The sequence below is a fragment of the Arachis stenosperma genome, chromosome 9, assembly GCF_014773155.1.
Source record: "Arachis stenosperma cultivar V10309 chromosome 9, arast.V10309.gnm1.PFL2, whole genome shotgun sequence".
In the NCBI taxonomy this organism is placed as follows: Eukaryota; Viridiplantae; Streptophyta; class Magnoliopsida; order Fabales; family Fabaceae; genus Arachis; species Arachis stenosperma.
In genome coordinates this window covers 153395081-153467169 of record NC_080385.1, presented here as the reverse complement: position 1 = coordinate 153467169, position 72089 = coordinate 153395081, and the positions used below count along the sequence as shown (strand labels likewise).

The following is a 72089-nucleotide window of genomic DNA, read 5'->3' as shown; positions in this document are numbered from 1 at the left end:
CCCATCAAGTTCCATAATGTCTTTTTCATCATTTTTCAAATGCCAAACTTGAATTTTCGTCCTTTCCGATTGTAATTTCTCCCATAGAAGTGTCTACAATGAATACAAAATTGAATAAAAGAAATAAACTAAATATTAGAACTCAAAAAATCACTAAAAAAAATTGAAATTTCATATACCTTTGACATTCACAACTAAAGGGTCATTATAATCTTTTCTGGTAGGTATAGTTGGTTGAGACTTATTTCACCCAAACCTTCTGCAAATTCTTCATTGTTGTTGATATTCTGTATTATCGTAGTTCTGCTAAAAGGCCTCTTCTGAATTATTATGTTTTTGCTTCACGAAAAAATCTACTAAAAAACTAACAAATAACAAAAAAAAATCGGTATTTTGAGTTTGAAGGATACCCTATCATATGATAGGGTTCATATAGTGTGGTTAAAGAGAGTGCTGTGCTGCAGAAAAGTAGGAGTTAAAAGACAACGTGAATTATGGGAAGTTATATTGGAATTTATCCGTGATTATTTTAACTTTCCGCCAAAAGCTACTTCAGAAGTTAAGCGCACATTAAAATTTTAAATTTTAAAAATTCAGCTTGACCAATGTTATTTAGATCGTTTTTTAACTTTCTTTAATCTTAAGAATATTTCTTTCCATCCTACTGTTTATTATCTACTAAATATACATTAAATTATTTTATTTTTAATACAATAGTTATTTATTTATTTTTTAATGGTCAAATATAATTAAAAATTTAAATTTAAATTTTGATTCTGTAATATTTTTATCTTTAATTTTTATCTTTAATTTTTATTATAATAACAATAAATAACCAAAAAACTACTTTAATAAATATATAATCTCACAATCTCTCATTTCATGCTGTTAATAGTTGATGATTCAAATAATATACTATCATTTAATTATTTACTTATTATACACAAAACAATATAATAAGAATTATACATTAAGTAAATTTTGTAAATATTGTTATCTGAAAAATTTAATGTTTAATAAATTTTAATTACTAAATTAGTTACTAAAATTTTATTATACTAGACAAATTAATTATCAGATAAAATTGTTGTAAGAAATTTTATAAATTAATTTTTTTGTTACTTAATAAAATTTCAAACTTTTATACAAGTGACTCATGAATTAATTAGAATTAATTTTTTTTATAACTGAAAATAATTATAAAATAATTAATTAATGGAATATACCAATTAAATTATAGTAAAAATAAAAAATTTATTTCATAATTTCACAAAATAATTTTTAAAAAGATAATTATACATATAATAAGAGTACAGTACTTACAAAAATATATAGTAAGTACTAAACCATGTAAATAAAGGCTATTTTTTAACTTATCTTCATTTTTTTAAATTCAAAAAATGATAAAATAATTTATTTTTAATAAAAACTAAAAAAAATTTTATACTTACAAATTATTGAACTTTTTATTATCTATTTAAATTATATTATTTTAACTAAATAAATTTTATCTTTATAATTAATTCAAATATTAGAATATTATCTTTATTTTTATAAATTTATTTTATCTAAATTCATTTTTTTATATTTTTAGATTTAATTTTATAAATATGTGTTAATGTTAGAATATTAAAAAAATGATACTATACATTAATAAATTTATTTAAAAATTATTTTATTTAAGACAGAACAGCTATGACACGTTAATGTAAATAAGAAATACAGCTACAAAAAATATTGTTCGTAGCAAAAGATTAAATTTTAGCCACTGTCATAATGTTTCGTGATAAATAGAAGACACATTCATTTATTTTTATTACGATTTAGTGTTCGTAGTTAAAAATTGGTGGCTAAACACCATTTTTTGGTAGTGGCACGACAATGTTAAAAGTTTGTAGATCTTTAAAATTTAGATTCTTTTTGTAATTTCGTGCTATAAAAATTTTTTCACTCAATCTATTGCATCTGTTGGTCAATTTCTCTCAAAACTCCACCAAAATTAGAGCATAACTCTTTGTATCTCTTCAAATGATCATCTCTAAAAGTTTAAAACAATTAAGAGTGTAAATAAAAATTATTATTGTGATGAACTTGATTAGAATTTTTTCTGTCACTTGAGGATAAAAGAGTTCTTTTTTCAATAGCCTTTTTTAATATTTGTACTATAATCAGAAGTCCTAAATATTTATTATAGTTTCCAACATAAGAAATAAAAAAAATATTGGCTAAATAATCTTGAATGTAGATCAAAAAATTTTTGTTAAAAAAGACCGAGGATTTATCTAAATTTATCTTTTGATCACTGATTTTTTTTATACACCTATAAAATTTAGAATAAATTCTAATATTTTTTCTTACTTGATTTACTAAAACGGATTGAGTCGTCTGCCAAAATAAATAGTTAATTTTTGAAAACCTCTAATTAAGTTTCAATCCGAAAATTCTGTGGAATAGATTGAAAAAAATTATCTGCATAAAATAAAATAAAGAAAAAGATAAAAGATCAAATTATTTTAACGTTTTACATAGTTTAAAAAAATTGAGATTAACCATCTATAATAACAAAATTGATATCATAAATTATTTAATCCAAACCATCTATCTCTCCTAAAAATTTAATTTTTGAATCGTAGCTCAAACAATATCAACTTATCGTTTATAAATTATTCCCGGAACCCTAAAACCTAATTAATTCATTATATATCCTATCTCCAAAGAATTGAATTTATGCAGAACAATAATACTGATACAATAAGTTTAGGGGTGATGATTCATCAGTACCTTGATTCATGGAAGAAGCATTTTATGTACTTAATCCCTTAGCTTCCTTTTCAAATTTTATATGATTAATTTACTCTTAATTTATTAGTCCTTTTAGCTCTCCCCCCACCCGCTACTAGAGTTTTCATATTAATCATAACTCTACCTATATAGCTATTGCGATTTACAGTTATACTCTTTTTTTTTAAAGGATATGAACGATGACATATAACCAACACATGAATTTCTTTTGGAAAAAGTTACTCCCTTTTTAATCTCTTAAATGATGAAGTATAATTGTACTCAAAAAATTAGAAAAAAGTAATAAGTATCAACGAACCACATGTTTAAATGTGATTCTCTTTTTTGTAAATATTCTCTTGATTATTAACACTTTGGCTTCTCACTTTAGTCCACATTGCACCACACATATATCACAAATTATAGCCGCCACCCCCACATTTTAAAGTACCCATATAAAATACCTAGTCCAAATAAAATAGAGAATACTTATTCGGTTCATATATAACAAAGAAATCTTTTTCACACTTTCTAACCTATATATTCTTGACAAATCCAGTTGCACGTGGCTTTCTTCTGATTCACCAATTATTTCTTATTTATAAAAAATAAATGTGTTAATTTCATAAAAATAAATTTAATTATATATATGCAAATTGCAAATAATAATAATTTTTAACACTTTCTTTTAATCATAAAATATATTTATTTATAATTTTTAAAAATTGTAGTAATTGTTTTAAAAAATTACCTAAACCATAATATAATATATAGTTAACATAATGGGTGATTTTTTTTTATCATAGAATAGAATCAAAATGATTATAATATGTTAATATTTAATATTTTAAACTTAATTCTAATAAAGTAAAATCTGATAAGTATAATATCAATACTAATTAATATTTGTGCACCACTATTCTACATCTGAAAGATTCTAAACACTATTATTAATCAATTATATATATAATTTTCACTCCATTATAAAGAAGAAAATGCATCCAGTTTTAAAATAAATTACAAATTTCCTATAATTTAAGTAAGAATCGATGGGATTATATTATAACCAAAATATATAATTTTTTTAATAATTATGCTACGGATATATAAAAATCAGTTATTAAATCATTTATTATATAAAATATATTAAAATATAAAATAAATATTAAAAATAAATTAAACAACACTTATATTTATATATAAATATATAATAATGGATTTATATTTTGTTTTTTTATGCAAATAGTATTTTTGTTTTTTTTAGTACATAAGTGTGTTGCATTGTTAGGAACCTAAATATTCTGTTAAATCACTAAATAATTCTTAATAACAAATCTACACTATTAAATTATGTAATCCGAAAATCCTAAAAACAAATTAACATAGAGGTATTTGCATGATTTTGAAAAACAAAAATATTTGATAAAAAAATATTAATTAAAAATTACTAAAATTTATTATTTTGATTTTATTTAATATATTTTATAATAAATAAATATTAAATATTTTATAATTAAAAATTATTAAAATATTTTACACTATTTAAATCGATTATTTTTTTATCTCCTTAATATTATGATTTTAATAAATAAAAGTAAAGTAAAATGGGTCAATTCATTTAAACACATTTGTGAGTATTGAAGTTTGTATCTATTATGATGCTCTTGCTCTATACATGCCAAATGGAAAATGACTCACATATACATACGTCTGCAATGGTAACATCTCCCTCTTCCTTCTTCAACCTTCCTAACTAAACATAATTACATTTAGAACACATAAAACTATAAAATGGATAATGTCATTTATACTTTAGATCTATCATGTCACTAGCCCAAACTATAACAAGAAATAAAGGGTTCCACATAGCATTTAATTTTTCTAACTAATGATTCCTTTTCCTAATCACCAGTATCAAATGTTTCCAATAAGTAGATATGTGCAGCTGGCACCTACCCGATCCACCAGAAGCAAGCATTCGACAAATGGCAAATTTCCAACAGAAAAAAAAACTCATATTTATATAAATGGATTTAATTTTGATAAGATAGTTTTATACGTGTATTTAATTATGTAACGTTATGTCAGTAATGTTAATTGCGTAAATGGTCATTTAAAAGAACAAACATGATTATAGAATTGTATAAAATACTTTACACTATCAGAATATAAAAAATAAACTCTTATATAAATATATGTATTATGAAAAAGTATATGAAACTAACTCCAAATCAATCAAAAATGAAACAACTTAATTAATTATAAATATAATAATTAATTTTATTTATTTATAATTTAAAATATTAGTTATTAAATGTTTCACCACATTAAAATTAGGAGGAGATACGTTCAGTATCATTGTAACATGAATCACCGAAACTGATTTAATTAGCTTCCGTTTTTTCACCTTTCTTCCCTCTACAAAATGCCTAAAATATGATAAATAAAACACAGATTTAGAACTATCCAATTTACAAAGAAAAGAGACATTCTAATATCTAATATAAGTATTATTTATGTAGAGATTTTGGATTCACCCAAAGACATTTGGCTAATTTTTTGGTGGAATCATCTTGGTTCTTAGCATTATTGATGTATTATATATGCCAAGATGCTTTTGCTTGTTCTTGAATGCATCATGCATTGCCTAGGTGGCCATGCAACTGGTCCCCTCATATAAGCAAAAGCACTCTCTAATTTTCCTTTTGCCTCATCATGTTCACTAATTTTTTCTTCTCACATTCACACACAAATATTGAGAGAGAGAGAGAGAAAGAGTGTGTATGTGTAAATAAAAGGGTTCCCCACTTCCTTAGTACAGAACCCAAAAGTTATTAATGCTTGTGTAATATATATAGAAAACACTCGCTATCTATGCTGTGTCTGCAAACTGCATGGTGCTAGTGTTGGCGTGACAATATTCAATTTGCAACCAATTGGGACCACTTTTTTTAATTTGTTTCTCCCATGGCCTTTACCTCCCCCTAATATTCCTTCACTTATAGATAACAAATATTACAACACAAAGGATAGAAAAAAAAAAACCTATAGATTAAATTCATATTCACTAATACTATTGCACTTCTCTTTCTATATATTGCATCCAATTAATAAAAAACAAATATAAAAAAATTATTTATATTATCTATACATCAAAATTAAATTCTAATTAATTATTCATCATCTTTTAAAATTATACCAACAAAAATATTTAACTAAACAAAAAATTAATTCATTAGTTCATTTAAATAAATATTGAGAATTTAAATTCTGTTTTATACATACAGTAATAAACTCTTAAATAAAAGTTAGATCTAATCAATTTGGGTTAGTCGAGTGCTCACTTATTTGCTAAATAAATATCGATTATTCGAATCTCGCCTTATGTAGCAACAAATTAATCCTTAATAACCTGTTAAATTAAAAAATACCATGAGTACGAAATAAAAAAAAAAAAAGATGTTAAGGCTCACAGTTTAAATTCTCCTATGATGAGAGATATTCTTCCGCTGGACTCTGCTATATATAATAGTACTTCCTCCAACTTTCTTCTCCATCCAAACCCTAGCCAAAGCAGCATAGAAACTCTCTGTGTCTTCTCCCTGTGACTCTCATAATCATTCATCACCGTATAGAGTTCTTTCCAGCATCATCATCATCATCGATGATCATGCACCACTACAAGTTGAAGCTGCCAGCATGATCTTAACTTTCCCTCTCCTATGATTTGTTGGGGTGAGATCAGATCATGTGGCAGTTTCACCTAGTTGTTGGAAGCATGAATTAAGGAACCCTAGTCTTTCTTTTCCCACTCTACTGTTTTGTAAAATTACCAACGCACATGTATGTACAGGTGTCTCTATATAGTGATGATTATATATATATATATATATATATATATATATATATATATATATATACACATATCCTCTTCTTGTTTTTCTCATATATCTATCGATCTGCAGGCTTTTCTATAAGTATACTATCGATCTCTCTCGTCCTTTCTCTTGTCCCTTTAATTTTTTATTCTATTTTTTGGGTATAACAATATAATCAAAGAGATAATATAAGATATTAATTACTATTTGTTATTGTGCTGCTTGTTCAATTTGAATAATAATTAAGGTTTAGGCATGACATCTTAATGGTATGATTGTTAGGGTTTTGAGAAACAGGAATTGATGCATTGTGCGGCTCGGTGCATTATATTCACGATTTCAAGATCCAATTCGTGCTTTGATCAACGAGCCTTCTTGACATTGGAGATTGATATGCCACTTACAATTTATTATAATTTTTTGGTTAAATTTATCGATTTGAGCTGAGTTTCTATGCCGTTACATACATACCCTTTTATCTTTTCTTGATTTCTGTTGTTTATATATATATGGCCCTGAAATTAGGGTTCATAATAATAGTCTACACGGTATATAGTTTCTGGATTTATTTCTAAGGTCCTCTGAACTATTTTACCCTGTAGTTTAAACACAATTTGGCAGTCACCATGCACTTAATTAGGGTTTTCTTTCCTTAATTAATTTTTAATTTTCTGTGTATGGTTAAAAGAGGGAGAGAGTGTGTGTGTAGTATCTGTAGTTTGTTCTTGTTGGCTTAGTTAACTTATGTGATTTAATTTACTAGTGTATGTACTGCAAATTTAAAAGGCATATATGGCTCACAGAAGTACAAGTGAATCACATCCACCACTGAGTACTAATTAAGCCAATCAATGATGCTACTTGGTCTGAGAAAAACGCTCAAATGGGACAAAGTTACTATTCCATTGCTGAAGTCATGGTAGATTCTCAATATCTCAATGTACTTTGCTCATCTTGCTAGGATCTGTGTATGTACATATACACCTTTTTCTTGGCAGTTTTCACATTGGATCATTCATTCCTAGCTAGAGAATGTGACCATGAAGTAATAAATAATGACAATGTTAGTTTATGAAAATATTTCCCTTCTGAAATTGGTTTGAATTTCATTGGAATAGTAGTATCACATGAACAATCTATTGATTATGTCATGTTGAGCATCAAGTGTGAAGTGTGCAGATTGATTTCTGACAAGAAAGGGTATAGCCTAAGCAAGAAGCAGCACCACCATATATGTCTCCATCATATAATAAAATCAACTGGTCGTTGTTGTTGTTGATGTAGCTGTAGATGTTTACTTGTTTGTTTACTTTTCCTCTTCTTGTTCTCTTCTTTGTCCATTTTTGGTTCTCAATGGATTTTTCTTTGGGCTTGAAGCCCTCTTTCTTTGTTTTTCCTTTTGGTAAGATTCCACATAGCTTTCAATCTGCAAAGAGTACCTAATATACACAATGTGTCAGTGGTTTTGATTCTCCCAATTTTTTCCCTTCTGTCTTTATCTATTAATTGATCCTCTATATATATATTACTAGACATGTTATAATAATGAATCTCATCTTAATTCTGGTTGTAGTTTTTTTATGCACATCACTCTTATACTGTGACATGACACATTACTGGACTATATTGTAAAATTCACAACCTCTTGCTTCAACAAATATTATTATACCTACACAATTGAGATTTTGATTTCTAAATATGAGTAACTGACAGATATTAAACAAGAACAATGCCTTTCATATATAGTATTGTTGTAGTGTTTGCACTCTCCAAAACATGCATTTACATTTTAAAATAAAGCTTCAGTTATTGCTACATTTGGCAAGAGAATAGACAATTGGATTCCTATAGGTAATTAAGTGCATATGGTTGAGTTTAACCTAACTTCCGAATCAAAGATTGTGTTAATTATTGATAATTTTTCTATTCTTAACTGTAATAATATCGAGAAATTTGACAGAAAAAAAATATTGATAATTGGAATTTAGTTTTAAATTAATGAGTGGTTGAATAATTGTGGACTGTGAATGCATAAGAAAACTAATAATTTGGACAACATAAGAGACGAAAATTAATATGTGTTATTTAGTGTATCAAAATTAATTAGATAATGTAATAATAAATGCACAGACAATAGATAATGGGAATAATATGGACATTGATATATAGGGATCGAATAATAATAAGAAGATATAAAAAATGTAAATGGGAAAATTAAAGTAATTAACTTTGGGAAAACTAACATGGCCTAGTCTATTAAATCAGATTATATAAACTTATTAAGCATATGCCTGGGCCTGAAGAATATTATATATGAAGGCAAAATTCATAAAAAGGTCCCCTACTTTTGGAACTTTAATTTTATTAAAATCTCATTCATTATGAACATAACTTTAATTTGTTTATCATATTTCTATGCTTATATACCCACCATGATGAATTAAGAACCGGCAGGTTTTGTATAAAACAAATGGGAAGTCTCAGAGGCAGTCCCAATATTTTAATTTAAATACATATATTATTCATCCCTTAGCTTGATCCCCCATTAAAGGATATGAGTTGCCATAAGCAAAACTTTTTAATATATAAATAATTATTTAGCTAGAACTAATTAATGTTGGTTTCTTTTTAACCTAACAATAGCTTAATTAGTTTCGAATAGTGTTTTCTTTGAAAAAAGTATATATTAATGTAAGGTCTGAGAAACATGAACCATATCTGCTTTTGTTGGAAAAGTTGTGGCCGAAAGAGCTACATCTATCATTAATAACTTCAACTACGTACCCTAGTTTTCAATGAAATTAAAGACTGCTATACATATATAATATGGTAGGAGAATTTTATAAATTCAATTCATTTGGATTATTATTATTATTATTATTATTATTATTATTATTATTATTATTATTATTATTATTATTATTATTATATTATTATTATTATTATTATTATTATTATTATAATATCCGTAAAGTAGTATGCATGCATTTGTTCCTCCTATTAGGAAGTCAATATTATTAAAAGAGAAAATCAATCTTGTTTCTGTGATATGTAAGATCGAATAAAGTAGTTTATAATGATAAGGATTAAGTTTGAGTCTAGGTTCAACCCCTTCTTGCACAAAAAGAATGTGAATTAATTAAAGGTCTATATATATATACACGAGAGATTGGCAAAAATTATATGTATATTCGCACCAAGTAGAATATCACATCTCTTAGGTAATAGCCTAAGAATGTGCCACACAAGTAAAGCCTTGGATTTTCTCATTTTAATTTTTGTTGGGATCAGTGAATCAATAACTTAATATATAAGTTGATAGCGAATATTTGTGCATTGTTAATTTTAAGAAGTTAACTCTTGTGCAGTTAACTCTTAGGAAATAAATTGCTAATAAGATGTTAAGAAGTTATTAATGTTTTATGAATTGGTGGTTATTTTTAGGAACATATTTTCATGTCAAAATTATATTTAGTATCAGTCAATTGTATTTAATAAAACATACTAAATTATCTAACAATTTATAATATAGTTTAGGTGAAGACATTTTCATAGAAGTAGCTATCTTATAAAACAATCTCTAGCATAACTAAAGTAGTACAGCTATTTTTCATTTTTTGTATATATCTGAATATAAATTATTAGTGAAACAATAAAAACTTTTTTAATTTTTTGGAAAATTTAAAAACCTTTTTTTTCTTCTTTGAGTGGTTAGAAAACAATGGATATTTTATATTGGGCCATAGGAAACCAGTGGATGTTATGGAATTGATCTTATCCAAGCCCATCTCGAAAATATGAAATCCAACCCAAAAATAAGAATCTACAGGCCAACCATTTTTTTTTAATTAGCTAAGATATGGACTATTGATCAAGTCCTTTTGGTTTAAACGAGAGATTGTATTAGTGAATACTTTAAAACACTTGTTAGCTAATTATTTTCGCAACCAAGTTGGATTGGTCTAGTAGTTAGTTCACTAAACTTTTTAAGCAAGTACCAGTCCAGCTTGTATATGCAGCAACCTATTGGCCAGCAACAAACTCTTAAATAGAGCTCAATACCACAGCAGATTAGTCCTTGACCCTGCCCGACTGGAAGATATCATGAGAAAAAAAAAACTAATTATTTTCGCGGATTGATGATCTCTTTGGGTAATATATCCGGTTTTGCATTATTTTAATTTAGCTATGGTGGTGGTGAATTAAGTGTAAAAATATTGGGAATTTTCTAATCTTGATCTATAAAGGCCTTGAGGCAAAATTTTCTACAATGATGATTACAACACTATTCATCTTCAAAGTCAAATACTACTACTACTTTCACTTGTAGGGAAATCTAGACTAAGCCTCTATTAAGGACTATAATCATGGATCTATAAACTTAAACTAGCTACCACTAATGTACAAAGCTAATATGAAATGATGATGAACACTGCACTCCATAATCATCTATCAATCTCAACAGTAAAACATTACTCTCTTCACATTCTCTTTCAAGGCTGGCAGTGGCTTCACACCACACTCTCCGGCTGCTCGAGTTCCCTTCGATCCTCCACGACCACCACCGTTACCACCACCTGTAGAGTCATTCTCTTGCATATCTGGCTCCATATAGAAACGTGCTCTAAATGCTGCTAAATGTGCATAATATGCTGGAGGAACTGCACAAGAAGAAAATTCAGCTAAACAATCCAATACCTGTGCTTAGTACTATACTACTATTATGCATAAACAAATAGGCTTACCAACTGATACAGATCGAGTACACCTAGCATATGTGTAACACAGATTGTTTGTCAAAGATTGAATTCCATCTGCTGTGAAGTTGTTTTCATCCCACAGAACATGATAATGGGCAGGCCTACTTGTACCCTGCATAGTAATAGTTGTAAGCAAACTCATGAATTCATTCACATTCTTAATGATATGTGGTTCTTAGTTACATGGGGAGAAAATAAAAAAGCTCTACCTGGATGCCAGCATGACTGCATAGATAGAAATCAAATTCTGTTGGATGGCATATTTTAGAATCAACAACAGTTCCTGAAAAGACACTTTTGTTATTATTAATACAAGAAAATTCAGCAATGCACTTATATATTGTACATAAGCATGTTAGGAATATTCTCAATTTACCAGGCATTATATTCCCACTCTTATCTGTACTGCTCCTGTCCCGGTGGTTGTTAGCGAATAACCGTGTATGATGTCGTTTTTGTACAACTATGAAAGTTACCGGAGGCTGATAGTTTGGTTCTAAGGAAGCACAAGCCTGCATAACATGTTGCATCTCAGAACATGTCTTTGTCAGAAAGAAATGTAAATGTAAATCACATTAAGAAAATGATTCTCACCTTCCGGATTGCATCTAATTCATAAAGGAGAACTTGGTAAAATTGTCCTTCACTTACACCATCCCTGTTCAAATGTCATCATAACACACTGGTGAGTAACACTATCATCAATCTAGAATGTAAAATATAATCCTGAATCAGAGCTTAAAGATACTGACCTGTAAAATATAATCCTTAGTGGCTTTTGCCCTGTTGCCTTTCTAAACGAAACCAACAAATCTCTGCACAGAAAGGGACACCTGAGAATTAAATACTATGGCCTAATGATATTACATAACAACCTACATCAACCTTCAAAACTTAGATAAGTAAAATTTATATTACTATTACCGGATCATGCCACCGCTGACTGTGCCACGAACAGGATCGTGCCAAGTTTTGTACAAATCTTGTATAAGCTCCTGTCTATGAGCTTGAGCACACACTAAACCAGCATATTTTGTCACTTCAGGCCAGTCCTGGGATGCTACTACCTAGAAATTGCATAACCAAAATTAGTCACCAAGATTGTTTCGCAATGATAATTGCAATGCTTTTCAAGGAGAATGGAAGATTGATTAGATCAATACAGCTGCTATTGAAGGGCTAGAGTCTTCTCCATTTTCAGGGTGAGTAACATCTGCTCCGAATATTATGGTTGGTATGTCGCTAACCAACGGTATTCTGCAGCTTACAGCATCTAGAAGAACAGTGTTTCTACCTCCCATCTGCATCAAGAGGGGAAAATAAAACAATTAGCACAAGTTTGTAGTAGAATTCAATGTTTTACTAGCAAATTTGCTGTATAATGTGAATGATAGCAGACATACCTTAACATTGATCTTTAGAGATACATTTGCCAAGTACTGTTTGGTGATCTTGAAGACATGTTTTGTCAGACAGCATTGTGAAATTAAACCAAGGTCAGTTTCACAGATACGCTTGAGATCACCTGAAAATAAATGATGATTAATACAAGTATCAAATAGCAACCTTTCATTAATTCTTGTAGAATAATCTGTAACTAATGTAGCTTACCATATAGAGATCCATTGTTGTCAGGCAATATTGCTAACAACAGCTCCAACTCTTTCCCTTTAGTTTTGTTCGTCGACACATGATAAACATGCTTTAAAGCTTTCTCTACCTGCTCTGGCTTGGCATTGTAGATGGGAATGACAGGCTCTGGATTGAATTCCTAAAGAAAATTCCATGTTATTAGACCTCAGAAATCCATCTTCCATGCTTCAAAGTTCAAAGATCAAAGAAACAAAGAAAAAAGCATATTCAAAACTACCATGCCAGACACTTGACACATTTGAGCAAGCTCATGACAAAATGTGCGAGCAACGCTATCTTGCACACTCCGCGAAAAGTTAATGCACGCCCACCGGCTAACAGTCATTCCATTAATCATTTTCTGTATCATCCAAGAATTGGGAAACAGAATTAGTATTGAAAGTTATTACAAAAGTCTCCAGACCAAACAAATTATTATGGTTATATCTATACTACAGGACTCCTTCATTTTCTAGTGTATTCTAGGACATGATTAGTAATTGAAAGATACTATTTCGAGGCTAAATCATGACGGATAATTGTAATGCTGGAGCACACTACCTTGTTCATCATGTTCCACTGACCAACTTGGGGTAAACAATTCTTTTCTTTCCCACTTTCATGGTATTTAAGCTGCAGTTCATAAGTGCTACAAATCAATGAATAGTAGGGAAAAAGATATCACATTTTCAGAATGCTACATGCAACACAATCCAGATAAATAGATGGAGAAACACATTACCCAAGGGGCAGGAAGAATTCGTGCTTCAACAGAAGCTAGCTTTTCACTGATTTTAAGACCAAATTCCTTTGCATAAGGATCTTCATTATAAGAATTATGTTGCACCGTCTGCATGGATTACCAAAGAATAAACAACAGATGCTTGAATAGAAGAAGTGAAGAACATTGTGTTTTTTGTTATGAAGGTTTGGTCTTAAATACCCTTAAGATGTCATTTTCGCGATCGCGCGGTCTCTGGCAAGTAACTTTGAGCAGTGCAGTAATTTGCTTCTCATTCAATCTTTTTGTATACCTTTGCCCCTCCACAATTTTGCAGGCCTGAGAAGCCAAAATCGATGTAAGAATAGACAAAAGAATCATTATTAAAAACAAGAGAGGTTGCTTCACTGTGAAGTAACTTCCCCTACCTCCATGGGTAAGTAGTTTGCCTTCTTTTGGTTTCCTACTTGAAGGCAAGGAAGGTGAGTGTATTGAATAGTGAAACCATACATCTCTTGAAAGTATTCAACCACTGACTTCATGGTTGAGTTCTCATCAACAGGGAACCTAAAAGAAGCACATCTTCATATTAAGTCATCAACTATGAAATCATTTTATCATAGCTTCATACTAGAAAGAGAAATAACATACACAAGTTCTCTTGTTGGTTGAGAAGTCAATCCTGAAACGCGATATTTCCTTCTTACACTTCCCCTGTGTGTTACTTCAACCTTAACTCCTCTAAGGGCTTTCTTAATCTGTTAGGCACCACAAATTATCTTTGTAATATAAATTCACCAATATTACTGACATAATGATAATGACAAATAGTAAGCCTTATCAAGCTATGTCTATATCAGTTAGTTATTAGTACCTTAATGCGATCAGCATCCGACAGTGGCCTTGAAAGAACATCTTTCCCTAATAGTTGGCCAACAAATTCTACTACTGGAAGAGGCTCAATGAATGCAGCAGAAGCCATGTCTATGAAATAAACAAACAGAATGAAGAGATATGAAAGGTTAAATACTTAATTGTACTTCCATACTTGTATGTAAGAAATGGTTATTAATTGTAAGTTACATACCAATATTGAGGGAAAGGCCCATCTGAGTAGGCCTTATGCTCTGGTAGAATCCACACCATGATTCCAAACCCTCTCCAAGCCGTTGAGGTGTTCTAATATCAGGTGAAAAGAAGGACCTCCCAATGGGGCAGTACCTTAAGTTAGAAGAAAACAAATGAAACCTTTGTTAGATATAAGCCTCAAAATTCCAACTGTATTATCATCACCATTCATTGAAGTTCAAAAATTCAAAGCCTCAAACACAGAAGTACCTCTTAGTTGATAGCTCTCTCAGTACAATATCAAGAATCTGAAGTGCCTCCTGTGGTGCATCAGCTCGCTTGCCGGCTAGAAACTGACCCAAGTGATGCAAGTTTGCACGAGCAACAAACTTGATCACCACCCTATATTCCCTTTCCCTTCTGAAAAATTGTCACATGTCATTAGTTGAAATTGAACTCATTCAATAGTAACCTTTGTCTTAAAATCTTTCTAAACATTTGTCTCAAATACTAAATGAGTACTCTTAATACTTGTAACTTTAAAAATCAATAAATTCTTCAATAAAATAATTCAGAAGGTTAATAAAAGGAACTCTTAGGAGTACTAATCAAAAAGTCCTATTTCTTTAAACAATGGTATCGTCAAAGTACAATAGAGAGAGAGAGAGAGAGAGAGAAATAAGCAGATAAAGAAAGAAAGAGAATGTAGGAAGTGATTAAGGGTCCATTAATAAATGCATACTTGGGGCCATTAACTCCATCATCATTATCATCAAGAAGCTTTATCTTAAATTCTCTCCAGGCAAAGGGAAGCTGGCCAGCAGTGTACAGACTTTTCCTGCCATCATAAGCAGGAAGCCTCATCCCCAAATCAGACTCTTTGTAAAGCCTCACAAGTTCTGCTATTATGGACCGATTTACTGCTCTTGAACTCACTTCTGGGCTAATTGTTACCTGTGCAAAAGCAACACCCATCATTATGATGGCATTAAATTATGGCATAGGGTGAATAAGAGTAGGAACAAAACTACAATAGCCTTAGGCCAAAAATTTCAAAAGTCTCATAAATGGCATTACTACAAGAAAAAAAGACCAAGATAGCAGAAACCCCTATAAGTGGAAAATCACAGGATGATCTTAAATGCTCTCTTTCTCTCTCCCATAGAGGGGCCCTATCATATCAATATGTCACTCTAAGAAATCTTAAAAGAGTGATATTAAGTGCTAAGGGAAAAAAAGGAGGAGGGAGGAAGGCTTACATCATATTGGTTCAAGTCCTTGTCCGGTAGCTCAGCAAAGAAGTGATTAGCCTTGACAATGCATTTTGTCCCAACTTGTCCATAGCCAGGCCTGCGAGCAAAGCTCAAGGATTTGCTTGAAGTGGGAAAACCCATGTCTGTTATGTCACCACCACCACCACTGATCTTGCAGCCATTCTCAACATTATTACTATTAATCCCATTTGCTGTCACAGGAGGAGGAGCAGCACCAGCAGTGCAGGGCCTGCAACTTGGTCTCATCAAAATCTCTCCTTGATCAGATTTTCTCCCACCTCTGCCCCTTCTTCTCCCTTTGTTTCTTGGTTGAGGTGATGACTGGTGGTTGTGGTGGTGGTGGTGGTTGTTGTTGTTGTGGTGCTGGTGGTTCTCTTGTGGTGGTGGTGGTGGTCCTTTTCCATTTTGTGCAGCTTTTGGTGCCTTATTCATGTGGTTCTGAGAATGGGGTTTAATCACAATGTGTTGCTCAGAGCTTTCTTTCATCTGCCTCACTGGCATGTTTGGCTTTGTTGATCACTGGAATTTGTAAACCAAAAATCACACCAACTTCACTTAAAGACTCTTCTCTGATCTTTTTATATAATTATTTATGTCTGCGAAGGAAAAGTAAGCGATTGTTTGAGGTAAGATGACAGAAAGTAATGATGGAAAATGCTGTCAATAATGGTAATGTGATGATGCATGCAAGTTGGAAAAGACAATTATTGTAAGAGTGAAAGGAACTGAAAACTGGCATGGCCTTGTTTAACTAGACAAGCATTACCCTTCTCTTGCAAAAAACTGAAACACTCCAAAACTATTCACCCATGTTTCATTCAACAAGCAAACCCAAAATAGCCATGGAGGTGTGTAGAACCAAAAGACCTAAACAGGGAAGAAAAAAAAGAGTAAAGTATGAAAAGACAAACAAGACAAGGAAATCTCAATGCAGTTTTGCAGCACAGGAAATTAACACCACATGCCAAGGAAGTGCAAAGAGAAAACAAAAAGAAAACCAATTGGATTGTTCATGTACCAATGAGCATGAGGGAAGAAAGTGAAGAGTTGCTAGTATAAAACCAGAAACTGGAAAAACCCAGAAGACAAAAGCAGGTGCATAGGTTTGTCCCCTACCATTACCAACACGACGAAGAGATACAAACAGAGTGAAGGGGATTTTAGATGAAGAGGGAGGAGGGACAAATTTGGAAGCAGAAGAGTAGACAAAAAAAATAGAGAAGGAACAAGAAGAATAAAACAAAAACGAAGGACAATATCCGATCCTAACTAAGACAAGAGACAAGGCCGGGTATCTACAACATTTTGTTTCTCACCAAGAAAAAAAAGAGAATGATGATAGGAATAGGATGCAAGTTAGTTCAAAAAACAAATAAGGTTGAGACTTTGAGAAGGTGAGAAGCTGAACCTGGTTGAGGAAGAAGGGAAGTGTTGATGAATGATGGATATAAATCTTATAGAAAGATAGAGATAGATACACGCATGCAAGTGCAACAAAGAGGGAAGGTAGGCAGCCACCACTTTTTGATCACGTGTAAAAGCCTTTCTCTGCTTCCTTTTCCTTCTTTTGCCTTTAAAACTTAAACTAGTTTTGCTTAGTTCACTTCACTTCTTCTTGGTTTCCCCCAAGCTCTCTCTAGTCTCTATAAGCTTCACCCTTTGGGGATGGACCATTCCCCATTTCCTTAATATAATATAATAATAAGTCCAAAAGAGTTGCTGAGGGGATTGTAAGATGTAACAGCAATCATGTTACGAAGAAGAATAATTTCAACTTGCAGTGCCTCTCTCTTTCTTCCCTTGCAGTCACTTCAGCTTCTCCCTTGCTTCTTCTATATTATTTTCTCTCCAACCTATGCAAATAAATTGTGTTGTGTTAATTTCTGATGCTGAGTTAAGCCACTACCACTAGTACTGTCCTACTACACTAATTCACTTTTCTAATACTTGTAACGGTCCTATTCTTTTTTCTCTTTTTTTATGAATATATATATAATAGTGAATGTGAATGCATGATGATGTTTTGGGAGCATAGGAGGGGTCCTTGAGGAAATGATATCAATGGTGAGAAATAAAACTAAGTTTTGATGAAAGCACACTCGATTATAATTTGGAAAGTTGGCATTGCAGATTGGAAATATGGTCCACGAATGATTACCTTTTTGACCCCAATAGTACTCCACAACCTACTTTATATATTATCTCTTTTGCTTTTTCTACTGCTGCATGCCACACATTATCTATCATGTTTCCCATGCCCAAATTCCTCCCTAAACATTGTTTAGTGCAACAACACCAAATACCCAAATATCTTAATCATATGTAATAATTAATAATATGGCATGCCAAGTTTTCTAGTTGCTTTTCTTTATTATTGTATTCCATTATGTAGTTAGTATATCAACTATCTTACTAATTTAATTTTGATAACTAAAAATCCAAAAAATAATAATAGTCCTACCCATGATGATGAGTCTCTGAGCACTAAACAGAAGGGTCTTGTTTAATTTACATGGTTTTGGTTGCATGCTCATCATGGTCATCATCACAAGGCTCCGTAGTCCATAGCACAATGCACAACACTACATTATTAAGAGAGAGAGCGTGGGATTTTTTTTTTTGTAAGGAAGCATGGGCTTGTTTTGTTCGATATGGTTGAGCTATTTTTATTTTACCTATTATATATATAATTATATATCATGCACATAAAACATGTAGGGGGCTAAGGACAAAGGGTGTGTTTGGCAAACACGTTGGTGAAGAAAGAAGTGCGTTTGAGCTTCTTGAAAGTTTCACTCTTATGTTTGGCAATTTTTTTCTTTCTAAACGCAGAAACGATTCTGCCTCTAAACCCACGTTGAGAAGAAGCTAAAATTTGTAGCTTTTGCGTCACGTTCATGGTTGCTGATTACCTTTAGAAAATTAAGTGAAAAAATTTGTTCTTTTTTACCAACCTTACCCTTTATTTTCTTCTATAAGAAGGATACCAATAACTATAAATTTCACTGTGTAGTTCTTTCTACTTTTTCATAGTTCTTTCTTCCATTTTTTTTCCATCAAAATCATTCAGATTTGTTTCAATTACTAGTAAATTGAATATTTTAATTTTTTTTATTATTTTTAATACTCATTTTCATATTTTAATTTTTAGTGTTATGATTTATGATTTTATGTTTTTATGAGTTTTTTTTATCATTTTCTATACTATTTTTTATATGTATATTTTTTTATGAATTTTTTTATTTTTGTTTGACTTTGTTTATATGATTTTTTATTTATTTTATTGTATTTTTTTATTCATATGACAAATATTGTTGATTTTTTTATTTTTTGTAGTGCTATAATTTTTCAGATATTTTATTAATTTTTATGATTTTTTATTATTTTTTGTTCATATGAATTCTTTTTTTTCTATCTTTTACTACATTGTATTTATATTGTGTATGAAATTTTTTTATTTATTTTATTCATATGTATTTTATTTAGTTTTTATTGTATTTTTTGTTCATATGATATATGTGGTTGATTTTATGAAATTTGTATTATTTTTTTATTTGTATGATTTTTTTTTCTATTTTTTGATGTACTCTATCTTTGTTTTATATTAATTTTTTTATTTTTTATTTTGACTTTGTAAAATTTGTAATTGTAATTAATATATACTACGTTTATTATCTAAATTTTGTATAATATAAACTATGATCCTATAAAATAGATAAAATAAATAAAAAATTAATTATAAGTAACAATAGAACCATAAATAATGAAAATTTATAGTTCAAAATAATACTAAATTAAAGAGTACGGGTAATATTAGAAAAAGTATAGAATATTTTTTTTGTTTAACATTATAAAATTTATAGTACTCTCTTTCATACTTTTTTATTATATTTATTTATTTATATAATAAATATTTTTTATATTATTTTTGTTAGATTATGTTTTTGCATATATATAAAAAAATAAATTGATGTCTCTTTTAGTAATTTTTCATCTAAAAGTGATTTTGAGTAGTATAATCCAAACAACATTTATTTTGCTATAATCAATTTTGATACAAATATTGCCAAACATAAATCACGTTAACTCAAACTTACTTTTCATCAAAATCAATTTTGTAAAATCAATTTTATACAAACTTACTTTCGCAAACTGAAATCCAAACACACACAAAGTTGAGGATGTTGGGGGTGATGGGCAAAACTTGTAGACTCTATAGTGCTTCCTTTTTTGGGCTTTGGGATTTGTTTTTGTCGCTCCCTAAGTACAAAAAAAGAAAATTGCAAAATAATGGGTGAGTGTGCTCTTTGGTTTTGGACAAGGAAGATACATGTTTATTGGAGTGATCATAATACTATTACTCGGTAACCAAGTTGGGTTGGTCTAGTAATTAACTCACTAATCCAAGCTTAAGTAAGTGTTGGGAGTTCGAATCTCGCTTTATACATGCAGCAACTCATTGGTTAGCAAAAAACTCTTAAATGAGGCTCAGTACCGCGACGGATTAATTCTTGACCTGTCGGGTTGAAGGATACCATGAAAAAGAATAATGCAATTTGATTGAACCAACTTGGGCCGGTCGGATAATCAATTCAATCGTTCGTTTAAATAAGTGTTAGAAATTCGAATCTCATCCTGTATAAATAAATATTAATTCACTCGTCAATAACATATCATTAAATAGAACTTAAATCCACGACAAATAATGATTTACTTGCTGAGTTGAAAAATAAATAAAAAAACTAAAAAAAATTGCAATCTCAAATAATGTTGTGAAGATAAATACTTAAAATGGGTTTTGAATAATGTTAAAGAAAAAGAATAAGGGAGGAAGTGCGTGTGGTGGGGCCTAGCCAATGGGTAATGGGCTATTCTTCTCTCGAGAGAGACATACATAAACATAACACATCCCAATATTATTGCACATTTTGCAGTGCTGCATTTCAGCCTATGATTCTGATTCTCCACCCATTTCAATGTTGTTGTTGTGTCTTCTCCTCTTATTACTAGCCTTAGATTTAAAAAAGACAAAAGGTTTTATAGCTACAATTGTGGTGGCCTTATAGTCATAGATGCATGACCCACCGCTATGGCTTTCAACTTTCTTATGAACAATAACGTGACCTATGATGATCATGATGATGATTCTATGAGAACTATATAGTATATAACATTATTATTTTTCCCACCATGTGATGAAAGGCATATGAAGACGTTGCTCTTCTCGGCTACACAATTCAAGTAAGTATTCCACACCTCACTCAGTCACAACTTATTATTGTTTAAACCTTTGGTATGCTAAAAGGCAAGTTATTATTAAAGGCCTCATTTCACTTGAAAATACATCGTACAACTTTATTCAATAATGCTTTCTTGATATATCCATATCAAAAAAACAAAAGAAATTAAAAAAAAAAGTAAAGCTAATTTAATCACAACAAAGACAAAGTGTAACAATATACACAGTGCATGTGATCATGCCCTATCCTTGCAATGAAAATTATGTATCCATAAAGCAGATAGATTTGATTCATATCTATCTATGGACTGCATGTGCTGCATTATTATTATTATTGGGCTATTGACCATTGTTGGCACAGATGCGACAAAAAACAATCCTCATTTTCTGAATTGTACTGGTCTGCTTTTGATGATGAGATGAATTAACATGCTCATATTTTGATGAGTTGAAAATACATACATAGAACATGAAGTTAATTACATGACATTAGCAAATTAATTAAAGTGGCAAGTGATATACACGTGATGAGGGGAGGATTAATTATGGTTAAAGGAGTATAAAATAAGAGAATATATAAAATTCTCCCCATGATGAAGCAAGGTTGCCATCATCAAGAACTGCATATGCGCAGCATTTATGTTGTTCTGTCCCTATTGGAACATGTTATTGTTTATCTAGTAGGTGAACAATAAATTAATTTAAATTAAAAGAGGCATTATTATTATTATTATTTTAATGTGAGTAGTTCTAAATCTACCAATGCACGCCTGTGATTAAATTCATGATGATACATAATTGTTTCTACTTACTAAATAATCTTTTGTGCCAGAACGTGTGGTTGGGATAATAATAATAGCGCAGAAGAACAGAACAGTTCAAGGCCTTTTGCCTCTTGAATAGTACTATAGGATATAATTATTAGTGTCATGACACTTCAATCTAGGCTTGTTATAATCGAAACATGAAAATTTTTTAAGTATATCCATACACTAGTATTTCAATAATTTTTAACTGATACTTTTAATTATATATATTTTTTATAATTAAAATCAACAATTAAAATTACTAAATTTAAAAAATTTCCTTTCATATATATCTATCTACCTCCATGCGCACTAAAGTGCTCACCTTACCCATAATTAAACTTGTCATCATCATGGAACTACTTCTTTTTTAAGAAATAAATTAGCAATAGGAAACCCTAGCTAGCCATCATTAGGGTTACAATGCAAATTAGGCTGCACTAAATTATACTTTGAGTTTAACGAGTTTGACTTGATTAAATTTCAAATATACAACTTCACCTAAAACCATAACTCTCCACTTGTCAAGTTTCATGGATAGCCCTACTTCTAAATACATAAATATTAATAGCTTATTAATATAAAATGTATATTAAAAATAAATTATATTATATATATTTATATATAAATATATAATAACTGATTTAATAATTAATTTTTTATGTGTATACAATATCTTTGTATAAATATATAAGGACTAATTAAGAAGAAATTTATTTTGGTAGGTTTGGATTAATTTGTAGGATATTATAGGTTCAAATTTCATTACAATTGAAAAAGAAAAAAAGATAAAAACAGCAAACATCCCTTTTAAAAGTTGAAACATTAGATATTTTTATTTTAATAATATTTTAATATGCTTTCTCAAAACATAAGTTAATAAAACCAATAAAGTTAATAAGGTGGTGTTATTTGCTTTCCCTGAATGCATGTCTGTTTCAAACTTTTGAAGGAACCAGCAATCAAGAAAACTAAAGGAATATATTAATTATATCCTAAAGGCTTTATTTATCTCATGCAAATAATAAAAATTTTGGTATGTATACAAATATTATTTTGGTGTCCCACATAATCTCTTCTTTTCATGAATTCCGGCAGGGTTTAAAGTAGATAGAAAGTAAAAGCATATTACTATGCATATAATAAATTATATGGATAGGTTAATTTTTCTGAAAAGTTTGACAGCAATTTAATTGGTCCCTTTATATGATTTAATCGCAAATTTGGCAAGCAGTACAGTGAACCTTTTTTCTCTAATAAAGTAGAATTTAGTTCCTGGCTAAGCACTACTTTGTCCGATAAAAATATATAGAGATATGCGTTGCCCAAAATTCAAATTTAAAGTTATATTAAAGTAACCATCTATATATCTTTTTATTCCTAATGAATAATAGTGGTAAATCATTTTTTATTGTCTGCGCTTATAAATTGTACTTTAATTATTAAAGGTTTAATTATTATATCGATTTCTATAATTTTATTAAATTTTTAATTAAATTTTTATATTTTTTAATTGAATTTTTATATAATACCAAATTTTGTAATTGAGTTTCTGTCGTAATAAAAACAATAAAATTAATAGAATATTCTATAAACAAAAGGAATATATCTAATACTTGACTTGAATATTTTGTTAAATTGTTAGTTTTAACGTTTTTGTCATAATAAGAATATAATTACAAAATCTGATATAATATAAGAACCTAATTGAAAATTCAATAAAATTATAGGAAATGATCGAGTAATTAAACCAAAATTAAAGTGATATTAAACTATAACTTAAAACGAGTTTGGGCTCATTGGAGCAAGCATAAATTCACCTTTAGCCACGGTCACCATATAAGCTTCACGTGTATAAAGTGTAAAACAGAGTTTGAAAGATAAAATTAAAATGAAAAGATTGATTGTATATTATTTAAGAAGCTAAGAGGTATGCAGAAATAATAATGCATGAGCTGAGGCTATGAAAGTTGTCAAAGTCGGTGTCCTGTAGCCAGCAAACATGAAAGCAAAGACAATGAAAGACTTTAACAGAGTTGGTTATGCATGCATCAGTTTGAGTTGACAAGAGAGGAGAGGAGCAACATAATTCTTCGTTTTCCTCATACAATCGATAGAACTGCAGAAGTTGTCCGAAACCTTGTCCCTCTCTTGTGTGGTATATGTCCATGTCTCATAATAATGTGATCATGTTTTAACTTCTAACAAATAAATTAGACCATCTCTAATCTTAAATATTATAAAACTCATTCTATATATCCACTACATAATTTCAGCTAAATTTCGAACTCGCATACATTCATTGTAAGACATAGAAGACACAAATTTTTAGAGGACATACATCATATAATTGGGCTTATGATATTCTCTGATTATTTTTTTATCAAACAAATTGGCCCAAAATCAAGTTATAGTCAATTTAGCTATATTGTGTTTCCTTCCTATATTATTATAACGGATGAGGCTGTTATTATCGGTTAGAGGAAGTATACAGAACCAATGAAATATCTGTAGAATGTGTATAATAGAGGTTTAGAGATGTTCAATTCAGTAGATGTTTATTATTTTTAGTATTCCGATGGTTATTCTGGATAGTATAAGTGTATTGTGTTTGAGAAATTAGTAATATTTTATCTTGAATGTTCATTTTTTAACTCATATTAGGTCAAATAAATAGTTCATTATATACATTATATAAATACTCCATTAGCTCTCTAGCGGAATTGAATCTGTTATTAGTGGAAGACAATGATGTAATTAAGTTTGTACTAAGTAAATATGAGCCTAAAAAATCATAATAAAAATTATAATTGAAACAGAGTATATATATATAACATATAAAATTCAATTATATTATATTACATAAAAAATTAGTTTCTAACTAGTCATTATATATAAAATATATTTAATATTTTATAATTTTGTTCTTATATCATGTGGGACTATTCTAGTGACGAATTATTTAAGTAAAAAATGTAAAATAAATATATAGACACAAACTACAGAACTGTGAAGGAGGCAGAGAAAGGAGGAATAGCATGTGTATGGCTTCCAACGTAACCTTTGAGCCCAATACACAGCTTATGTCGGTATCAGAAGGCACCACACAACTTTCATCATTCATTTAAAAGCAAATATACGTTCAGAAAAAGAAAATTAAAACCACAAAAGCCAACGCCAAAGTACTTTCCTTTGCTTTCACTTTTATTATATCCTTTTCTCAAATCTCACACACCCATCCCCTTTGTTTTGTTTTTATTGATTATTCATCATCATATTATTATTATTCATCTAATTATTGGCTACCCTACAACCCCATGCCTTATTTACTTTTAACAACATAAAATAATCTTTAAATTAAAAGATAGAAAAAAATGGTGGGTAATTTTTTTTGTTATGAAAGTAGAACTGGTAATATATCTTAACATTGTAATTTTTAGTGTTTTTTAAAATCGTGAAAATTTTAAAATCAAATGGTTCGATTTATATATTTCAAATTTTAAAATTTTTTTAAACACAAATCAAATGGTTCGATTTGTGTATCTCTAAAAATCGAATAATCCGATTTCTATACTTCTAATAAATCGAACAGTCTAATTTCTACTTCTCTAGTTAATCCACATTTTAAAAACACACCACTACCACTTCAATATTAAAAATAAAAAAGTTCAAAAATGGTTTGCTGCAAAAAAAATAAAAAAGGCAAGGACAATTTTGTCCGTAAATGATAGAGGGAGATTTGTCTTTTAGGTGTCTTATTATTTGGGCCCCACATGAGTCCAAAAGACCATGGGCTAATGAATCTTTTTATGTGGGGCCATGGGCATGGCCATCTTCCATGCATCATTCCGTACAGTAGCTACTATCTTAGCAAGGGCCAAGGGACTATAGCATGCAGTGTACCTAATTATAGGGGACGAATGTTAATATAAGATCTTATATATATGTACTTTCACACACTCAATTATTCAAATTACAATAACGAATTTCGAGATAGATAATTAAAATTAAAGAGATAATTTTGCCATTTTGTTTTGATTTATTGAAGGGAAGAAATTAAAGATCATGAAAAGGTGTGGTTCTCAAAAGATAAAGGAGAAACATAAAGAAGATTTAGAAAAGTGGCAAGGTAAGATCATTTTCATTAGAAGTGCAGGGAACTTTTTTGTAGTGGTTTTAGCTCCCACTTTATACTTTCATTGGACATGACAAAAGGTTGTAGTTGGCGATGGGACCAATGAAAACTGGGTGCATAGTGAAAGCTGCCCTCACTACTCACTCTATCTTCGGTGTTTAGTACTGTGTTTGTGTTTTCGGACAAAGATTAGAAACATAACATTATTCTCTCTCTTTGTATCATTCCAATTCTAGTTTGATAAACTACAATCCAAACACACGCAATATTATTACTGTAATCGATGGTGGTAATGGATTGGCACAAGTGACAATGGTGGTTTAGTTGTTAGTGATTATACAAATCTTATTAATATTTAAGCTTAATAGTAATACGTTAAAGGTTTTTTCCTTTTTTTCCTCTAATAAAAATTCATCATAGAAAAAATGAATAGATACATGATGCTATAATAAAGCAGTTAACTTATTAATTTCGCAATCATTTGAGTTTGATACTATCTAATGACTTTTTTTTAAGTTTGAATATGCCACTATGTTAAGGGGCGTTTTTATAAATTTTTAGTTTTAAAATTGAATAAATAATTATTTGTACCCATAAAAGATGAAAATACTGACATATGTACTCACACTAAATCAAAACTAAACTTGTACTCATGCAAGATGTCCTCTTTGCGATAAAAATACGTTATCTTTAAAGGATTGGAATGCCACGTAGAGTATTTTTGTTACACAAAGAGCATCTTGCGTGGATATAAGTTTAGTTTGGATCTAATATGGATATATATGTTAGTGTTTTTATCTTTTATGCATACGAATGCTCATTTATTCTTTTAAAATTTTACAACAGCAAAATATAATTCAATCTTTTTCTATAAATCCTAAAAATAAAACTACCGAAAATAAAAAATACAAACAAGAAGTTTTTTTTTTTGGGTCTACACAAACAAACAGTCCTAACTCCGAAAGACTTCTTAAACCCAATACCTAACTATATAAAGTTTTTGGGACCAATAATTCTTTTTGGGTCTACTTGGGGCCCAATAGCTTACATGTTCATAGTTCTTGTTGCTTTTATCTTGGGCTATTCTATGTTTTCCAGGTCCAAATAAGCCCAAAACTTAAGTGTTATAAATCAGAGACGATTAGGACAGACTGGCTATTCAAGATAAGAAAAATGTAGAGGCCCAAAATTTTTTATAAAATGGAAAGTATGACACCGGCACTAGAAGAAAAGAATATACTCATGTGTAATATTTTAGGTAGAATCTATTGGTGACTGAAAAAAAAATAGTTATTTGTACGATAGGTAAGATGCATACTTTGTGCGGATTTATTACCAAGGAACTAAATTTTGTTTTATCAGCAATTAATCAATAACTAGTAGGTGGCAAAAGTTTTTAAAAGGAATTGAAAAAGGTACTGTTTTGAACTCCTAAAAAAAAACACTAATCAAAACACTATATAATCTCAAATATTGTCGGAGATAGATGCAGCATCCAAAAGTCACAAAAAAATTCTTATATCCTTGCATCATCGAATGAATCCTTCATAATTCAACGTAAAGTTATTAACTCCTTCATAATCAAGAAATAATGAAACAATGCAATTAGGTATTCAAATATTTTTTAAATTAAGTTTTCAACTAAATTATTGTGCCTTTTCTTTTTCGTTGTCGGACGTCCATATTATTTTTTTTCTTTTTTTTATGTGTTTCTCTCTTTAACATTTTATTGTTGTTGCTGTTGCTATTATCGTCTTTATTATTGTTTTTTGCTATTTTTTATTATTGTTGTTTAATTTTTTATCTGTTTTTATTCTTTTTTATTATCATTATTATTATTTTCGTTGTCTTTATCTTTTTTTAATATATATTCAAAAACCTAAAGTACATAAATTTTAATATATAATATAAAAAAATTTAAAAAATTATGTTCAGATATTGATATTTAACCAATAAAATATATATAATATATAAATTTTAATGTCTAACATATAATTTTTTTAAAGATCACATACTCAAAATATTAATATCTAACTAATAAAATATATATAACACATAAATTTTGATAGACTTAACAAAAATATTGATGCATAGTATAAAACTTTTGTTATGCATACCATAAAAATTTTTGGAAGATCCATATATAATTTTTATAGGAATAATCGCTTTTTATTTAGATTGAATAGAATAACGATCCATATATGTATAATTTCTGGGATATATTTTGACACAAGTCATAATCTATCCACGTTTATGTAGTCCATAACATATGACAACAGATTCCCCAATGCACTACCTTGATATTTTTGTTTTAATTTAAATATACAAGTGGCGCCATTAAATTATTATGCTGGTAAATATCAACTTGACACACCATGAGAAGAAAAGATGCAACCTGCCTGCTTTTGTTGGTATGCTTGTCAGATAAGCATTATCAACGTCCTCTAATTATGTATTTAAGTACCAATAATTTTCTCTCTCTTCTTTTGCTTCTTCATTGGAGATCATTTCCTACACCTAGCTAGAATGACATAGCTAAATCCCTCATCATTTTTATTAGGGGAAGGAATTTATAACTAAATTATATAAGGACTACAGTTTAATTTCCACTGTTGACATCAAATTAAAGTCATTTTCATAAATGTCTTTAAAAATGTTAAAATTTCCTAAATATAATTTTATTCTAAACTTCTATTTAAGTGGAAAATGCTATTTAATCTTAAAAAATAAAATAAACTCTATAATTTGGGACTAATTTTTTTATTATAGATGAAGAGTGTGTGCAATCCAATTTTATTGGCTTTGTATGTATTTATTTTTTATGAGAATGTGTAATTGGTAAATCCAATGATTTTGCAAGGAGATTTTTGAAAATTTTTTAATATTAAATTAAAATGCCTGTTTTGTTTGTTGTAATTTTTTTTGAAATTCTCAAATCTTAGGATCTGATTTTTGCTCCCCAAGAAATCAAAAGATTTAATTTTTACATTTTAAATCAAACAGTACTATATTTGAGATTATTACTTTTATAATCTATGATCATGAAGAACACTATTTTTGTCTCATATAAAAAAATTAATTATCATTTGTATTCATAAAAGATATAGATACTGAAAAATGTATTCATATAAGAATAAAACGACAATTATAACCATAGGTTTTTGTGTGCCAAGAGTACCCGAACATTTGTTACACAATTGATCCATTAGAGTATTCTTAACATACAGAAGTTATTTTTTTTAGATACAATTGTCATTTTATTTTTATATGAATATATTTATCAGTGTTTTGTATCTTTCGTAAATATAAATAGTAATTTAATAATTTGCGACAATTTGGACCTTAATTTCCTTTATGTGTGTCATTGCTTTCCTTGGGGTGTGTAACATCTTGATAATTGATGAGATTGAGAGTAATTATATTTAAGTATTTTTTAAAAAAAAAAGTCTAAGACTAACAATTTTTGTGTTTTGTGACCAATACTTAACTATCAAAAGAAAATTGAGTGATCTTCTATTATTAAATGTAATCTCACACCATTAAAAATACTATTGAAGGCCAATTGATAGTTATAAAACACAAAAATTACTGGCCCTAACACTCCTCTTTTTAATACATTGCTAATTCATTTGAGATTCTAACTCTTTTATAATCAAACTGTGTTTTTACATGAATCAAACTTAACTCCTCCTTAGCTTGAAACTATCATTTAATTTAGTTATATTTAATTTGTTTATCAAAAAATAGAAAAATAAAAGGAATATCCGAAGCTGCGTAGAATGGTGGAGAAAAGTGGAAGTGTTTGTTTTGCAAAGAAAGAGTTGGAAATGAAAAGGGAGGAATGCATGCATAGGGACGTGAAAGAGGAAAGGTTCACTTTTTCGTTTGACCAAACTTGTTTGGCTGACTTGCTGAGCAAATGAATGAGGTCACTTTTTTCTTTCTTTAAGTGTGTGTGGTATGTCTCTGACTCTGACCCTGTCCCACAAATCATACAATGTTTCTTGTACTTTTTGAATCTTCAACTTCAAATCACGAAGATTCATGGTAATAACTTCAAGAGCAACAATGGTCAACTAAGTCACGGCTTTTTGGTTTGAGTTTGTAATGAAATATAGAGATTAGAGAAGATTATTTGTAATTAGCCATCATCACTCATATGTGGTCATGAATGACATGAAACTACTTCCACATTTTTTTAATACTTTATTTTTCAAGCATGATATGGTGTGCTTTTATTTCGAATTGTGATTTGTGAGAAGTGATGGAGGCATGCAGTAGCACTACCACCACCAATTTTCCTTAATGGATGGTTCTCTGGTTTCTGAATTGACCAAAATAAAAAAGAATATGTATTTTTATATTAAAAATGATAAATAAAGAAATATATAAGAAAATAATATAAATATGATTTAAAAGAAATAAAAGGACAGAATCAATGACTCGGAGAAATTTATTCGGATTATTGTTAAGTGAATATACTAAAAAAAGGCGTTTATGTTGTACTATTACAAGAAGGAATTATTGGTATGATGAGGAAAGCATATAAGAGTAGTAGTTGTACTATTAATCACTATAGCATATAAAAAGTTTTCAAAATTGATGTCTTCACTACTGTAGGGGTAGGCGAATCCAAGTACTTTGGCTTTTTTGTTTGCTCTCTATCCATAATTATATTAGGTGAGTTCTATGGTGTCTTTGTTATAGTGTCTAAATTGCCTAACTTTCTTTTTAAAGTAAAAAATAAAATGTTTAAAATAAAAAATAAATTATATAAAATTGATTAAATATAAGTTATTTACTTCTTTTAGTAATTTAGATACAAAGTGTTAGGCACCATAACATTTACCATTATATTATACCATCAATATATTTTTTTAATCTTTCCAATATTAGCTATAAAATTGTGAATTTTTTAACATTACTATTGGATTAGTTTTTTGTTGAAAATAATTAATATGCCACTTTGTGTTAATGTTATAAGTGTAAAAACTGAGGAGTGTATGAAGATAGTTCTATATCAAAGAAAATAAAAAAAATAAAATATTTATAAAATAAAAAATTTATTAATTCATTAACTTAAAATTTTGAGTTGGATATAATATCTTATCATCTTATATTTTATTGCTTGATTATTCCTCGAAGTCTCTACGTTTGGCCCAACACTTTGATTATTGTGCACCATTACTTTTTCGCTAATTGTTTTCTTCTTCTCTCTATTTTCTCTAGTGAATGGAAGCTGTGAGGAGGCTTCACGCCTCACTGCGGTAAAATGTACTTGCTTGAGATTAGTTCAACCTCAAAACCCGAACGCCACTCTTTTTAATAATAATAATAATAATAGACTCATGTTTCATCAAAACGATAAAGACAATAACACTTTATTATAAGAATAAAATTGTAATAAACATTTGATTCTATATTCTAAAAGTATGAATAAATTATTAAAAAGTTAACGCTTCGTTTCAGACCAAACAAAATAAATAATAAGTAATGACAATAATGGAAGAAAAGATATTTAACAAGCAATGTAGTAATGAACAACCTTGTCAGCAATGCACAGATATACCAAGGCTGTAATAAAAAGCGGTACTTAATCAATCAATCAATTAAATTAATTAATACACAAATAGCATTAGCAAAACAAAAACGGGCAAGCACCAATAAATAATAAACATGAGGGGGAAAGGGTTAAGTAAAAAAGAGTGTCCAGGTTCATCCCCCTGAAACAGTCCCTCTCAAATTGACACCCTATATATATCAAAAAAACATGAAAAAGCTCTTTGCACAGCACGATCAACACAAGACCAGCTTCAATTCAAGTGCACATATTTTAGCATCCTAGATTGACCCTTTTGCCCCTATTCCTCCACTAACTTTTCCCTTATTATAAAACACAGTCACAAATCCAAAAGAAACAACAAAACAATAAACATAGCCTTGGTGCCCTGCTTCAATGGCGTCCATGGCTACTTTCTTCGTGAAAACCACCTTCCCGTCTCATTCTCTGACCAAATCGTTTGAGACCCGTTTTGCGCCACCCTTGAAAGTCAACGTCTTTGTCGGAGCCAGGTCGAGAATCCATCCGGGGCTCCGAGTTTCGAGCGGGTTGATCGAACCCGACGGAGGGAAGCTGGTGGAGCTGGTGGTGGATCATTCGGCGAGGGATTTGAAGAAAGGAGAGGCCTTTCAGCTCCCGAGGGTGAAGCTCTCAAGAATCGACATCGAATGGGTCCACGTGCTCAGCGAAGGTTGGGCGAGCCCACTTCGAGGGTTCATGAGAGAGAACGAGTTCCTCCAAACGCTTCATTTTAACTCGCTCCGACTCGATGACGGGTCGGCGGTGAACATGTCCGTGCCGATCGTGCTTGCCATTGATGATGAGCAGAAGCAACGAATCGGGGATTCAAAAAGAGTCGCGCTTTTTGATTCCAGTGGCAACCCTGTCGCCATTCTCAATGAGTGAGTTTTGCTACATAACTTTATACCTCTGTTTTCCTCTCTCTTTTGTTTTTAAGTTCAATTAGGCACTTTTTTATGCTTTGTGCTGCGTGTTTTTCTTCTTACTACGTGTAACCTCGTACCTTTACCGTTATTTCATGTATCGGATTGGAAAGGAGGGGAGTACATTAAAAATTTTTATTTTTTTTACTTTTTTGGGTGGGGGATTTAATATTTTCTATTTCTTTTGTTTTTTTATTTAGAGGTTCACAAGAAAGGAATAGTTTTGTGTTGTTTTCACGTATGCAGGATTGTTTAGTTTCTTGAGGCATGTATGAAGTTTAGATAGTCAATTATTGAGAGCTGATTTTGGAATAGGAGGACCTTAGGGGTAGAGTTCGGCAATTGGGGGCCTCTATGATTGTGGTTATTGAGTCATTTTCAGGTTTTGGATCTTTCTTTAGTTATTTTTTCCAATTTGTATTTTTCTTCTAATCGGTGGTTGGTTAGTCAACCACTAATACAATGCCGTGGTGGATTTTGAGATGGTTTCCACTTATATTGTTGCTTTCTCTTCTTTTCGTCTCTTTTAAAGTTTTTGTTATACATAATTATCCTCTCATAAGAACAGATTTTGTAGTGGAACATGTTCAGCTCTGTATTATTGGTGCATAATAGGAATGCCAGTATTTTTGTAGTACCAAAACGGAAATGATAACTAGTATTTGTCACTATCAATAAAGGAGATAAACTTGCAGTTACTAGTTGATTTTATTGAAACCAACTCTTTATCTTCGCATGATAATTGTACTATCTTTTTTTTCCCTCTCTTTTAGTTGCCTTTACTCTCTCTGCTATGGCTTATAGCATTGTTTTGTTATTTCAGTATTGAAATTTATAAGCACCCTAAAGAAGAGAGGATTGCGCGAACTTGGGGAACCACTGCCCCTGGCTTACCTTATGTTGAACAAACTATTACCAATGCTGGAAATTGGCTGATTGGTGGTGACCTAGAGGTTATAGAACCTATCAAGTATAATGACGGGCTTGATCATTTTCGCCTGTCCCCTTCTGAACTGCGCAACGAGTTTGCAAAGCGCAATGCAGACGCCGTGTTTGCATTCCAACTCCGGAATCCTGTCCACAATGGACATGCTCTGCTGATGACCGATACCCGAAAGCGGCTTCTTGATATGGGATACAAGAATCCTATTCTCTTGCTTCATCCATTGGGAGGTTACACCAAAGCAGATGATGTTCCACTTGAATGGAGAATGAAACAACATGAGAAGGTAAGTTATTAATATGAATAATTTTACTATGCAGATGTATGTTAAGAAGACGTTTCCTGTGTGGCAATATGTTGATTCTAAATATGCCTGTCTGCTCCTCTGAACAGCAAAAATTCACTTGTGTTGCTTTTGGTCTTTTTCATATAGGTGCTTGAGGATGGTGTTCTTGATCCAGAGACAACAGTGGTATCCATATTTCCATCCCCAATGCACTATGCTGGACCGACTGAGGTACAATGGCATGCAAAGGCTAGGATCAATGCAGGAGCTAACTTCTACATTGTTGGTCGGGACCCTGCAGGCATGAGCCACCCAGTTGAGAAAAGAGACCTGTATGATGCTGACCATGGGAAGAAAGTACTGAGCATGGCACCCGGACTAGAGCGTCTAAACATTCTTCCTTTCAGGGTAACTAAAGAACGAAGTTGTACATTTTTGTGTACTTATGCTTCCTTGATACAAGTAATGATCGTTCCAATTGTTTGCAGGTTGCTGCATATGACAAGACTCAGGGCCGAATGGCATTCTTTGACCCTTCAAGGCCTCAAGACTTCCTCTTCATATCAGGCACCAAGGTATAATTACTAGAACATCACCTATTTGTCTAGGATAGTGGCCATGTTTTGTTTATATTTGTAGTACCTTAAACCATACATCCTAAACAATGTTATTTTGCTCCGTACAGATGCGCACATTGGCGAGGAACAAGGAAAGTCCTCCTGATGGATTTATGTGCCCCGGTGGCTGGAAGGTGCTAGTTGACTATTACGACAGCTTAGTACTCTCCGGCAACGGCACAATGCCGGAAGCTGTTCCAGCTTAGGTGTGTTGTTGTTCTGCTGTATATTTGATTGGGAGAAACCGTAAGCTTATTATTCTTCTGTCAAGATCTAGATTCCAACACAGGTCACTATGACTAATAATAAAAAGTTGAAAACTTTAGGGAGAAGGCATTGTGACATAATTTGCCCCCCTCTGTAATTATGGCATCTAGTGTTGCCTCTTGCACTCGGTGTGTGCCATTGTGCATGTCAACCCCTCTGTAACATATTGTGCTTGTGCTATGGATTTGGTTTGGGAGTTTTATGATTGTTATTGAGTTGCCATGCAGCAACCTATGGTTTCTATAAATTTAGAAAGGAGAAACATTTGTCATAGTCGTCACACTTGATATAATCCACACAATTTTGAGAAAAATGGGATTTTTTATTTCCGAGGAAAAATTCTTGGAAACCTATTACATGTGAAAATCCAACAGGATAAGGCTCACGAATTTGACAAGAGTATTTAGACTATTATTATGCGGATAATGGATACTAAGTAGTTATCGCAAAGAGTTACATATACTGTTTTGATATATTGATTTTGGATAGTGTTTAGAGTATTGATAGAGACTCCACCTTAAAAATAAAAAAGTAAAAAAAGGCAAGTATAAACCATATCGAAATGTTAGAATCAGTGTCCCACATTATCATGAACAAAAATATAAGCTAAAACCCTCCAATGAACTATTAAAGGATCATGAAAAGAGTTGTGTTTGTGTGTGTGGGAGGAGAATGTAGTAGCTAATAGCTATGGCTGACATTGCACAACAATAGTAAAAAAAAAAGACAATCTTAATTATTAAGTCACATGAAATCTATGTTAGAGTCCAATTCTTATATGCCAAAGGAAAATGATACATAACTAACATTATTTCTGTTTAATAATTATAGGTTGAGATTTCCATCACCCATTCAAGTAGACCATAGCAATCAGAGAATCCGGCAAAGAGAATTGATCAAGTGATGTGTGAAAAATTTCCAAGAAGTGTACGGTGTGATGCTTGGCAGAAATTACTGTATCAAGGTCCCACAATGATTAGTGATAACTGTTAAATGATGATAATGTGATACATGAAGTTGCTCAGTGTTAAAACATTCCTTTGCAAAATCATTGTAACAATCGGCACAAGGTCATTGATCCATTGGCCCATTGGCCCATTCTTTCTCTTGAGATGTTGAATGTATGGTTGAAAATTGTTATACAAATATATTTTGCTTCAACAACTATAGTCTAAAAAGACATGATTAAATTGGACTGATTTTTTGTGGGTCCCCGCAGTACCTTGTATATATATATCTACATATAAAAAGACCATATTAGAAGTGTACTTGCCCCATGATAACAAGTGAGGATGGAGAAGCAGGTATGCCTAATGTCTCAAGGATGACAACAATAATATGGTACAGTTATAACTGAATTTGGTGGACAACCACAACAATTCACAGGCAGAATCACTATAAGATGGACTTGTGAAGAAGCACTACATGGCAATGTGATAACAATGAATGAAATAGGGAGGAAGAGACATGTTAGGGAGCCACCTTGTGTTCCATTTCTATGGGAAGTAAGGCCAGGCATTGCCAAGAAAGATTGGAAGCCAGAGTTGTGTTCATGTAGCAGCCAGTTTCCTTGTCCTGAACCTCCACTCAAACTAATAGCCTCAGTTCCCTTTCTTTGGGAAGAAAAACCTGGAACACCACTACCTAATTTCTCACTTTATTCTTCTTCACTGGATAACATTGATTCCAATGATGAGAGTAGTGAAGCTATTACTGGCATGGAGCTTGAAACATTTAGGTTTGACATTGATGAATCAATGGAGGAAAAGTCATTGGTTGAACCTGAAGTTGAAACCACATTGTGGGCAACTTGCTCAGAGACAGAGAGTTGCACAAGCAGCTATGAAACAGGAAGGTCAAGTCCAACTGGTGCCACTTTCTTAGAATGCCTATTTCCATTGTATCCACCAAAATCAGGCTTTCTTGAAAGGGATGAGAACTTTCTGTTTTCAACTCAACCAGCAGAAGTAAAGGCAGAAGAAGATGTTGATGATGGAGAGTGTACTAATGGCAGTGAGATGACGATGAGGAGGAAGGTGCCAACACTTGGAGAACTAATCATGATGAGTAGAAGAAGAAGCTGCAGAAGGAAAGCACTTCACATGAACTGGGATCATAATCCACCTAAGGTATTAGTATAGTACAAACCTTTCTTTCTATCAGTTTTGCTTTCTAAACTAATGCTTTGATGATAGTGATATTTGTGCAGGAAATGAGAAGAAAGGAAGATTTTGGATGCTTCAACTTTGTACGTGGCAACATAGTTGAGGGACTATTCAAGAGAAGCTACTTGCCGAGAATGAAACTAGTCAAGGCAAGGCAGGGGACGATGATAATAGAGCCAAAGCTCACAATATAATTTCTATTTTAATACTTAAATACACGTTTTGGGTTTCAGTTTGTGGAGTGTGGAGTGTTGAACAATTAACTTGTGCTAATATATATATATATTAACTTGAACTACCACTTTATTACAATTTTAACTAAGAAATAAAACATTAAACAAAATTGGTAGGGCGGGCCAGGCCTAGAAGCAAGCTCCTATGGTGACCTATCCCCCTTGAAAAATAAAGTTAATATCGTTATAGACTCTACATATCAGATATTAAGCTGAGCAGAACATATACCACACTTGGTCTTATGTTTTTTTATCTCTTAAATTCATTCCTTTATACTACAGTTTTATTTGATTGTTCATTGTTACCACCAATGTGCGATTTCTCCAAACACCAACTAAACTATACAAAACCTTTGCACCAGCCAACATCATAGTTTTCAGATGTTTGTTCAATCCTTTGATAACTAGAAACTTCCGTGAGAATTGGTTGGTCGATTACTGACAACTCATTGAAGCAAATTTGACGCCGGCAACATGTCATAAAGAGACTTAGAGAATTTACGTAGCTACGTGTACATTTTTCCTGAGGTAGACAAGTTGCATAAGACCATGGCCAGACTAAAACATGTAACTCGAAACAGAACACAATTAGCCATTAAAAGATATATTTCTGCCTACAGGATAGAACATCAATTCACAGTTAACGTTACTTCAAACAAACCTTAGGATTTTCAAAGCATTCAAAAGGTGCGAGCTATAAATTTACATGCTCAACTACTGTATGACCTAAAGAAAATTCTTCTCAAAGATATAGTTTTTAAATAGTAATCCATATGGTCAATATCTATTTGTTAAGGTTTATAAACAGATATCTAAACCCCCCAAAAAGCTAAGGTTTTCTTTCAACCACAATTCACCAACTTTTGTCTGTCAAGAACTGTGAATACATAGCTACGAAGAGTCTAGAGAGTGTTCTTGGAAATTGCATCCCCAAAGCGCACAAACCATTGAGCATTAGATGAATTGTTATCCTGCTGCAGTTGAAGCCCTTCCACTTTTGATTGCTGTTGTCCCTTCCCAATCAAGAACTGTGCATAGTCCACATTCTTGGCAGGGCCGGAGCGCATCTTGCTTGGAGGGGCTGGGAGTAATGAGACCAGAACCCTGGCAACTTCGTGCATAGTAGGCCTTTCGGAAGGGTTTCGTTTCGTGCAAAGCAGTGCAAGCTGAAAGGTCTTCTTGACATGAGCCAAATCAATGCAGGTAACGGAAACCTCAGGATCGACAGCCTCCATTACAGTGTTGTTATCTGCTTTGGACAATATCTAAGGAACAGGATAGGTTAGCGTAAATACTATTAAAAAGAGAAGATATTTGAATGATGCAGGGAACACATACCAGTTGATGCAAGTTAGACTCGTTATCCACTGCTTTCTTTCCAGTAAGCAACTCAAGTAGAACAATGCCAAAGCTATAAACATCTGATTTTTCATTAAGCCTTGATGTCCGGGCATATTCAGGGTCAATATAGCCTATTGTTCCAAGAACATAGGTTGAGGTGTGTGTTCTTGCACTTGAGATGGATTTGGCAGTTCCGAAGTCAGAAAGGTGTGCCTCAAAGTTCTCATCAAGTAGGATGTTCGAAGACTTAATGTCCCTGTGAACAATTCGAGGGTTGCAGTCATGATGGAGATACGCAAGGCCTTCGGCAGCTCCAACTGCAATTCTCAAGCGTGTCTCCCAATCAAGTTTCACCTTCAGTGGACCTGACAATTTGAGTGCAGAAAACAATTCAACACGTCACTAAAATATTGTGTGAACATAAAACTTAACATGAAAACGTTACTCACTGAAATATACCATGAAGAAGATCCCACAAAGAGCCATTGGCCATATAATCATAGAACAGGAGATTCCCATAGGGTGTTAGTGCATAACCATGCAACGTGACAAGATTCCTGTGCCTAATGCTGCCAATTGTTTCAAGTTCTGTCTCAAACTCCTGCAGGTTATGTGGATGCTGGTTGTACAATCGCTTAACTGCAATTGGTCGGGAATTCTTCAAAGCACACTTGTATACAGTACTAGAAGCACCGTACCCTATAGCATATTTCTCACTGAGATTCTCCGTACTTCTCATTATATCATCTAAGGTGTGGATAGCCATATCCATATGAAGAATAACAAGTTTCGGTGGCCCTGATAAGTAATATTGGAAAAACAAACAAGTAAGAAGAATTAAGGACAACAAAGTTACTAACATGTCATTTATGAAGTTCACCATACCTTGACCAATTCTGCCGGAACCTTTCACCAATTGCTTCGATTGGCTTGATTTACGGATAGCAACAGTTACCATGGCCAACAATGTGATTAAACCCAGAGCAAGACATATAACTGCAATTCTTGATACAAACACTGTACAAATAAACGGGTAAGAAACAAGGACCATTAAATTAAAAATAAACACAAAACATTGCATACCTCTGGATTTTGCAATATGAGGACGACATATTGATCCTAGCCAATCCCCACATAATAAAGGATTTCCAAGGAAGCTGCAATATGTAACATCAAAGACAATGAATCAAGCATAAAATTTGGCACGAAATAAAATATCTAGGGTTATTTACAATACCTTTCAGCTGAAAACCGTGAAAAGTTCTTCATAGCAGGAATAACTCCAGAAAAGTTATTATAGGATAAGTTCCTAAAGCATGTACAAGTCACACTTGAGAAACTTCGGTTGAAAAATAAACAAATAGGAAATTCATGGAGCCAACAGGTATACTCACAAAGAGGTAAGACTGAAACAATTACTAAGCTGATCAGGAATCTTCCCATGCAAGTTGTTGTTATTCAAAATCCTACAATTCAGTTTCAGCAAAGGCAGAATAAGCAACATGCTATAAACAACATATCAAGAAAAAAAGAAAAGAGAAGAGAAAAAATACGCTAACACACACAAAAGAGCAGTTCACAGGAAAACGTACAGAGACATAAGGTTCTGCAGTTGGCCAAACTCTGGGGGAATGCTACCCGACAAATTGTTGGAGGACATATCACTAGGGGAAACAAAAATAAATAATTAATATAACAAACTAAACAATGTGAACTGGTCATTAAAATGTTAAGCTTGTGAGAAGGCAGCAAGATACATGATTTGTATGCTTCTTAGATTGCCAAATTCGCCAGGCAAGGGTCCATAAAGTTGATTATGACTCAGGTTCCTGCATTTACATTTTACAAAATGCAAATATTACGCAGAACTTAGTCAAAGAAACCCCAAAAGTTTAAAACTAAATGTTTTTGGTAGTTTCAATCTTACAGTGTCAAAAGGTGCTCTAGATAACCCACAGATGCTGGTACATGCCCAGAAAAATAATTGCTAGACAGATCCCTGAAACAATAGATTAAAAAATTATTCAATATTTAATTTTCAGCATATGATATACAATTCATGAGGGGAGGGAAGGGCTACATGAAACTTACAGAGTATCAAGATTTATGATGTGTCCCAGCTCGGTAGGAATGCTCCCTTTGAAATTGTTAGCAGAGAGATTGCTGGAAATTAAATAATTTCACTCTCGACACAAAATAAGAAAAACATTTTACATAAACTCTATATAAAGTGAAAAAAGTTGTTTTTTCCATGACATACAGGTAGGTCAAACTCTCAAGGCTGCGGAAGCTAAGTGGGATGGAGCCGCTTAACTGATTTCCATGAACATTACTACATAAGATAAACAAATGAAACAAGACCCAGTATAAGTTATATTCAAACAAAAGAAGATTCTGTTTTTCAAAGTCCCTCAGCTCATTGGCAGCGTGCAGATATCTTACAACTGATTCAATGCAGTACAAGAGCTTATATTATGCGGAATAGACCCTACAAGATGGTTGTTGGCAAGATTCCTGAACATAAGAAACAGGAGGAACTTAATACAACTGGCACATAAAGAAGTGATTCTAGACTTTTTTTTTTAAATAAGAATGAACATACTCACAGTTCAAAAAGGTGTTCAAGTTTTCCAATCTCATTAGGAATTCTACCCACCAGTTGATTGTCATTTAGTTGCCTACAATAACAAATTAGTTTTAAATAATTACATGCAGTGAAAAGAGGACCAAGTTGATACAATAAGAAACAGACTCACAAGTAGCTCAATTTCGACATGTTGCCAAGTTCTGCAGGTATTGGACCAGTAAGCTTGTTTCCATGAAGATACCTGTATAATCAACTTGCTCAGACAAGAACAAATAGTGAAGCAATTTCAATCAATGTGAAATTACACTTACAGCTTGCCAGTGAAGGACAAATTGCCTAGTATTGGAGGGATAGGGCCTACTAATTCATTCTCACTCAAATCCCTGCAAAATCATTAGTGCAGTTTTAATATCCATTCCAACAGTAAATGAAAGATATTATGGACCTAACAGACATGATGTATGATTATCTTTTCTTACAGAATTGCTAGGGCTTGCATTAAACCAATTACTTCTGGAATCTTCCCAGTTAGTCTATTTCCTTGAAGTGACCTAGAAAGATAGTCATAACACGATAATGATGATGGAAATAATCCCCTCAGTATCGGGGTTAATCATTAAGAGACAGAAAATACAAATCAAGTTATCATATCTATGCTAATAACTACAATAATTCCTTAGCCAGAATACTCACAATGTAGCCACTTGAAGAAATCCAATATTATAGGGAATCTCTCCAGAAATCTGATTATATGAGATGTCCCTGAAAATTCAATGATAACAGAGTCACACTGCAAAACTATAGAAAAGAAATACAGACATTGAAAGCAACAGAAAATTTACATACAAGATTTCAAAACTTGTACAGTTCCCAATGCTGTCAGGTATAGTTCCAGTCAAGTTATTGCCTCTTACATCACTGGGAAGTCAAAGAAAATAATAAAGAATAAGAAAGGTCAAAACTTAAAAACCAAATGGAAGAACATAAGATACAACAAAGAGAAGCCTCAGGTGTATGCAAAGGGCACTTACAAGTACCACAGACCAGTTAATTGACAGATATCAGGGGACAAAGTTCCAGTCAACATGTTCCCTCGCAATCCACTATACCATTGCATAACCAAAATTAACCGTTTGGAGATTAGTGCAAAAACCAGGAAACATCCATCCGTAAATGAAAATTATATAAAGAAAGGGGAATACACACAGGTACTGCAAGACTTCATTCCAATAGAGTAGTCTAGGTATCTCTCCAATGAGCTTGTTTTGTGCAAGATCGCTGCAAATGAGAGAATGCATTCACGAATAAAAGGACTTGCAATGGAAGATGACATGCAGAAAATCAGAAATATCCAAAGAAAGATTACCACCAAGATTAATGCACATTTGAATTTGGTTGAAATACATGGCATAACCCCAAGCTCATAAAAATTACACTTAAATGAACTTACAGGGTTTTCAGGTTTGGGATTTGGGATAAAGTTGTGGGGATGGGACCAGTCAACTGATTCCTCTTCAAATTCCTGCATTGACCAACAAAACATAAAACTCTCCCATCCACGTGAAACAAGACAAACTTCAAAATAATATACTGTTTTAAAACTTACAAAAACTCAAGCTGCTTCAGCTTTGATATGGAGAAAGGTATATCACCATATAGCTGATTGTCAGACAAATCCCTACAATTTCATGACATAAGTAATGGTATCAAAAGTTATAACATAGGTAAAACAATTAATTGAATTAGAGAAGGGCAACATGCAAACAAGGCAAAGTACTAGAAAGCACGTACAGATGGGTAAGATCAGCACAGTTCCCAATTTCATCTGGTATTTGACCGGATAATTTGTTCCCCTGCAGGTCTCTGTGATTGTAACATAGAATTCAGATCGAATACTTATGCAAACTAAGTTACATCAGAAATTTACGTGTAGTAAGGTTCAACTAGATGAACATCACCATGAACATTAAGATAAACATACGTACAGGGATTGCAAGTTTCTTAAATCACCAATGGCTGGTGATATTTCCCCGCCCAGTAACAAGCTCGACAAGTTCCTTCAGGAAAAGAAACAGACAAAGCACTTCAATTTATAATACTCCAGGTAATAGTTAACACTACATATAGATTAAAAAAATTGCAGCCAATCAGAGTAATTAATTTAACTTAAGCAACTAATCCAAATTCCAAAGGAGAAGAAACATACAGAGAAATCACAGTGAAGCTAGAATTGTCACAGAAGATGCCACGCCATGAGCAGAAGTCTTCGTTGTGGACATCGTCCCAATCATGCAGAACATCTGCCATATTGTTGAAGGAAGCCTTGATTGACATCAATGCTTGTCCTGTGCATTTTAGAGACATATGAGTTCCAAGTTTTACAGCTATCTCAAAGTCCTATGAACTTGTTTGCAAACTATGCTTACATTAAGGCTATATTTTTATTAATATGACTAGCTAGGACTTCATACATTCATTCCACAACACAAGTAAAATATAAATACTAGGGAAAATATGTAGCTAACAAATTAAGCAAGGTAGCCATTTGCAAAACACACTACACCAAAAAAGAAAATAATTTAGAGAATTAACGAGTAAAATATATATATATATATATATATATAAGTACATTACTGAAAAGGGGGTATATAACTTGTCCAAGGGGCTGAGAGGAATAAAGGTAGTAAATAGTGTTCTGGTGACGTATCATGGACGTCGATATATCCATGGCAATAGAAAATTATTCAAGCACACCGAAAGCAACACTATGAAGTATAAACTTTAAGAACAATGATGAAATCCAAATTAAAACTAGAGTGTAGAATAATTTTTGACCCATTACAAATGTATTATACTGTTTTTAGCAGGTGATTATTTTAATTTTAACTATGGTTGTAAGTTACTTCGTTATAGTTATGCCAGAATTATTAAAATATTAATTAATTAATTGATTAATTAGTTGTGAATATTTAACAAAGTCATAATGTACTAAATAAAAGTAACTACTAATCATCATATTAGTATGATTATATCAAGATTAATACGCATCGTTGCTGTAGCAAATAGTCAGAGAATCATATGATAGTATTATGATTACAGTTCAATGTGATTCGCTCATCATCACAACACAAAAAGGTTTCAATGATAAACACCAAACAGAAATAGTAGGAGTAGTACATGATTTCCTCTCCTGTTTTCAGCCAATTGCAAACCACTCATCATAATCACGCTTATTAAATTTAATTTTGAAAATAAAAAAAGTATGTAGTATATCACCGAAGCCAGCAAATTTTGTAATAAGTCACCGACAGACAAACGCACTACGACTACGCTTGACTGACCTTCTACAACTGGATAGATTAAATAACAACAGAAGAAAAAAAAACGTTTCATTTCATTTTACCAATGAACGAACAAGTCAACATTATGTATCATTTCATTTCATCTCAACTCTCACTTAGAATCCTTCTGTGCACTTGGCTCTCCAAAATTTTATCTTTCATCATGTATTATTGCTTAGTTTAGGACCGAAAAATGTTCGACATGTTCGTTCATTGGTTTTTGAAGAGAGTAGGAACTTGGAACAATACTCTCCAAAAATGTTCCTACTCTCTTCAAAAAACCAATGAACGAACATGTCGAACATTTTTCAGTCCTAAACTGAGCAATAATACATGATGAAAGATAAAATTTTGGAGAGCGAAGTGCGCAGAAGGAAGCTAAGTGAGAATAGAATGGTAATGAATGCAGAGACGAACCTTCTTCAGTGAGTGGGTGAACAAACGGAGAAAAGAGGAACAGCAGCATCACCATTAACAGAGGATGAAGCAGCACGGGTCTTTTCCTCTGCCGGCGGCTACCATGGAACAACAGCAGCAGCTCATCATCCTCCATTGAGAATGAAAACGAAGATGAAAATGAAAATGACAATGAGAAAGAAAATGAGGTTCCACAAACACTAGTAGTGGAGGACGACGATGATAGTGAGCTAGCTATGCTTGGTAGACAGAGAGAGAAAGAGAGAGAGAGAGAGAGTGCAGGCGTTTGGCGTGACCTGTAAGGTAAACACTGAAGCAGTGTTTTATGAAGAGAGAGAGTAAGGTTAGCAAACGGCGGTGAAGAGACGTTAACGGGTGACAGCGAGTGTATGTAGCCGCCGTCATTCGTACTCGCCGTTTCCCAGTGCATTAGCCTTCTCTAATTTGACAGCTACTCCCTCTTTCATCATTTCATCCACACGCGCTTACCTTATCGCGTGACTTTCACTATCATCATCTCCTACCTCCTTTTACAGTTTAGACTTCAGACAACTACTCTTCTGATTCAAGTGACTGCACGCGCTAGAGTGAGCGTGGATATTGCCTGTTGTACAATTTTAGAGGCTGGAGCGTGTGTGCATGTGGCGCGTGATAAACTAAGGTTGTGATTGGGACTGTGATTGTATTGATAATGGCAGTACTAAAAAGAGATACATAAGGCTTAAAAAGAAACTTTTACTTTAATAAGATAAAAATATTAAATAAACGTAGCTTAATAGCACTTTTTAGAAGTTTTGTCTTCACCCGCTGGAGCCCTATCCGGGCTTCACCACTATTTGAATAGTTTTTGTTAGTTTGATTTTCATGTTATTGATTACTTTAAAAAGGATAGTGAAGGGGGACGAAGATGATGAGTTCCTCGGGAGGGAACTATCCTTCAACATTGAAAAGCAACGCATAGTTATGTGTGTGTTCCTCTCAACTCTCAAGAACTTGATCCAGGAGTTCTTATCCACTATCAGCAGCACTAGCATTATATGACAATTAAAATGGTTTTTCCTCTGATTAATATGGATTGGGGGAGTGATCAATTTATTAATCCACCTAAGTAAGTATTGAATATTTAAATAAAATTTATTTTTTTTATCTTTTTTCTATTTTTTTTCATATGTCCTATTTTGGATTAATGAAATAATTAGTTTATTCGCTTACTTAGAATCTGTTTAAAAAATTTTTAAAAAAATTTTTTGAATTTTTAACTTATAAAAAATAGTAATATTAATATTTGGTATAATTTTTAAAACTAAATTGTGACTTTCTAAAAAATTATTTAAGAATTTATCTAAAAATTAAAAAAATTACTTCTCTCATAATATTATTACTTTTTACTACATTTTTATAAAATAAATACTTTTAAAACAAAAAATTTTAACATAAAATAATTTATTTATAAATTATTTTTAATATAATTATTTATTATTTTTTCAAAAAATATTTAATTAAACGTATCCAAACTTAATTTTAATAAGTATTGGATATTTAAATAAAATTTATTTTGTATTGTTTTCTACTTTTCTGGTATATCCCATATTAAAGCTGCAGTCATTCCTTGTGCATAGCTTAGTTAAAACTCAACGAACTAACACTGTGTAAGCATTTATTTTACATTAGCTTTTAAAAATTCATATACAGATAGAGATAACACTCATTTAAATAAAAGTACACAAATAACAGACTTATTTTTTTTTTTATCACACTTGATGATTTTCATAATAATGTTGATAAAGGTGTTTTTCGTTTTTATACGTATGTAAGTATGTAACACCTTTATTTATTCCTGCAACTAAACTATTTATTACTAATTTACTAGGACTGTTGGTATTAAATAGACAAATCTTAGTAAGTTAATTCAACGTTATTAGTAATCTTCCATTTCCTTTGGAGTATTCTAAATTCGTCTTATACACATGTATGATATAATAATAATAATTCATTAATAATTTATAAGTGAAGAATATATAATGAAAATAAGTCCTTTTCTTTGTTGGGAAAAGGTAAACAAAGACTGAACAATGGGACATAAATTTCTGGAAAGAGTGTGGGTTCTTAAGAGGAATTATAAATATAAATGTGAAGGAAGCAAAGAAGAAAATGTAATGGGTGATGAATGTGCAGCTTTGCACAGTTGAGCAATAAAACAGGATTTACAACATAGCAATGTATAAAGCTGACTATGCTATTGCTGAGTCATTTTCCTCTATTGAGTCTTCAATTAGAACTGTCTTCTCTTGATTTGGTAATTATCCTTTTGCCCCCTTTTGTAAATATTTTATTTCTTCCTTTAACTTACTCACTTTTTAGTTCTTCCTCTTGTTTTTTTGCAATGAAAAGGGTTACCGTTTTTTCTCTTTTTCCACTTCAGTGTGACTTGCGGATATTGTGAACCATTTATCATTTACATTTATGCATATTTATTGGCCCAACAATCAAGGTGCAACCCTGGCCGTTGATCTTAGATCAAATTCGAACCCAAAACTGGCTTCTCTTTATAGTCTATTTTAAAGCAACAAGGTAGCTTCTGAATGTCTCATAAAGTGGGATGCCAAAATTTAATGTTCTCTAATCAATTGGCCCAGTATTAGGTTTACATTTGTATGATTTTCTTAGCTAGTCAAAAATAAAAAATCTTAATTAAAAACTAAAACTTTAGAATACTTTTAAGAATTTGTTTAATTTTGATGTAGTAATATATAAAATAATATATACAGTTGTATAATTATATTTATTTTTTTATAATTATTTATACAACTAATATAAAAGATAATATTTTTATTAATATGGCTATACATAATTAAATACACATATAAAATTACTTTATAATCACATTATATTTAAATTTAATCTTATTTTTAAAATGACTAACATTGGGCAATGTAGGATTTCTAATACAAAAATATTTTGCTTTTCACAAACTCTTTTAACCTTGACATATGGCTGATCAAAACTACAAAAGAGACAAAGACCAATGATTAATCAAACCAATGAAAATGACTAGTAAGGGATACTAAAATTATTAAAGTCAAAATCAAAGATGACTTCATCTGCAATTGATCATATCTATCCTGTATGTTTTTTTTACCCTGCATATGCCTAACTAATAAATTAAAAAAGAATGCCGGGTAGACCTTTTCACAATAATATGTTCTAATAGGAAAAAAAAATATTTTTTTCGATTATTAAAATAGTGGAAGATAAATTCAGACTAATTATATTATATAATTTAATCAAAATATTATTATTACACTTAAATATTAGAATATACCTAAATCAATCGCTCTTCTTTAATATTATTATTTTAAGAAGTTATTAATTTAGGCACATACATTTAAGATCTGTTTAAAAAGTTTTAAAAATAACTTTAAGTTTTTAATTTATAAAAAGTAATAGTATTAATATTTAGTGTAATTTTTTAAATTAAATTGTAGCTTTCTAAAAAATTATTTAAGGATTTATAAAAAAGTTAAAAAAAAAATAAGTTCTCTCATAATATTATTATTTTTTATCACATTTTATAAAATAAATATTTTTAAAATTAAAAATTTAAACACAAAATAATTTATTTATAAACTACTTTTAATATAGTCATTTATTATTTAAATTATTTTTTTCAAAAAAAAATTTAATTAAATTATTTACCTAAACTGTTTAAATTGTTATTAATTCACTAACATTGTACCCAAATAATTCTATTACAATATTCACTATTAATTATATTTTTTATTTATTGATGTATAAAACTCCTTCAAAAAAGTGTATTGAATTATCACTCTACCACATTGTTGTATAAAGTTATTAAATTTATTTCTTTTCAAAATTCAACCTCTAATAACTATTACCATAACTGTAAGTTCAGTTAATCATTCATTCGAGTTAAAAATTATTTGTTCCAAGGATGCATTATATTCTTCTAACATAAATTGAGCAATCACTTCAAAATCCTCCACCAAAAACATTTATATTAGATGCTACTTGCAAACTCACATAATAAAAGTAATTCTACTTACAAAAAATACTAAAAATCAACAAATCTAATCAAAATTAGTTCTCTGAAAATTACAAAAAATAATACATGTTACTCTACAAATTGTCAAAGTTTTATAATTTTTAAAAATCATAAGTATCTATCCCGCTTCCATTTAGAATTGGGAACTAAAATTCTTGAAATAGCAACATCTCATGGTTTACTTTACCCTTAAAAATAGTGAATAAAACAAAATAGAAAATGAAGAGTCAGTGAATAGGGTCTATCATATGCATGCATATTAATAAGATTGTTGGCAATGTGGGCAGAAGAGAGAGAAGGGGGGGATTCTGCCGGCACCATATCCGCCGGTAATCCGCCGTCAGCAGGATACAGGCGGCCGGCGTGGCTTCGTCATAGGGAAAGGTGGGTCCCACAGTCCCCACTGACGACACTCACCAGTCAGCACAGATAGAGTCACACACAAATGTTTTCTTGTTCCTAAAAAGAAAGGAAGACAATTACCCACCAAAACAAACATATATAGCTTGAAAATGATCATTCATATTTGATACCCTCACTCCCTCACTTGTCCTTCTCATCCTCCTACTTTAATTAACCATGCACCACCCACCATTCCCTATTTCGATTATATTCAGGGTTTAACGTACCGAATCAAATTATATTTTAATCAAAATTTTCTGCTAAACTTAACCCTTATATTTGTTAAATATTAAATTCAATTTAGTTATAGGCATATATTAACAAAAAATTAGCGTAACTTAAAGAAATTAAAACTGGTCTCTCTATCTAGGCTTTGGTGAATGATTCAGTGGGATTTTAATCAAGCTCTCGACTTTTTCCAACATTTTGCTGCGACCTTGTTAATTGTTTTCTAAGGGTTCAAGTTCCTAGACAAGTTCGTTACAACCAACCAAACCTTGAGTTATAAATATGAAAATTCCAAACATTTCTACTAACAAAGTTTAATTTCTTTGTTCTTAGTAAGTTATTTTTTAAAAATCATTGTAATTTCTATTTTTTTTTCAAGAGTATATTAGCATTTGTTCAAGATTATCGAAGTTAATTAAATTTTTTTTGTTAAGATTACTTAAAATAAGTATTATTAAAATGTTTTTAATAAAATATACTATAAAAGTATTGTAAATTTTAGATTTTTTACTTTTAATAACAAATTTAAAAAATTCTCGAACTTTTTTAGTTTTCGGTTCCTCTAAAAACTCAACAATAATATAGTGTCATAATAATATTATTATATTGAAATTTATTTTTGAATTGATGTTTTTCTATTATTAATTATTCTTTCATTTCAACTAACTCTTATTTCATAATACACATTAATTCATTTCATTTGTTATCTAATTTTTAACTAAAATGATTTTAAATGTAATTATTTCAAAAATATTATCACAAAAAATCACAAGATAAAGGTTTTTTTTATTATACCATGGCAGAATAAAAATATATTAAAATAATACCGAAAAATTAATATCGATGATAAATATAATTTTAAAAGATGTGATCAATGAATAAATTATTAAAAACTTTAAAAAGATTAAATAAATAACTCAATATTAAATATGTATTTAAAAAATATTTTAAAAAAAGTATTATTAAAAATATGATATATTTTTAAAAATTTAGTAATTTTAAGTAAAATTTTCTCAAATTTTTTTTTATTGTGAATGACTAATTTTTTAAACAAATTAGAGTTCGAATTTTACTTTGATTTTTTTGTATGCATCTTCTAAATAGTTATTCAAAAGTTGTCACAAAAATTTAGGTCAAATATATAAATTGTTTGCTAAATACAAATTTTTTATTATTTATAAAAAATATAATATTTTATAATTATTTTTATTACATTTTTAAATTATTTAAAAAAAATTTATCATTCATATTTTTAAAGATTTTTTTTCTATCATATCAGATTTCATTTTAATAATTTATCTTTTTCTCTATTATGTCGGATGAGCTGTAAATATAAATTTAATTAAAAAAATACTCAACAGCGATTCGGATTTCGGACACAGCTGCTAGCGAATTTCATTTCATGGTGATAACTTAATAATAAAACTATGGCGTTTAATTTGCATGCAGCTTCCTGAGCTACTTTTAACAACAATGATATATTAATACGTAGCACAATAGTAAATTTTAGAATAACAACCGAAATAAATCCATTCATAATGCTCCTAATTTAGTTTACCATTAAGATTTAATAAGTAGAAATAATAAGTGCATTATTTGTGGATCCCATAAATGTGAATATATATTATATGGTTGAAACGGATAATAGTTAATTTTATGTAAAAGTTATAGTTGAGATTTGTTAAATATTTTGATATACATGAAGTTAAATTATCTGTGTAGTTAATTTCATAAAGTTATCTAAGAATTCTCATTCATCATTGTACCTGAATTTTTACGATGTTATACATGCGATGCATGTTGAAGAACAGCAAGGAAGTGTATGAACAAAATAATTGAGCGGCGTCGTATTATGCATGCGTATTTGGCGTATTGAGGGTCGACCGTAATATTGGAACATGGTCCATCTTTAAGAAGAAAAAGCCATGCTTTTAGTTCATCCTCTTTCAATGCACCAAAATAATTCAAATTTCCCTGTTCCTTGCCGTAAATGAATGCTAGCTAGTAGGAAATTAGATTTACTACTGTTTTCACTTGTACTATGTCCCACGAAACTAGTTTCTTTTTAATTAAAAAAAATGTTAGGGCCAGCGACATTTGTGATTGGTAACCATCAACTAGCCATCAATAATGATTTAATGGTGTGAGATTGGTGTGAAATTTCATCCAATGACTCACCTTTCTCTACTGGTTACATGCTGGCCAAAATGCAATAAAATTGTTGGCCTCCTAGACTTTTCCTAAAAAAAACTAACGTGTATTTTGACACATATTTTTTTTATAGGAAGAGTCTAGGAGACCAGCAATTTTATTAAATTCTGGTCAACATGCATGTAATCAGCAAATAAGAGTAAGTCATTGGATGAAATTTTACATTAATCTCACACTATTAAAAACTTCATTAATAACTATTTAATGACTATAAATCCCAAAAGTTGTTGGGCTTCTTTATTATAATAAGCAAAGAAAAATGATTATTTCCTCAAATACGCATGGAGGATAATAATGCCAAGAATATGCAGGTCCATTTCAAGCCAAGCACCCACAAAATGGGTTTGGCCTCCAATTCACTCCAGCCACCCACGAAATGGGCCAGAATTTCAATTCAAGGTCAGCGCCCATGAAATGGGCATCTCTAACTCAGCAACTGCGAATTAGGCCAATTTGCTGGTGGTACATGCGAATTGGATAACTCTGCCTGGCCAGACGCAAAAAGGAACCATAGCAGTTGTACTCCACACAAAATGGAGCCAGGAATTCGCTGTATAAAGGGGCGTGGAAGACAGTTTGAAAGCATGGTTGGAATTTTTTGGTGTCTCACCGAAACATTCATCTCAAGCAACTCTCTCCTATCTCTATGTGTTTCCTTTCTTTTTAAAATTTTGTAGATGCTATTTTGTTGTGTCTATGGCCACCGAAAATGTGTATGTTGTCGTATATCTTAATAGAGAAATTTCTGTTACATCTGAAGGTGTTACATTTGTTTGTGATGATCTACTGTGGATAATGATCCCGCCGCAGACATCTTTGGAGGAGCTAAAGAACGTGATCCTGATGAATACCGGTCTAATAGGAAAGAAGAAAATCACGAAGTTGACTTACAGAATGCCTATTGCAGTTGCCAACTCGTTTGCATATCAGAAAATGCACATTAAATCTGACCAACAAGTTTTGATGATGTTTTCTTATCATCGGAGTATTGAAAGTATCTACTCCTAACATTTCTTACCACTAATTTTCACTGCATGAAGAACACTTATTCCCCTACCCAACTGCCCTTTATATAAACACAGCAATGCATGATTTCCAAGCTTGCCACCCTATGCATCCAATGCATGCGTGTACGGGAACTGTTGCACTGGAAAATTGCAGTCTTGCCATTTCGTTGCTGCCGCCACTGAAGTGACCATCTCGTGGGCGCCACATAGGAGATGGTCCATTTCGCGTTCGCAGGTCACGAGTTGGTCCAACTCGTGGTCACCCAGCTTGAGATGCCCATTTCGCTGCCGCCACCATAGATTTTTGCCATTTTGTTTAGGCTAGACTTGACTTGGAGCTGTGTTAGATTCTCTGGCCCATTTTGTGGGTGGTTGGAGTGAATTTGAAGCCAAACCCATTTTGTGGATGCTTGGCTTGAAATGGACCTGCGTATTCTTGGCATTATTATCATCCATGCGTATTTGAGGAAATAATGATTTTTCTTTGCTTATTATAATAAAAAAGTCAAGTTATTGGCCCATAACATTTCTCTTTTTTATATATTGGTATAATATTGGTGTAATACTCAATTATTGGATTTTATGGTATTTTTTAAAATTGTGGGAACAGTACAATGACGTATTGTACTGTTCTCACAATTTTAAAAAATACCATAAAATCCAATAATTGAATATTACACCAAGATTTTTTTAATATACAAAAGAATAATCTTTTGAAAACATAAAATAAAATTATTAATAAAAAAGTTTTTATAGAAAAAAATATAAAATTGAGTTTTTAATTATTGTATATTTATTAAAATAAGTAAACTTAAAATTTTTATTAATAATAATTTTAATATATGTCATAAAAATATATGATAGCTAAATAAAAGAAATAAAGAATGCAAAACTAAATTACTATTCATCAATAAATGGTACTATATAAATAATGAAGGAATATAATATTTCTGACACACATTCTGGCTCACTCCTTATTTTCTTGAAGAAAGAGAGATATAACAAAAAAATTTGTTAAAATGAATATTTGTACCGATTTCTTAGCAGAACAAGAAAACAAATTCATTTTTTCACAGTTTACTGAAATTAAAAATAAACATGATTTTCGATGATATCACGAGAGAAAGTTATTATCACACTGAAGAGGAAGTTCTTTTTTACATTTTTAGTGATAATAATTTGAAGCGTCTTCATAAAATTAGTGACTTTAACCACCAGTGCGATACAATTTTTTTTAACTCTTTTTTTTTTTAAACTTCTAGAAATGAGTTAGTGGTAGAGACTATAAATTGCTTGTGTGTTCTTTTATATGGATGATGTTATATGATGAAATTATTTTAGTCACTAATTTTAACTAAATTGATCAAATAGTTTAAGGATTGATAAGTTGAAATTTTAGTTGAAAAAAAAGAGAAAAATAAGATGAAACACAAGGAAAAACAAATTAGTTAAACTTAGTTACAAAAATAAGTTATCACCTAAAATTTCTTATTTTATATATACAATTACCTTTTTTTTAAGTAAAAAGTTTAACACAATAAGGTGGAGCATAGAAACAAGAAAAATTAACTGACTATTCGAAACATAAATCACCCATAATTATTTTTGGCATAACCATCAACAACTAAATAGTTCACCACTATACAATTCATCGGATAACGTAAAAAACCTGCTAATGATGTTCACCATGTTTGAGCCTTGATTTCTGGAAATTTTCTCATTCTGCTCTAGCCAAATTGTCCAGATAACAACAAAGAAGTCAACCAACCACTTCTTCCTCGCATCCTTTCTTGTTGCGACATTCGTCCAACTTTCGAAGTGTTCCTTTAATGTACCTGGCATGGTCCATGTCATTCCAAGAGTGAACAGTCAAGCACACCACACCTATCAAGAAACCTCGCAACCAACAAATAGATGAAAAACAGACTCCACAGACTTACAACATAATACACACTAACTATCATTTTGGTTGAGCACACCTAATCTACACAGTCTTTTTTCGTGTTCACCCTCTCCACCAACACAAACCAAGAGAACAATGCAATCCTTGGAGGAACGAGACCCCTCCAAATAGCACTAGTGAAACTATAGCTTGTAATTTTCTCTGGAAGAATTGTCTCCTGCAACACTTGCACAAACGAGTTAGTCGAATAAATACCAGATGTCCAGATCTATCAAATTTTCAGATCACTCTATCCTCTCGCTCAGTTGTTAGCTTAACTGGCTGTAAGACCTCATGTAGTTGGTTTACGAGTTTCAACTCCCATTGAAATTGCTCTCTCCTCCATTAGAAACTCCAAATCCACTATAATCCATCCCAAAACCCGCATTCCCTTATAACAGATCCTTTAAGGTTTGAGACCGAAAAAAGCCTTGGAAACAACTCTTTTAAAAAACCATTAGGTAATAAGATATTCTCCCAAAATCGGATTGTTCTGTCATTTCCTACATCCATAGACAAGTCTTTGATCATTTTCTCTTTGACATTTGGCTCTCTAATTTATAGTTGACAAATATCTTTTCAAGAACCCTATACAATTACTAATATACATTAAAAGAATTATTAATTTGAAATCGATAATTCCTTTCTTAAGATAGATCATATAAATAAATATTGATGAATTATACGATAAAGATTTAAATTTATAAATTTTTTTTATGAAATGAAAGAGAAATTGAAAAATATAGAACTCACATTTTAAATAATTAAAAATAATTATAAAAAATATTTTTTTATATAATTTTAAACTGTATAACAGAATATTTCATAAATATTTGAGTAAATTTTATTGATTCAATGAATTGATTTGAGGGGCTTATTTAAGAAAAGTTACTGTACCATCCACTTGCGTATATTAATGTTACCATTTATACATTATTATGTCAAATAAATGTTTATTGTTCATAACCAAAAAAAGGAAGCATTTATAAGTCAATAATAATTTTAAGGGTTACTACAAATATATAGTAACGTGTTAAACACTCAAGGTTGCATAAATCAATGTTAATTAAGCACTAAAGCTTGTATAAATAAATGCTATTTAACGCTTTTAAGAAAAATATTTATAAAATAAAAAATATTTAATAATAAAAAAATTAATTAAAAACAATCAAAATTTATTTTATTTAATATTTAATATTTATTAATTATTAATAAATACTAAATAAAATAAATTTCAACTAATTTTGATTAATTTATTTTAATTACTAAATATATTTATGTAAAATATAGTACTAATTCTTAGAAAAGTACATGCATTGGATTTAGTTCGATTTCTTAATAATTTAACAACTCGAGTTTATAAGTTATAACTCTTTGATGATTGAATTGAATAGAATTTGAATTTGAATTTGAATAACTCATTGATTTGATCATGTATATATTATTTATTTCATAATTTTAATTTATTATATTATTACAAATATACGTGAATTTATAAGTAATAATTAACAAACAACTTAATGTATATATCTTAAGAGACTTAATTTATATTTAAATTAAAAGAGAGCATAAACTTTTTAGGCGAATACTATCATAAAAATTTTATTATTATTTTCATACGAAGATATTTCTTTTTTAATGCATCAAATTTAAGGTATAAAATTAGGCTTGACTATTTATACACGGAAATACAAGTCAACCTCAATTTTCATAAATTAGGATTGAACTTGCACAAATTCGATTCAATTTGGTGTATGTCACTACCATTTCCAAATTGGTAAACATTTCAATTTTGGAATATATTGGGATTTGTTTTAATCTATTATAGAAAGTACTGATACGATACGATACGGATACGCCGACACATTTTTTTTATAAAATATTGGATACGATACGTTTACGATACGTTGTGAATTAAAATTTAAATAAATATATTAAATTAATAAAATATCATATTGTAAATATAAGAGTAAATATAATTGTATAAAAAGGTCTTAAAATTATGCAATTATTAAAAAAATAAAAAATTTTAATCTACTCTTACCATCTCGCTAACAGAATATTTTAAAATTAGAAAGAAAAATTGGTTAATCGGGCCATAAAATCACAAAATCAATTAAAGATTTGCAGTTCAGGAGAAAGATCTGTCTAATGAACATCTGAATCAGGTCGAATTCGTGACCGCTCCACCAAAATTATGCACCGCAAAAAGACACGCCGCCGATACGCTCGTTTAAAATATCCACCGCGTGTCAGCGTCAGATTCGTGTCCGACATGGATACGCCGACACCACAAGAGAATACGTGCTTCATAGAATCTATTACCTTAATATGAGAGGTCTTTGTGCTAATGTATGTTTTTTAGAAAATTTTTTAACAAGAAAAAATAACCTAACACACTACACATGGGAAAGGGAAGAAAATAGCCGGTTATTTTTTTAAATATTGATAAAATTTTAGTATAATATAGTAATATACTGAATTTTATGATATTTTTAAAAATTTTGAGAGTGCATTGTCAATATGCAAGAAGTATTGGTTCGTCTCAAAATTTTAAAAAATACTATAAAATTCAATAACAGTGTGTTACACTATTTTTTTTATATCTAAAAAATTTAGTAAAAAATAACAACACATAAATAAAAATATATAGTAAACCAAAAAAATGAAGAGTTGAAGAAAAGAGTCAAAATAAGAAACAAGAAAGTAAAAAGATGGCACTATACTGTGGATGGAAAGCAAATAGTATTGGAAGATCAGTTATTTCACAGTTTCTGAAGAAAGCAAATAGTGTTGTTTCGTTCGCAGTTAGAAAAGCATATAAATAGTAAATAAAGTTCCCAAGATTACGTATCCTCACAGAGCTTTTGTTATGATATTGATGGTTTATTTTTAGCTTATAAAGGTCGCAGATGTGGTTGAAGAAGTGATTGATAATTGATTGTACCCAACATAGGACCCGTGAGCCCATATCCCTTTCTCGATTCCCCAGCATGCATATCATCACCCTCTTCCTATATTTTTATTTTATAAACAATGGTAACAATATTAATCATAGTGTGACGTGAAACTAGATATGATACTTTCGATGATGCCCACATATTAAACAATACATTAGGGGCCCATATAGCACACCATTATACAAACTACTTACTACTATTTTATCTATAGGTTAACACTGTATGTTGTGAGAACATTTATATGCAGATCTTAATCGCATTTTCTTAAGCACTATTTCCCATGCCAACCGTGTATATTTTGGGGTCATGTGCAACTAAGTAGATCCAAGTCAAACAAATTCCAACTTAGATAAAGTATAGGATAATTATATTCGGATACATGTCATAATATACTCACCAAAAATTACGTGCAGTAATATTATTAATATTTCAACATTTTATATCCAATAATTACTTTAAAATTTTAATACTCTCTTACACTTTGTTTGGATATTACCAAAAAAAAAAAAGAAAAAAAATAAAAATAAAAAATAAAAAAAAAGTTGAGTTATTTGTATGTTGTTTGGATGAATAGAAAATAGATAAAAAGAAAATAAAGAGAATTTTTTTTTGTTTAAATGGAAAGAAAAATAAAAAAAGAAAATCATAATAGTATAAAATTATATTAATACCCTTATCATAAAATAAAGTATAAATATTTTTATTTATTCATATTTATTATATTTTATAAATATTATAAAATATTATAATTTTATATATTTAATTTAAATTATTTATCTAATATATATATGTTTAAATATAAATTTTTATTATAATAATATATTAAAACTAAATTTATATTAATATTTGTCAATAATAATATAACTAAAGATAATATTAAAAATATAAAATTATAGTACTTTTCTTCTTATTTTCTTACTTGTGATGAAAAGAAATTTTTTTTAATGAGACCTACACAATTTTTTTTTTACTTTTTTTGCTAACGAAAAATATTATTTTCTATCCATTTTTTTCATTCATTTTCCATCAAACCAAATATAGTGTTAACATTTGGTTTTCATATATTGTTAATATAAAAGTTCACATCCAAGTATTGTTATCCCATTAAATTACTTTTGAGTTTTGAAACATTAATCACAAAGGTTGCATAAATCATGATATTCTGGTTAGTCGATAGTGTCTATTAATTTATAGTGAGTTTCTCAAAATGACTATTTATGTGTATATAATTTTTTCTTTTATGAAAATAGTTCATCAATATCTTATAGTAAAATTCAAAATTTCAATTATCTAAGATTGAAAGTTGCAACTCTTTTTTGTTTTTTTTTTTTTCTTTCTATAATTGATATAAATATTTGTTCATATTCGTATTATCTTGTAGGGTGGTCCTTTTATTTAATTTTACTTGGTTGGGCCCTGAAAGTCGGTGGCTTTTAACATAAAAGACCCATTACTTTTGGGTAATGCGAAGTTTCCACCATTCCCGTACTTAAGGGTAAAACCATCAAACCATTCGCCGTTGCCGGGGATCGAACCCGGGTCACCCGCGTGACAGGCGGGAATACTCACCACTATACTACAACGACTTCAGTGATCGTACGGTTATTATACAAATTATTTTATAAAATTAGAATAAGATGGTTTTGAAAGGACAAAAGTCATTATTAAGCTTTGAGAAGAAAGTTTGAGTTCTTCACATGCTCAATATACTATATGGCTATGTAGAGTTAGATGAATGACACTTTATCTTGCCGAAACCCCATCTCAAGAATATGATTTCCCAAAATCTGGAGGCTCTACATATTTTGTTGGAGAAGGTAGAGTGCATTTTGCCTTCATGAATAATTTTGTTGACCACTCCATGTTATGTGCTTTTTTGAGATTTACATTAGTCATAACTGAATTATGGGGCAATTCCACATTATTTTGAAGTTTCGTTTGATTTTTTTTATTTGTTAAAATGTTGATATATTAATGATTTTACTATTACACGTGTTAAGTATTTATCTCAATCTGTATTTGATCAGAGAACAGTGAAAATTTTATTTAATTTACACCCTCAGTCACAAGAAAACCAAAGTTTATATTTCAATATTAGATAGGTCCAAAATAGAAATGCAGAAGCACATTGTGACATTCAAGGAACAATTGACAACAAATCCATATCTAAACGTTACAGTTATCTCAGTCTTATGTTGTGGCTTCTTACGAACTGAAACCACCAAGGTTCACTACTTGAGAGGGAGTAATGGGATTCTTTTTTTTTTTTTTTTGTGGGGGGAGGAGGAGGGAAAACGACAGCAAGATTGATTGTTTCAAATTTCAGTCACAGCTTGTAAAGAAAATTGAATGAGACTGATAAAAACCCAATATTGTGGGTGGTTGGAGTCTTCATTGATCAGGGTCAGCATTATGCCATCCCTTTGTGCATGGAGGAATACTCATAAACTCATCAAATTCTTTCACGTGAATGTCACAGCACTTCCACTGCAAAAACAATGACACAAAAAAAAGTTAGTAGTGTTTTTTTAAGAAACTCATCACAACTACAAGCATTAGAAATTTAGAATATGGAATATTCAATACCCACCCCTCTCATCCGGTCGTGAAACACCGCGGGGCCAGGATGGTAGCTGCAAGCAGTCTCATGATTATCCTTCTCCTTGAAAGTTTGGCCGCACCCTTTATTTTTACACACTTGGGGCTCGTTTATATCGACTATCTTCTTAGGATCCTTTGGATCCTGAACACTTGAATTGGTCTCAGCGCAGGCATGTCCGGCAACACTTCCAGGGTTGTCTCCAACAGTATTTACAGGTTTGACTTGTGAACCTAAAACAGGAGAAAGACAAGTAAAATGTAGGATAGCAAACATGATAATAGGGATTGCTTAAGACACTGCCATGAGCAGAGAATTAGAGTACCATGATCTGAGCAAAAGAATCCCTGCCGACACCTAGAACAAGAGTCCTTTGCCGATGCATTGGTTGAAGGAGCTGCAGTTGGAGCAGCCACAGTAGCCTTCTTAACCGGTGCAATCACTTGCTTTTCGGATGTATGTTTTCCGGTCTTACATCTTGATTAATATGGGAAAAAAATTAATCAACAAATTCAGGGGATTTTTAATTTTTTTTTTTTAAAGGAAGTTATTATTTTCTCTTATTCCATTGATGTTGATAATAGCAAAACAATCTATTTCTTCACTAGCATGCTTGAAAACTTATCTGGAACTTCTGGTTTATTCTCATTCCAGAATGCAAGATATTATAATCCGGCGGACATAAATTTAACACAAAAAGCATATCAAATACATGTAATTTCATAAAGGAAATCAACACATGAAGAAGTGGCAAACGAAGTCTATATTATCTATTGCAAAGAATCATCAAGCAACATTAGATCACCCAATAACATTATCATATTTTTACTCAAATATGGCAAACTCTTGTAAACTGACTAGTTGACTGCAGTTCAAATCTTTATATATTCAGACATAGTTGACTAGAGAAAAAGAGCAGAGACAATAACTCACCCTGGAATTTCCAAAAACAGGCTGAAATCATGACTTCTTTTCTTGCAACAGCTCCATTCTTTCATCCCATCATGAAAGATTGGCTGGAAAACAAAATGGAAGCATAATCAATTGCAGAACTGATAAATAGTTATTAAAAAAGCTAGAAAGTGCCATGAATAAATAACTTAAAAGGCGCTGACTTACTCCCTGAAGAAATGAAGTTTGCCCGTCAATAAGCGCAAGTCCCAAACATGCCAAATGGAAAGTGAATTGGTAAAATATCATAAAAAATAACTGTCATAATGATATCAACACATGATATTACAATGGATATAAAGTTTCACTTAGTTCATGGGTGAGTTATATTATCAAAGCTCATCAAACAATGATGTACACATAAAAAGGGAAGAAAAAAAATTGAGGGTCCAAAGACCAACACTTACATTTTTTCCCCAGGTTAAATAGTTGGACGTGGTATTGGTTTTATTTTAAATATACAAGACAAAACATAAATTTCGAATTCAAGCAAAATAATAGCAATGACCTCTATTCAAGTTTCTGACAGCTACAACAATCTTAGAACCACTTTTAAGACAATAGAAGAAGAGTTTTCTGCAAGAGCTGCATATTCTTCAATTCATATTGTTGACTATATACACATAATTGTCTATGCCAGTAGGTGTATATACTGCATATCAAGGCTAACTTTCATATGCAAGTGGCTACAGCAGCTTTCCTTTCATGGGCATAGGATCACCAAAGAAATCATAGAACCAAGCTACAAGATCATCAATAAAATTGAAAGATAGGATTTGCACCCATTATATCAAGGATGGAAAAACCTACCATAACTCTGGTTCTAAACACCTCCCGGGAAAATGATAATTGGAACTTCGGAAGTTCGGAAATCTCCTAAATTCTTGGCCCAACAATATGCACTAAATGAATCGAAAACCTGGACATTTTATCTTTTCCAATAAAAACTTCCTATATTGTAAACCTTAATTGCCAAAGCCCCTTTACATTTGAGCTTTTGAATGAAAGAACTAGAAGACACAGTATGAAAGGGAGCAGCTTTTACAACATTTATGATCCCGTGGATCCTGGGACAAATTACTAACAGTGTTCATAATTCAATGCCCGGAAAAAAGGACACTCAACTCCTCAAGCTTAACTAACACATTACAAGAGCCTCCAAATGTTATCCACAGTTTCAACAAACCAAAACCATCAATCTACACACAGTAGCAACAGATTGAAACATAACAAGTGGGTGAAGAGTGCAAAGAGCTACCCAAATTTGGAAGGCATTGCATACAAAAGAAAGTTAAGGATTGAAGTCAAAAGGGTCAATGGGAAAAGGGGGAACATGAATAATAAAGTGATAAAGGATGAAACTTGATCATGTAATTGAGAGAGAGAGAGAGAGAGAGAGAGAGAGAGAGAGAGAACAGACAGAATCATGATATCGACAGGAACCGTCGGGATTATCGTCGTCGGAGAAGATGGCATCACAACCAATCCTCTGGCAGCGAACTTTGCCGGTCTGCGCCATCCCTCAAACACTCAAAAGCTAAAGCACTCACAAATCTGTGTTGGTATCTATCAAAAGAATTTCGAGAACTCTCACTTTCAGCTTCAGGAATGAAGTGGAATCCGACACAAACAATATCCTTTTTCACTTTTCAATTTTCAACTAGAAGTAGCATTACCTAATCTAGTATTTTCAATTTTTTTTTTTTAAACACAGTCTAGTTAAATCTCAAACGGGTTGGGCCTCTTTTTTTTTTCTTTAATGGCTAGAGGGAGGACAAAGAGAAGGGAATCTTACAACTTCCAGTTTGGACAATTTGGACCTTAGGCCCGTTAATATACAAAAACCAAAAAAAAAACTTTTAATCAAAATTCTTAAACATATAATTTTCGGGACAATTCTCTTATCCAGAGGGACGATGCTCTCAACAGGAGAGAAACCATAGAACCCTGGGTTCTATTTCATTTGAAACTCAGTTTATAAGTGTTTGAATCCTTCCTAGCTCGTTCGCAAAATCATCATCCACACCTCCTTCCACCCCCATTCATCTAGGTTACTAGCACTTCCTACACCACCTGAAACAAACACAGTTAAACATAAAATTAACTCTACTCAGCACATTTACCAAAATGCATATCAACTCATACAATGTCAGATAGTTACCAAAATACTAAACGGTTTGTCTACAATTCCCTTTCTCTACCCCTCTAAGCTTCCTATTTTTTCGGACCTGTTGACCAAAGTTAAGCCTTCATTTGCTTCACCATTCTCTCTAAATCATCAACCCCAGCTCCATATAGTCTCTCCACTCTTCTCCATCCTACACTCAAACATGACTAGACCAATCATGGGTACAGAACCTATAGAAGGAACCACCATTACCCTCAATTTCCATCCAAGCTCAGGCTTCAAAGCAATAGTTTCAACTTAATTGAAAAAATCATCACAAACAGAGAGCTAAAGTATAAGGCCATCAAGAATTCAATCCTAGGAATATAGGGCAACCCAAAGGATGTTACCATCTCAGAAGTTGGAAGGAACAAGGTCCTCATAAGCTTCAAAGACAGTCGCATAGGAAATAGATTCCTGAGGAATGGTCCGTTGAATGTCAAGGGACATCTGATGAACCTTCAAACGTGGTTGTATGGGGAATCTATCCTGGACGTCAGCCACGACTTTATGGAATTCTAGATACAGGTGCATGGGCTGCCTGTAGAAAAACTAAATGCTGAAACTGCCAGAACCATTGGAGATATGATTGGAATAATAGGAGAAATGGAAGACCCCATAAAAGAAGGCACCCTACAAAGGAACTTCCTAAGATTCAGAGCAGTCATCAATATTAAACATTCTTTTCAGATAAGTTTCTGGTGGAATAGAGGAAACAAGCCCAAATCTTGGATAAACTTCCAGTATGAAAGACTACAGGGCAACTACTACTTCAAGTGTGGAATCATAGGCCATGAGAAGAGAAACTATGACAAACCTCAAGCCATGGCATGTTGGGATCCTACTAAACCAAAGTATGCTGTAGGGCTGGGAACAGAAAGGGCAAGGCCGCTGCACTCGCCAAGGGAGGAAGAAGCATGAGAGCAACAAATAAGGGAGAACAAAGGAGCGCATGGAGATCAAATGCTGGAGGATGAAGGTGTCAATAGCAAAAGCACTGAAAACAAACCTAAGAACCAATGGGTAAAAAGAGTAGAAGAAATAGAGGTCACTTCTGGAGAGATCAAAACAAAAGAGACAGATGGAAAAGGCGGCGAAAAGATGGAGGAGCAGAGAGGAGCTATCCCACTGTCACAAGAAAATCGGCCAGAAGATAGAGACATACACCTCCTGAATCTCCTCGGAACAGCAGTTCACAACTTACAAGGAATAAAAGGTAAAAGTTTGATGGGAGGAGAGGAAGCTTCAAGAATGGATAAGTGGACAGGTCTGGAAGGTATCTCCCAAGAGGAAATTAGAATCCAGGCTGGGCCATCAAACTGGATGAGGCCCAACTCATCACAAGACCAAGATAAGAGAAGCAAAGAAATGATGGAAGGAAAATCAAACAATAATGGCCCAAGTAAACCTCAATACTCAATAAACTTATTGCAACCGGGGCAGGATCCCATATGGGCCCAACGAGGAGGAGTCTGTCAATATGTTCATCCACCCAACCCTCACTCAGGCCCGTGGAAACAGGAAAAGAGAAAAGAAGGCAGGCAGAACGAAGAGGCCAAGGAAGGGGACAAGAACAACGTCAACCTTAGATGGGCTTCAAGAGAAGAAGTTGAAAAGTGGAAAAAAGAAATGAGCCTGGAGAAAAAGTAAGCATACAAAAATCAGGATGGAGTTACCTACTATGTTGAACTGGCACCAGATGATGAGATGGCTGAATCTAAAGCAAGCAACCAGGTTAACAAGGACATGAAGATATGGGAAGAAATACTCAGCATAGGTATATAGTACAACTTGAAGATCAAGAGGAAAAGAGAGAATTCAGAAATCAAAGCACTGACCAACCCCAACTGGGAAGATGACCAAGAGTCAAGGAACAGCAAACGGAAGAAAGGCGTGGTACAGCAAGGAAACAACATAAATTTGGATGAACAAGAATCAATTGACAAGGCTGAGGAGGCAGGCCCACACATGCCCCCACCCCAACCATGATTATCCTAAGTTGGAACTGTCACAGAATGGCGGCGACTGCGACAGTGTCCGAATTAAAAAATATGTGCAAGAAGCACAAGCCGGTCATTGTCTACTTGATGGAAACTAGATGTAAGGAAAAGAATGTAAAGAAGTATGCTAGGAAACTTCAGTTTAGGAGTAGTTTTTGTGTTGAACCCCGGGAATTGTCTGGGGGGTCTTTGCCTTCTATGGAATGAAAAAGTTAGTATTTCAGTTTATTCTTGGTGTCAAAATTACATCATTGCAGACATAAAGAGCAATAACAATCCGAACTGGAAGTGTTGCTTTACATACGACAATCCAATTTTCAAACAGAGAAGGAGAACATAGCAACCTATTATTGAGTCCAAGGACATGATGGATGAACCAAGTTGCTTCATAGGTGATTTCAATGACATTCTTCAACAAGAATAGAAGATCAGGAAGCACCCCAAACCACATATACAAATAGAAGAATTCAGGAACCTAGTGCACAAGAAGAACCTTATGGACCTAGAACTCAAAGGCAGTAAATTTACATGGTTTAGTAACCCAAGAGACGGTTTTGTGACAAGAGAAAGATTAGACAGAACTCTAGTAAACTGGAAGTGGAGACAGATCTTCAACCACACCAAATTGATAGCTCTACCTGCAATATCTTCAGACCATTGCCCATTATTTCTCAACATAGAACTGAATCAGAAGGTACCAAGGCAGTTCAGATACGAGGCCTACTGGGACGATAAGGAGGAGTGCAAGGAAGCCATTAGAAAGGGGTGGACATCTAAGGCACAAGGTGGAGACTGGAACAAATTTATGGAAAGAACCAGCAACTGCATCAAAAATCTCCAAGAGTGGAACAGGAGGAGTTTCAAAAGAGCCGATGAGGAGATTACTAGATGTCAACGTAAAATTCAAAATCTCCAAAACTCTCATCACAACCCAAGGCAGCAGCAGCAAATTGAGAATGCTAAACAAATAATTAGAGAACTATGGAGACAAGAAGAAAAATATTGGGATCAAAGGGCTAGAATGAAATGGCTCAAATGGGGAGACTGAAACACGGGCTTCTTCCACGCTTCAACCATCCAGAGGAGAGATAGGAACAGCATTGACAGGCTGAGGGATGCAAAAGGGAGATGGATACAAAATCAGGAGGAAATCTTGCGGCTCATAGAAGACTACTACTCTAAGCTTTTTACTTCCAGCGGGCAACCTAATCTAGCGGAATATATAAAAGAGGTCCCTAGTAGAGTCACTGAAGAAATGAATGCAGATCTACAAAAAGAAGTCACAGAGGATAAGATCAAATAGGCAGTGTTCAACATGGATAGTACCAGAGCTCCAGGGCCAGATGGATTAAACGGACTTTTTTTTATCAAAATCACTGGAGCACCATAAGCAAAGATGTATGTGCTGTGGTTAAAAATTTCTTTGAAAGAGGCTCCATACCAAGACAAATCAATGAAACACAAGTTGTTCTCATCCCAAAGATTAAGCAAGCAAAAGCCTTGAATCAGTTGAGGCCCATAAGTTGTTGCAACTACATCTACAAAATAATATCTAAGGTGATAGTGGCTAGATTGCAGGGAATCATAGACAAGATCGTTTTACCAACTCAAAGCGCACTCATCAGTGGAAGACTCATTCAGAACAACATAGTCATAGTCCAAGAAGCTATTCACAGAATAACAAGTAAAGGGAAAGAAGTCACAAAGGACTTAGCCATCAAGTTCGACATGAATAAAGCTTACGATAAGATGGAGTGGAAGTTCATAGAAGAAGCGCTAAAGGCGTTCGGGTTCCATCAAGAATGGGTGAAGCTCATAATGGAGTGCATCGGAAGCGTGACATATAAGTTTAAGATCAATGAAGCTCTAACCAAAGAGATTATCCCACAAAGAGGATTAAGACATGGAGACCCCCTTTCTCCTTATCTTTCTATTATAGCTTCGGAGGTTTTTACCATTTTAATGGACAATGGCTTAAACAAAAAATTATTACAGGAGTTAAGCTAGCACCTAAAGCACCAATTATCACTCACTTACTGTTTGCTGATGATTGCATCATATTTTCAGGGACAGTAGAGGAGGAAATCTATCAACTAGTACAGATCCTGAACCAATATACCTCGACCTTTGGACAAGTGATCAATTTAGAAAAATCAGGAATAATTTTTGGTAACCAATTTCCGATCCAAACCAGAGTCAACATAGAAGACATTCTCAACATCCCAGCTTGGGACAACCCAGGGAGATATCTGAGACTCCCGGCTCATTGGAGAAGGGCGAAAGGCAAGGCTCTAGAGTGGATCATGAAAAAAGTGGAAGGAAAAATAGAAGGATGGAAAGAAAGCTTGTTAAATCAAGCTGGGAAGGAGGTTCTCATAAAAGCAGTCATACAAGCAATTCCAACATACGCCATGAGTATTCTAAGGTTCCCCAAATCCTTTTGCAATAAACTAAATGCCAAAATCACAATTTTTTGGTGGAGGAGTCAAGGAAAAGAAAGAGGGATCCATTGGAAGGCTTGGCTGAAGCTATGCAAGAGTAAGAAAGAAGGAGGACTGGATTTTAAAGAGTTTTACCACCAGAGTGATCAGGCATAGTTGTCAGAACCGGACCGGACTGGCCGGTTCGATCGAAAAACCGTTAAACTGGATCCTATGCCGGTTCGGTCCGGTATTTGGACCGTATAAGGTAGAGAATCGGAACGAACCGGTCAAACCCGGTGTGAACCGGTGAAAACCGGTCAAATTCAATGAAAATCGGACCGGTCCGGGCCGCTCGGTCAACATTGAAGAAAAATCTATAATGGTCCAACAATCTGCAATTCCACCGTGCTCTAAACCCTCCAGCGCTGCCAAGTGTCAAATTTGTGATGATTTTTGGAAAATTTTCCAAAATGGTCTCAATGGGTTCGAACCCTTTTCTCCAAGATAAAACATGCATGCTTCTACCACCAAGCTGAAATGATTTTCGTTAATTAATATACAAATTATAATACATATAGCATATTTTCTTTTCACTTATATTCAATTTATTTTAATTTCAAAGTCACTCATTTTTAAATCAATTACATTTTATTTAACTATAAATTTTATTAAATATATATAAATTAAAAAGATAAACAAAAAATTTAATTAATCACAATTTATTTTTTCTTCATAATTATATGATATCAATTAATATTAATTTTTTAATATATTATTTTATTTTTTGTCTTCATATAAGGTTGATAGTTGAAAATTATTAGATGATATTTAATTAAACTAGTCAAATAATTAAATTTTATATAATTATTTAATTATACCGAGTTAACCGGTTCGACCAGTAACCCACTGGTTGAACCAGTGACCCAGTAACCTCACCGGTTTGATCACCGGTTCAGTTTTGACAACTCAGTGATCAGGAACCCAGAAGCTAAATGGGTACAAGTGCTCAAGGCCCTATATTTTCTAGATTATGATTTTTTGGAAGCGTCAAAGCATCAAAATGGCACATGGATATGGAACAGCTTACTACAAGAGAGGGAGCTTATAAAATGTAAAGGAAATTGGAGCATAGGCAAAAGAAGTGGAGTAAAGGTATGGGGAGATAACTGGATTCATGGATTCAACGAGCCACTCAATAGAGGAAGTATTGACAATCAAAGAATATAAGATTTACTAACATTCTCTAGAGATTGGGATAGAGCAAAAATCCAAAGGAGTTTTCCCCCCAGTTGTAGCAGAAAAAAATAGTCCAGACTCCAGTAAGTAGGATCTCCAAGGAGGACAGGTTATTGTGGCCTTTCAGGAAGGATGGAGACTTCACAACCAAAATAGGGTATTATGTGGCAAAGAAAGAAGAAGACGAAAGAAGTCGCAACAACAGCCCCTCATCAAGCGCAGCGTTCGAGGAACTATGGGAAGGGATTTGGAACATAAAGGCACTCTAAAAAATCAAAATGTTCCTGTGGAAGGCTGCTCACAATATCATCCTGGTAAGAGCTAATTTGAAAAAAAAGAGATTATTGACTAATAATGTTTGTCCGATCTGTTTACAAGAGGAAGAGACCGAAGAGCATACTCTCTTGCTCTGCGAATGGACTAGAGCAGTGTGGTTCGACTCACAATCACAATGTACACCAACAAACAAAAATGTCAGATCGGTGGGTGAATGGTTGCAACAAATGTACATGAAGTGTAAAAAAGCCAGCAGACCGGAAACAGACCAGAATTGGAGTAAAATAGGCATCACTATGTGGACAATTTGGAAGGCAAGGAACAACCACGTGTACAATAACATAGAGCCTAATCCAGAGTCTACCATCAATCATGTAAGAATAATAGAAAAAGAGTACAATAGTCTAATAAAAGAAAACAAATCCAAAGTCAGAGAGAACAACAAAGGGAGGCCAAAACCTGTCATTTGGAGACCCCCTCCTCATAGCTGGCTTAAGATAAACTCTGATGCTTCGTTTTCCTCTAGAACCAAGTCAGGGGCAACAGCTTCAGTGATCAGAGACCATACATGAAAAATTCTGGGGGAATCAGCAACAATGATTCAAGCAAACTCAAGCCTATCAGCAGAAGCACAAGCAATAAGGGAAGCTGTAATTCTAGTGGAAAATCTAAATATTCAAAATGCCATCATTGAAACAGATAGTCTGCAGCTTGTTCAGGCTCTCAAAATAGGGATCACAATTTGGGATATAGACCCAATCATTCAAGACATAATTGCTATTCAAAAAAGACTTCCAAATAGTGGTTTTACCTGGACCCCTAGGGAAGAAAACAAACTGGCCCATTCATTAGCAGCTCTGAAACTCAAGAATCAACTTCCTGCTATTTGGCCAACAAGTCCCCTGTCCCAAATTGCAGAAATTATCAGAAGGAAAAAAATCGGATTGCCTATCCGAAATTCTCACCAGCAAAGCTGAAGGCAGAGTTGGAGTAGTCAATAGAGCTCATATCGCAAGCATGGCTTGATCTATGTTATATATAAATAAATTATTTTATATATATATATATATATATATATATATATATATATATTCGGAGTAAAAAAAATTTTGTAGTTAATAACTTTCCTTCGAGAATCCGGTATTAATTAACCAGGAAAATATATATATTAATATTTATTAATTGGCAAGTTCAGGAAATTGAAGATTGGAGCGATTGAGAAGGATAACTCACCAATGCAGCAGAGAGGTTACGGACTTGTAATCTTGCATTGATCCCCCATCAAACCTTCTCAGTCAGAGCAGTGTCGCTTATCTAGACACCATTATTATTAGAGCTGTTGCATCGTGATGGTTTCAGTGGCTAAGAGAAGGGGGGGTTGAATCTTAGCCCCCTTTTCGATGCTAACACTTGCTGACCTTCAGAGAAGACTTTTCTGTTTTTGCTCGTCAATAGACACGAGCAACTTTGTTTTGTCTCGTCCCTTGCCACGAGACTTTTCTTTTTGTCTCGTCACTTGGCACGAGATAATTCTGGTTTTTGCTCCTGTGTATTTGAAAACAGAAATGGAGTAGGAAGTAGAAGAAGATTGCACCCAGATATATCCTGGTTCGGCTGCTAAGTGCAGTGCAGCCTACATCCAGTCTCCATCACAAACATGATGGAATTTCACTATAATCAATCTGATTACAACTTGTAAAGTGCTAACCCAACTTACAAGGGGATTCCCACAGAATCATGATACACAATATAGATGAACAAATGACCTCTAAGACATCTATGACTTTTTCTTTTAATTTTGCTCTCTTTGCCTTTTTCCGCTCTATGGCTTTTTCATACAAACCTCACTTGTTTGCCTTTTTCCATGAGACTCAAGACATGACAAAATTAAACAGAAAAATTACAAAACAGAGAACATTGAAGGAGAAGAGAAAAACTGTTAGCTCAGGTAGCTCTGAGAACTCTGTGCCTTGCACTCTCAAATTTTCTCCTTGCTTCAAACAGTGGTTGTTCCCCCTTTTTAAAGAAGAGGAAAGCCTCCACACTTGAAGCCAAAACCGAACCAACTTCTTCCTCCTTCAACAAACACATAACCGGTTCGGCCACACAGAAAGAGAAGAGATAACCATGTATTAACCAACATGCAATTACCTCTAGTCCTTTCTTGATCATCACCCTTCATCAATCCGGGCTCTCCATCCTTGGCTTGCTCTCCAAGATGGATTTCTGGCCCTTGATGCCTCATGATGATAATGACTTCATCTGCTTCAATCTCTGCCTTCAACCATCACTTCGCCACTCTAGCTACTCCCTGTGGTGGTTGATCAGAATCAAAGACAAGCCATGCTTCAAGAATCTCTTCTCTTGGCCGAATCTTCAACGTTCCTTTTTGAGCATGAAAAGCTCAAGATATCCTTACCAAATCTAACCACATTTGGTAAGTATCTTAGCTACAGCTCATTTTTTTATTTTAGTGTGTTTCTTGCCATCATTAGCTTGATGGTCTTGATGCATGCAGCCTCTTCCTTTTCTTGGTTGAAGAACATTTCTTCCATTGTTTCCTGGACAAGGACCGAAGAAAGAAGAGGAAAGAGATGAGAGAGAATTAAAGAATCTGAAGAAAAGCAAT

General features: G+C 32.1%; 6 protein-coding genes, 1 non-coding gene and 1 pseudogene across 11 annotated transcripts; 3 read left to right on the top strand and 5 right to left on the bottom strand.

Moving 5' to 3' along the window:
• Positions 1–10874: 10874 nt before the first annotated feature.
• Positions 10875–18100, bottom strand: LOC130950797 (protein argonaute 10-like). 3 transcript variants are annotated; one of them, XM_057879386.1, is made up of 22 exons: positions 17523–18100; positions 16100–16710; positions 15583–15794; positions 15111–15260; positions 14860–14993; positions 14647–14756; positions 14424–14530; positions 14201–14339; positions 13995–14111; positions 13794–13901; positions 13613–13684; positions 13290–13412; positions 13031–13190; positions 12823–12944; positions 12583–12720; positions 12344–12486; positions 12172–12234; positions 12014–12077; positions 11796–11931; positions 11629–11702; positions 11405–11531; positions 10875–11320 (listed from the first exon to the last, which is right to left on the bottom strand). In XM_057879386.1, exons 2-22 carry the CDS (start codon positions 16613–16615, stop codon positions 11118–11120), a joined length of 3018 nt encoding a protein of 1005 aa, XP_057735369.1. In that variant the 5' UTR covers positions 16616–16710; positions 17523–18100; the 3' UTR covers positions 10875–11117. The 3 variants fall into 3 exon arrangements, with proteins under 3 accessions (XP_057735369.1, XP_057735370.1, XP_057735371.1); XM_057879387.1 differs by lacking the exon at positions 17523–18100 and adding an exon at positions 17133–17506 and having other exon boundaries at positions 16100–16981; XM_057879388.1 differs by lacking the exon at positions 17523–18100 and adding an exon at positions 16881–17101.
• Positions 18101–32070: 13970 nt separating this feature from the next.
• On the top strand, positions 32071–36101 carry LOC130948812 (ATP sulfurylase 1, chloroplastic). Its single transcript, XM_057877685.1, has 6 exons — positions 32071–32756; positions 33622–34027; positions 34175–34435; positions 34516–34602; positions 34713–34850; positions 35743–36101. Exons 1-5 carry the CDS (start codon positions 32251–32253, stop codon positions 34848–34850), a joined length of 1398 nt encoding a protein of 465 aa, XP_057733668.1. The 5' UTR covers positions 32071–32250; the 3' UTR covers positions 35743–36101.
• Positions 36102–36349: 248 nt separating this feature from the next.
• On the top strand, positions 36350–37548 carry LOC130948814 (uncharacterized). Of its 2 annotated transcripts, none has more exons than XM_057877686.1 (2): positions 36350–37040; positions 37121–37548. In XM_057877686.1, the coding sequence occupies exons 1-2, from the start codon at positions 36354–36356 to the stop codon at positions 37268–37270; spliced, it is 837 nt and encodes a 278-aa protein (XP_057733669.1). In that variant the 5' UTR covers positions 36350–36353; the 3' UTR covers positions 37271–37548. The 2 variants fall into 2 exon arrangements, with proteins under 2 accessions (XP_057733669.1, XP_057733670.1); XM_057877687.1 differs by having other exon boundaries at positions 37107–37548.
• Positions 37385–37558, bottom strand: LOC130952062 (U2 spliceosomal RNA; annotated as a pseudogene).
• A 330-nt stretch (positions 37559–37888) lies between these two features.
• LOC130948811 (LRR receptor-like serine/threonine-protein kinase ERL1) lies at positions 37889–45142 on the bottom strand. 2 transcript variants are annotated; one of them, XM_057877684.1, is made up of 27 exons: positions 44996–45142; positions 43444–43582; positions 43223–43294; positions 43029–43100; positions 42844–42915; positions 42688–42759; positions 42444–42515; positions 42269–42340; positions 42084–42155; positions 41931–41999; positions 41717–41788; positions 41549–41620; positions 41407–41478; positions 41257–41328; positions 41093–41164; positions 40911–40982; positions 40742–40813; positions 40578–40649; positions 40408–40479; positions 40243–40314; positions 40045–40116; positions 39888–39959; positions 39734–39807; positions 39536–39667; positions 39110–39448; positions 38648–39015; positions 37889–38574 (listed from the first exon to the last, which is right to left on the bottom strand). In XM_057877684.1, exons 1-27 carry the CDS (start codon positions 45129–45131, stop codon positions 38212–38214), a joined length of 2988 nt encoding a protein of 995 aa, XP_057733667.1. In that variant the 5' UTR covers positions 45132–45142; the 3' UTR covers positions 37889–38211. The 2 variants fall into 2 exon arrangements, with proteins under 2 accessions (XP_057733667.1, XP_057733666.1); XM_057877683.1 differs by having other exon boundaries at positions 39110–39667.
• A 14180-nt stretch (positions 45143–59322) lies between these two features.
• Positions 59323–59394, bottom strand: TRNAD-GUC (transfer RNA aspartic acid (anticodon GUC)). The gene has a single exon. It is a non-coding gene; the product is annotated as a tRNA-Asp (tRNA).
• A 479-nt stretch (positions 59395–59873) lies between these two features.
• On the bottom strand, positions 59874–61545 carry LOC130947987 (cysteine and histidine-rich domain-containing protein RAR1). The gene is made up of 5 exons (XM_057876698.1): positions 61527–61545; positions 61341–61423; positions 60733–60884; positions 60399–60640; positions 59874–60295 (listed from the first exon to the last, which is right to left on the bottom strand). Exons 2-5 carry the CDS (start codon positions 61403–61405, stop codon positions 60200–60202), a joined length of 555 nt encoding a protein of 184 aa, XP_057732681.1. The 5' UTR covers positions 61406–61423; positions 61527–61545; the 3' UTR covers positions 59874–60199.
• Positions 61546–69462: 7917 nt separating this feature from the next.
• LOC130950151 (uncharacterized) lies at positions 69463–70032 on the top strand. Its single transcript, XM_057878691.1, has one exon. The coding sequence runs from the start codon at positions 69463–69465 to the stop codon at positions 70030–70032; it is 570 nt and encodes a 189-aa protein (XP_057734674.1).
• The last annotated feature ends 2057 nt before the right edge of the window (positions 70033–72089 follow it).

Excerpts from the sequence above, each read along its gene's own strand:
- LOC130950797 (XM_057879386.1), bottom strand. The coding sequence starts at position 16,615 with ATGCCAGTGAGGCAGATGAAAGAAAGCTCTGAGCAACACATTGTGATT. Across the intron at positions 15,261-15,582 it reads GATGGAGTTAATGGCCCCAA|AAGGGAAAGGGAATATAGGG; the intron begins GTATGCATTTAT and ends ACAATTTTTCAG. Across the intron at positions 13,902-13,994 it reads GCGAAAATGACATCTTAAGG|ACGGTGCAACATAATTCTTA; the intron begins GTATTTAAGACC and ends TAATCCATGCAG.
- LOC130948812 (XM_057877685.1), top strand. The coding sequence starts at position 32,251 with ATGGCGTCCATGGCTACTTTCTTCGTGAAAACCACCTTCCCGTCTCAT. Across the intron at positions 32,757-33,621 it reads CCTGTCGCCATTCTCAATGA|TATTGAAATTTATAAGCACC; the intron begins GTGAGTTTTGCT and ends TTGTTATTTCAG. Across the intron at positions 34,436-34,515 it reads TAAACATTCTTCCTTTCAGG|GTTGCTGCATATGACAAGAC; the intron begins GTAACTAAAGAA and ends AATTGTTTGCAG.
- LOC130948814 (XM_057877686.1), top strand. The coding sequence starts at position 36,354 with ATGAATGAAATAGGGAGGAAGAGACATGTTAGGGAGCCACCTTGTGTT. Across the intron at positions 37,041-37,120 it reads GGGATCATAATCCACCTAAG|GAAATGAGAAGAAAGGAAGA; the intron begins GTATTAGTATAG and ends ATATTTGTGCAG.
- LOC130948811 (XM_057877683.1), bottom strand. The coding sequence starts at position 45,131 with ATGGAGGATGATGAGCTGCTGCTGTTGTTCCATGGTAGCCGCCGGCAG. Across the intron at positions 42,516-42,687 it reads ATCCCAAACCTGAAAACCCT|CGATCTTGCACAAAACAAGC; the intron begins GTAAGTTCATTT and ends TCTCATTTGCAG. Across the intron at positions 41,479-41,548 it reads TTGTCCTTCACTGGCAAGCT|GTATCTTCATGGAAACAAGC; the intron begins GTAAGTGTAATT and ends TTGATTATACAG.
- LOC130947987 (XM_057876698.1), bottom strand. The coding sequence starts at position 61,405 with ATGAAAGAATGGAGCTGTTGCAAGAAAAGAAGTCATGATTTCAGCCTG. Across the intron at positions 60,885-61,340 it reads CTGTTTTTGGAAATTCCAGG|ATGTAAGACCGGAAAACATA; the intron begins GTGAGTTATTGT and ends ATATTAATCAAG. Across the intron at positions 60,641-60,732 it reads ATTCTTTTGCTCAGATCATG|GTTCACAAGTCAAACCTGTA; the intron begins GTACTCTAATTC and ends CTCCTGTTTTAG.
- LOC130950151 (XM_057878691.1), top strand. The coding sequence starts at position 69,463 with ATGTTCCTGTGGAAGGCTGCTCACAATATCATCCTGGTAAGAGCTAAT.